At 48.7% G+C, this 60948-nt stretch overlaps 1 protein-coding gene across 5 annotated transcripts; it reads right to left on the reverse strand.

Annotated features, from left to right (window-relative positions):
• Positions 1-27154: 27154 nt before the first annotated feature.
• TENT5C (terminal nucleotidyltransferase 5C) lies at positions 27155-49086 on the reverse strand. Of its 5 annotated transcripts, none has more exons than XM_033436566.2 (2): positions 49066-49086; positions 27155-32661 (listed from the first exon to the last, which is right to left on the reverse strand). In XM_033436566.2, the coding sequence occupies exon 2, from the start codon at positions 32633-32635 to the stop codon at positions 31460-31462; it is 1176 nt and encodes a 391-aa protein (XP_033292457.1). In that variant the 5' UTR covers positions 32636-32661; positions 49066-49086; the 3' UTR covers positions 27155-31459. The 5 variants fall into 5 exon arrangements, with proteins under 5 accessions (XP_033292457.1, XP_004263297.1, XP_033292467.1 ...); XM_004263249.4 differs by lacking the exon at positions 49066-49086 and adding an exon at positions 48434-48580; XM_033436576.2 differs by lacking the exon at positions 49066-49086 and adding an exon at positions 48407-48545.
• Positions 49087-60948: the final 11862 nt, after the last annotated feature.

Raw genomic sequence — 60948 nt, forward strand, 5'->3', positions numbered from 1 at the left:
ACACACGTGGGGAAGCTTTTGGGTCCCTGTGAATTTGTAACTGAGAGTACTCATGACATATACTTGATGTAATGGGAGGAGGTCTGGAAAAACAAAAATATGTTAATGAGAAGTAGCCGCTAATCCCTGTGTATTTCTGACCCACATGTTGTGGGATATTCAAATCTTTACAAACTAATCATGGCAGAAGATCAGAAACCGGAAGAGAAGCTGAGGGGGTGTGTGTGTGGTTGTACGTGTGTATGTGAGCGTGTGTGTCTGCTCAGGCATGGACGTGAGCGTCAGCACATGTATGAACAGACCAGGAAGCATGTATCCACGGGTAAACAATTCGTTTATTTCATTTTTCAAAGCACAGAAAACAAAACCAAACCAAAAAAAGCCCCTGCTTTTGTTTACAAGATGGCCTTCAAAGATGGGTGTGACTTGTAATTTTAACTTTTTCTGGGGTTTCGTACTATGTATTTAATCGTTAAAAGTGTACAAAGTGGCAAATTCTGAGTTCCTAGGAACCAATTGCAAGGAAACATACATCATAACTTACTCAAGGGAGCAGTAATTAAACTCTTGCTGGTCAGGTTCTCTGGAAATTCTTATCTAGGGGTTGCATGCATGTGTTGAGGCCAGGAAAAACAGACCTTCCCAGCATGCTTAGGGAGGGCCTGGCTGGCTGAAGGGAGAGGAGACAGGCTGGTATATTTCAAGCCAGAAGACCCGCATTCTTTATCTGCTTCTTCTGGAACTGCAAGAACCAAGTGGGACCCAGGGGCAAGCAGTTTATTTTTAGGAAGAGCTTCAAGTCCTCTGCCAGTGTATGCAGGCGTGAAGAGAAGAGCTTACCGTCCCAAGCTGATGCTGCCAGCGTCCCCAGAGGGAATCAAGAGTGGGAAGAATGGCCACGTGTCAGGACCGGCAGACTGGGGTAAAGATTTCTGCGAAGGGCTGAGCCAGAGGGCCTCTGGCCGAGGACGTTCTCACGCAACCCCTCAGCCACAAGGAAGTAGGCTTCTGACCTGTAGCAGAAGTTCTCCGACTCTCCTGAGCGGGAAGGCGTCTTGGCAGAGAGGCGGCCTCAATGCTGCCCCCAGCTCCAGTGCAAGCGGAGCATCCTCAGCCCGCGGCACATTGCTCAGCCCACGGTGGAAACTCAACCGTCGGCTGCTGAATCTATGAAGACCTTTACCCCCTCCTTCCTGCTTTGCCCGAACAACAAGGTTTCCTGGGATAACTAATGGGCAATTGTCCCTTTTAAGCTGCAGAGCCATCAAAGGAAGTGTGGATGTACTAGCCGCTCAAGAGGAGAGAAGTTCTAGGTGGATTCAACTTAATTCAACATGAATGAAACCCCCCAGCACTGCACGTGTGAGTCTAGGGAGCAAACACAACTGAGTTGTAGAGGCGGTGAGGCTACGGCACACCCGCGGCAGTCATCAACCACCCACCACAGCCTCAGGACTGTCTCAGCAAAGCCGTCCAGACAGCCCCTACCTGGGACCAGAACTGGCACTCGGGATGGAACCCGTCTGCCGTCCTGATCGTGGGTGGGTGCTCTGGCCAGGCTTAGGTACTAAGTTTGGTAAAGAAGGCATGAACTGGGCTTCCCTGGTGGCGCAGTGGTTGAGAATCTGCCTGCCAATGCAGGGGACATGGGTTCGAGCCCTGGTCCAGGAAGATCCCACATGCCGCGGAGCAACTAGGCCCGTGAGCCACAGCTACTGAGCCTGCGCGTCTGGAGCCTGTGCTCCGCGACAAGAGAGGCCGCGACAGTGAGAGGCCCGCGCACCGCGATGAAGAGTGGCCCCCGCTCGCCGCAACTAGAGAAAGCCCTCGCACAGAAACGAAGACCCAACAAAGCCATAAATAAATTAATTAATTAAAAAAAAAAAAAAAAAAGAAGAAGGCATGAACAAAAGCTCCTGAATGCTAGAAACCTGTAACTGGGAGAAAAACAAACACCTGGGGCTGAGGGGCCCCTTCCTGCCCGCCTCACTGACTCGGGCCCCCTGTTGCCCAGTGTTGAGAATGAGATGCTTTTCAGCTCAGGAAACCAATCATGCCCACAGTAGCACAGGAGACACTGAGGTTCCAATCCAGGCCCCCCCGCCCCCCGCCCATTCCCCACACTGGGGTTCAGCTCCTTCTCACATCAGGACCCTGAGTCCCTCCTCTAGTGGTCCCTGTCATTCTAGGCTGCAGGCTGTGACCCTCCCCGTCCCCATACCAGCAGCCCCCGCCCCCCTTGCCTCGGTGCCCACCCTCTCCCCCCCTCACGCTAGAAAGGGCCAGGTTTCAATGACATTCCTGAAAGCTGCTGGATGTGAGATTGCTTGGAAACTCCACACCAAGCTGCTCCAGGGACTGACTTTCAGCCACTCTTCTCACTGGTAAAGCTCAGCTTCCCGGGACACTGTTGTGTGCTCGGAACACCGTGCCCTCAGCAGTCTCTTCGGTTCCTGGGGTGTGCGTTTCAGGGCTGAGGGGCGATATCAACAGCCAGCAGCCCGGGGGGACACTTGCCAAGAGCATCCTTCCAGGGGATCTTTCATGACCAGCGGGGAGCCTGGAGCACGGGTACAAGGAGGAGGCCAGGTGCTACATTATCTTCACTTGTGCTGTGCTGTCAGCACTGCCCCAAACACTTTTTATTATCTTTGTCATCATCCCCAAACCTGCGGTAAGCCCCTGCCTGGGGCACACAGCTTCTATTTTTCAGCAGTGACAGTCCTGCTTTGGGAAAGAGGCTATCCACATAAAGTGACATATACCATCCAACAGCTCCTGTGCTCAGAGCCGAGTCAGCAGCACAGACACAAACAAGACTACACAGGTTCTGAAACGCATATTAAAAAATAAAAATAAGATCAGTGTCTGAATCAAATATCAGTTTAACTTACTTATATAGTTGGCATTCCTTTCAGATTCCTTAAAAAAACTAAGTTGAATCTTTTGGACCCAGGGAACAAGGAATTACTAGGCAAGGTTTTTCAACGTTTCTGTAAAAAGGCAGTAAATCATTTTCTATTTTAAATAATGATGACTTTACAAATGTCAAGTTTTTAAGCATTTGCCTTAGAAATAACATTCTACCTAACCGAGTCTGTGATCTGGAATTTTTTGGAATGGTGGGAGAGATTCAGGTCAGGGGTTAAACTGAAGAAACAAATGGAAATTTTGCATGGTTGTGTCCACATCTGTGTCAACTCACCGACTCACACAACACATCAGCTACACCCCGTCTTTCTCCCAGTATGGAGACTGCACCATTTTGAACAGGATCAAAAAACAGTCAGGTCCATCTGCCTGTGGGAAACTCAGATGCTCCCGCTGTCTGAAAGAATCCCATCCCCCAAAGGGTCAACTGAGCAGTGCACACACTCTCCACAAATGGCCTTAGAAGCCTGTCACTTGAGCTGTCTTTCCCTGTGTCGATTTCACCCTGATTAGACCCTGCCCTCCGTTGGGTAATTCCCAGCCATACTTCAGGTCTCAGCTTAAATGGTGTTCCTTCCGGGAAGTCTTCCCTGGCCATCGTGTCCCTGCTTTACCCTCCTGGCCATCATTCCTCACATGAGGGGAGCCCCGGGTTCCACTAGCTCTATGTCCTGGGAGGGCAGGGACTTATCTGCCTGTCTTGCCAAGACTCAGCACAATGTCTACACCACATGGCAGGTGTTAGAAAAACCTTCTATGAGTGAATGAATGAATGAATGAGTGAGCAAGGGACAGACCTTGAGGCCCCCACACTCTCCTCACTTTTCAGGCATGAGGCTCTCGATGGCCAGACACATGGGGGCTCTTCTCACGCAGACACATTTTCTCTCCATACCAAGCAGAAAGAAATGTGAATCTGCCCCAACATGTAGCCCCAGCACTCTTCCAGAGCAGGGGTGGGCAAACTCCAGCCCACAGGATCGAATTATACGGAGCCTCGCTCATCCATTCACGCACCGTCTGCGGCTCCTTCTACACCGCACCTGCGGAATTGCGCTGTTGCAGCAGTGCCGGCGACACCTTAACGGTTCACTATCCAGCCCTCTGTAGGAAGTGTGCCGAGCATTGCTCTAGGACCTCAGAGCAGATGGGGATCAGAAGAGGATTCACGGACAAGCAGAAGTGGAGGAACAGGCAGCACAGGGGTGAGAGAGGGGGTGGTGACATAGAGGCACCCCCCCCCCCAGGAGAGGGTGAAGGTGCAGTGGAGGCAGAGGTGGTCAGAGCCCCAGGAGGAGCTTCTGCAACCCCGGTGGGCTGAGAATTGTGTGGGCTTTGGTGTAAGACAGAGCTGGGCTGGATCCTGCCGTCGTGGTTTACTGCCGCTTGAACCTTAAGCAGCTTGCCTCACTGTCCTGACCTTCAACTTCTTCACGTTTCAAAGAGAAACTGCTTACCTCACAAGGTTTTGGTGAGAAGCAGATGAAATAAGACGGATAAAGTGACTCTGAGAGCCAATATGGTGCTGAGTTCTCCCAGCCCCGGGCCGGAATCGTGACTCTGCCTCTTATAACTCTGGGTTCCTGGGAAACACTTGGCCCTTGTGTGCCTGCTACCTCATCCCTTACACGAGGAGGCCACGGGTCGAGCAGGGCACTGCCGTAGGACCGAACAACGGCACACGCAGGCAAGCACCCAGCAGAGACCCTGGCACCAGGAGGTCTTTGCTTTTACTGCGGAATTGTCCAGCCCAGACCTCAATCTGTGGCGGGTGCTCGAGAACTGTGATTCCTTTCCAGCCTACCTCCTGCACGTGGCAGGACCCAGCGCTGGGGGTTCACGGCTCACCCTGCTAAACAGTTGCTCGTGACTTTGGGCAGCCACAGGGCCTCTCTAGATGGCTAGAACCTGGCTTGTAAAACGAAGGGGTTTGTCCAGATGGTTTCCAAACTCTCCTGGTGATAAAAATCTCTTGGAAACCTTGTAAAACGTCCAGCTTCCCTGGCTCCTCCCTTAAGGGTTCTGGCTCTGGAGGCCTGGCGTGGGATCCAGGTTGGAATTAGTCATTGAAACAAATACCCCAGATGATTCTTGACAACCAGGTGCTTTGGGAAACACGGGGCTCGAAGAGGCCTACCTTCTGCGCTCCAATCCCACAGCCCAGGCAAGTGTGTGTGGGGAGGGGAGGTGTGTCTTCGGGCTCATGAAACTGTCAACTGGGCATTATTCGAAAAGATTTTAGGTTGTCAGCTTTCGAGAATCAGTCACCACACGATCACTGTGCTGCCCAGGCAGCCGATATGCAGATGGGACCTGTTTGTCTCTGTCCTCTGACTCCCGTTTTGCTTTCCCCCAGAGAGCTGCCCCGTCCGAAAAGAGTGCTAGGCCGGGACCTGCAGCTGGAGCATCCCATCAGCCGTCGCAGGCTGTGCTTCCTCTAGTTTCTAGAAAACTCACCATCTTCCCAGCCTCTCTCAGCACGGGCCAGGGGTGCTGAAGGCCGTGTTTGAGGGAGGTGAGCACCTGTAGCCTGGAAGTGGAGCCCCCAGCAGCAGGGGGCCCGGAGCCAAAGGCAGGAGGCAGACTGGTACGGGTGGCAGAGGATGTGGCTTTGGAATCAGGGCCTTCCGGGGCCCAGTCGGAGCCCACACCTGCCCATCACAGCTGCAAGCCCGGGGACAAGTCCCTTTGCATGTCTACAGTTTAGTCATCTGTAAACGCTCCCATACAGAATTGCCTTAGGGGTTAAATGAGCTCCCGGGTGAGCCCATTTAGGCATCGTGTGCCTGCAGCACCTACACACGTCACCACTCCCCAGTTCTCTTGAAAGCTGCACCTGCACGCCACCAAGTTTCTAGTGACGAGACCTAGTTTTTCTTAGCCCCTTAGACTGTGAAGATGCAAATAGCTGGACACCTGGAGAGTCATTTAGGTCATTTTCCCTTCCTAGCCCTGTTTCTGACCTCAGAGCAAAGGCATGAAGGTACAGCTCTGTCTTTTGAGACAGGACCGCCCCAGAGGGTGAGAGTAAAGAAGCGATCACTTACCTGAAGGGTGGTTGGAGAGGAGACAGCCAGGTGATGGTGGGTGGGAGGTGTGTCCCAGGCAGCAGAGACCCCACATGGACGGGCCCTGAGGTTTGAAGGAGCTTCGCATGTTCGAGGGTGTGAGAGGCACTCAGTGGGGACGGAGAGATAAAAAGGAGCCAACCCACACGGGGGTTTTGAATGTTATCCTACATCCAGGGAGAACATTTGGGCTGGGGAGCAAGATACTTTTAAAAGGAGATTTTCGGAGAATAGGCTGACGGGAGCAGGGGCAGAAACTGAAAGTTAGGCTCTGAGCTGCTTCTCGATGTGCTGTTATTGCAACAGTTCACTTAAATCTCACGACACCCTTATGAGGTGGCTGCTATTACCCTTGTTCTTCTGGGCCTGGGTAGCCTCGAAGAAACAAGACTCAGAGAGGTTGCAGTTTGCCTGGAGGCCACCCAGCTGGTGAGCTGTGGAGCCAGCATTCCAAGCCCATGCTCTTGCCTACTAAGCCTTACTGCCTTTTCTTTAAAGACAGCATCTGCACTTGGTGGTCCTTACCTCCCATTTGCCGTTCAGCCCTGTACAATAGGGCTTTGTCCCCCTCTGGTCCCTGCACCTCCCGCTGCAGTCACAGTGATGTGCTATGTCCATTATCTAATCCATGCCAACCTCTGACGCTGCCAACTGCCCCCTCTCCCCCGCCTTGGCTCCTGGGACATCACACTCTCTGGTTCTCCTAATTCTATACCTGCCTCTCGACTGCCCTCAGTCCAATACCCTGCAAGAAACTGAATTCTACCAGGAGTGTGAGCTTGGAAGTGGCTTCCTCCCCAGTCCAGCCCCAGATGAGACACCGGCCCTGGCCACCCTGACTGGACTGCCACCTTGTCAGATGCCCTGAGGCAGAGCACCCAAGTGAGCTGTGCTCTGATTGCCTACCCTCAGAAACTGTGAGATAATAATGTGTGTTGTCTTAAGGTGTTAAGTTGGCGGCAGTTTAGCACATGGCAGTAGGAAATGAATACATTTACAGACTCTTCGCCTGTTTGAACAAATGGAGGTGAGCTTCCTCTGCTGTAAGCAGGGTGTACACCCAACAGAGGTGCCCCAAGCCCACGGGACCAGCCCATCTCACTGGCCTCTCCCGCACATCGTCCCCCGTACCTACTTTTCTATCATTTCCTGCATCCATGCTTTCTCTGCCTAGGATATCTGCCCCTTTTCTTGGCTTGTGATCTCCCACTTATCCCTGGACTAACTGAAATGACACCTCCTCCATGAAACCCTCTGAGATTGACCCCTGCTGTGGGATTTCACGGCTTGCTATCTATCCCTCCACCCATGTCCTGTGGCTGCCTGTGCTGAGGTCTCACCCACCACATAGCGCCCCCCATCTCATTTATCATTGTACACCCAGGGCCTATGATGTCATAGGGATGCAATAAACGCGTGCCGAATGCGTGCATAGCTCAGTGCAGCTCACCTCCTCCCCCACGAACACCACAGCCAGCGAGGGAGTCTGTAGCCACCTTGAGTAGAAGACAAGGCCTTGCTGTCACCATAGTGGCCCACTTTAAGAGTGCTATCGTATGATATTTATGTAAGTGGGGAGAACTACCTTCACAGGAGAGCAGATCTGGGCGAATGAAGGGCCTTTTTGTTGCGCTCAGAGCCAGAATGGTTTGGGATATGTAATCTGACCTGCAGTAGAGCAAAGGGTGGAGGTAGGGAACAGTGGAGAGCACAGGAGCCCATGGGACGTGGCAGCTGGGGACCACAGAGGTGACACAGGCCACCAGAAACCCCCAATTGGGGAAAGGCCAAGGATAGAACTTCTGATGTTCAATTTGAAGTTGTCAGCATTGCTGTTAGGGTTGAAAGGTTTAGAAAAAAATATTTGGGGCATGTTTATCTGAAATTCAGATTTAACTGGGTGTCCTGGATATTATTTGGATAGATATTTGCTGTGATGTAACTACCTCCTCCTGTAAATTTTCAGTCAAGTCTACAATTAGTACTGCTCCTTGTATGATTATATGCTGTTGGTGCATGTTATTTAGGTAAAAATCTTTCCCTGAAACTTTTGTTATGAATATATCTACATACTTATATGTGTACTAGGTTGCAAGGTAAAACATATTTCTGAGTTGTGGTCCAATTAGTTTCAATGTCACCAATTTATAAAATGAGCACCACAGACCATAACATGGCACATGGGAACTGGGACCGTGTCCTTTTTCTTATCATCACCCAAAATGTCAGCACATAGGCACTCAGTAAAAGCATACTGAATGAAGGAATGAAGGTAGCAGGTAAGAGAGAAGAGAATCACCGTGTCAGATCACTGATTTGGCAGTACTGAGAGCATGTATGGCCTTATCTCTGAGATTTCTGTGCACTGGCGGAGCAGAAGCCAGGCTGCAGAAGTAAATGGAGATGAGACAAATGCCAGTGGAGACTGAGAGGTATTTGTTTTGTTTGCACTGAAAACATGGAAGTTCAATAAGTGCCCAGAAGAGATGATACAGGAGAGGCATGCTCTATTACCGCACTGTCCAATAAGAGAACCACTAGCCACATGTGGCTATTTAAATGGAAATTAATTTAAAATGCAGCTCCTTAATCACAGCTGCTAAGTGGCTACTGCGCTAAGTGACTAATCAAGTGTTAAACGGCTACCATATTGCCCAGAGCAGATAGAGAACATATCCATCATTGCAAAACAGTCTATTGGACAGAGCTGCTCTAGAAAAAAAGTTGTAATTTGTCATGTCTATGCTGGCTTCAATAAAACGAGTCTAAGTGAGACCAGTGCACGCAGCCCCCAACCTCCTCCTACCCAAAACGTTCTCCAAACACAGCAGAAAACCTGTTGGGATTCTATCACAATCTATACACGATAAAATCACATTGGGTTCCAGTGATTGCGAGTTAACCCTGGGAGAGTTCAGTGGGGACATCAGGGAGCTGCTGGACCGCAGGATGTGGTCTGGGGGCAGTCTGGGCGTTCTGTGTATTCATGATGGTTTCCCACCAAATCCAACAAAGGTCTGTGACAACTAGAAGCAGCTTACGATCGCCCAGACTGAATGCACGGGGAAAAGGAGGTATGGGCGGGGGGGTACTGATGGGAGGTATTGGGGTCATGCTCAACAGAAAAGGTTGGAGCATTCAGGCTGGGGTAGACAGAATATGGTGGGTAAAAGGTGGTCATTACAGCCAAATTCCCGTTCTACAAAATTCAAGTGACTGTAGAGAACCAACAAATTGTGTTTGTGATTTCTATATGTAATTTTCACAGTTTTTATATGACAACTTAATAAAAAAAAAAAAGGAATGTGGTAGAAGATGTGGTGTTATTATCCATCAGGGCTGTCCACTTAGGGTCTGTTATTAGGTGTCCTCCTGACTTGCTGAAGTGAGAAAGTCACTTCTGGAATTTTAAAAATAAAATTTCCAATTATATGGGAAAATCTCTCTCTCCTTTTGAAATCACCTTGCTCCCAAAGATATGTTCACTTCCCTGTGCAATGAAGAGGTGGTTTTTCCTCACAGAAACTTGTTTACTTCTCTTTTCTCTCATCCCATTAGTGATTTATGACCGCTGTGTTATATTTATCTTATCTCTTCTCCAATAAGACAGGAATTTGGACGAAGTTCTTGAACCATTTCTGAACCCTAGTGTGTGATGAGGCAGCTGAGGCTCAAAAAAGGTAAATGACTTGTCCAAGGACATGAAAATGACATGTTCAAAATCCCCTGCAAAGAAAATATTCTATTCACTAACATAGTTGAATCGTACAAACATCCTGTTGAATGAACGAAACATATTCTCAAAGAACGAAATTAGAAATTCACTTCTATCAAGTTCAAAAGCAGGCGAACCTAAATGATAGCACCTAGAGGTACATACACACGTGATAAAACTATAAGGAAAAGGAAAAAACAGTGTCACAAAGGTCAGTAGAGCAGCACCCTTGGGGAGCAGGGAGAGTGAGGTAATGCAGGGCTCTGGTGGGACTTCTGAGGGACCAGCAAGGTTTTGTTGGTTAAACTGGGTGGTAGTTATACACATAAGGACAAGCGAGGTATACATCTTCTCATCTCATTGATTCAAACATTACTTTTTTCAAAAGCTCAGTTATTAGGATGCACCAGTCCAGAATCAGTGGGTGTTCCTAGGTGGAGCAGGTCATTTTTCTGAGAGTTGCAACTTCGAGCTGTGGCGTTGGAGGTACAGTGGGACATGGGCTATTATGGGGCTCTGCTTCTTCTGGCGGTGCTTTAGTTCATCTTCCTCTTATTTTATTGGGGTTTCAAAGTGTTGTCCTTGCGGGGCTCTGTGGAGGTGAGTCAGGGCTCCTGAGGGAGTGGTCAGCACCCGAGCAGGACTCTAGGCCCCAGATGAGCTGCAGCACAGCTGCCCTCCTTCCAGCTGCTTTACCTATTGGGCATCCACAAGGGATTTCATTTTAAAAATGGGTTTTGATGTCAAAAGAAAAATGTAGAAAATCCCTGGGGTATCAGTTCTCCCTTCAGTAATAGACATACTATTTAGAAATCCTAAAATTACTTTTCTTTTTTTTAAAAAAAAACTCCCTTCCAGATTATTCACTAAGAAAATATCCTCGGGCTTCGCCCCTGGCCCCTGGGCCCTGAGGTCCCGGCTTCTGCTCCCTAGCTCCCCACCTCACTCTTTCCAGCCACACTCTCTCCAACTTCTGTGCTGAGGAAAATGCTGATTCCTTGGGGTCGGTGGGCCAATTTCAGCAATGCTGCCTCACCCAGTGGTCTTCTTCAGGGAAGGCGGGGTTTCTAGGAGGTGGAGTCCCCCAGTCCACACTGGGCAGGGTGCACAGCTGGGCCACAGGAGAAGGGAGTTGCAGACCAGTTCCAGCCACTACAGTCTGGATTCCATGGGGCAAAGCCAGGTGCTGCCAGGTCTAATGTCTCTGTCTAGACTTGTCCGCTGCTGGGCCTCCAGGAGCCTCCAGCATAAGACCTCTGGCCTCCCCTCTGACCTGCCGGCTTCTAGAGCTGCTGACATAGGAGTCCTTAACCTTGCAGGCTGCCTGATCCCTGCTAGAGCGAGCTGAGCACAGTGAGAACCAGTCATATGACTACCCAGAGCCGAGGCCCAGGGAACCAGAACGGAAGGGGCTGTGCTCAGAAAGCCTGCCCAGGAGGGTAGTGACATGGGCTGGAAGGTTGCCAGACAGAGCACCAGCCCAGCCACTTGCCATTCAGAGAACAAGCTTCCTCCAGAGGAACTTGCCCATTGTGGCTCCAAGGCTACATTCAAAGTCATGGACAGGATGTATTATGTAACCAAAGGCAACTGTTCATCTCGGACTCACTCCAGAACTTCATTATTAAAAAGAGCTAAGACCATTTACTGAGTTATTACTACATTCCAGGCATTCTGTTAAGTGCTTTAGGTACCTATCTGGGTCAATCCGAGTCAATCCTCCCTACGTGTTAAGTATTTTTTCTCATTTTATTGATGCAGGAACTAGTCCATGGAGAGGTTTGGTAGCTGTCAGGATTACTGAGTCAATACAGGTGAACCCAGGTCTGATGACCCCCATCCAATCCACTGAAGTGTCAACAGCCATCACGCTGCTGCACGCACGGGGCAAGCCCACCGTGGCCGCCATCTGCGGGCCTCACTATCTCCCAACGCCTCTCCACTCTTCCCTCACAATGTTGTTCCCAGTTCCCCCCTCCACCCATCCCCATTAGGGTCCCCTGACCTTCATTTCCTAGGGACGTCCCCATGGCTTGTTTCTCTGCAGGGCCCCAGGTAGAGGAAATGCTGCCAATGCCTAGGGTCCTCACTGAGCCCCCTAGGAACCTCATTTGGGGGACCCCAGGTCAGTTCTCAAACTTCTAGACCTTCTATATATGTGTCTACATTCATGGCTACAGTCCAATATGAGATGATCCTGGCAATATTGCTGAGTTGCCAAGAACAGATACAACTGTGTTTGGTGATCTGTGTGCCTCAGACAAATACTGAATCTCCTGTGTATGTTTCCTCAACTACAAAATGGTGATAACACTTGTACATACCTCACAGGGTTGTTGTGAGGATTATGTTAATTAATATACATAAAGCACTTAAAACTCTGCCAAGGGCTTCCCTGGTGGCGCAGCGGTTGAGAGTCCACCTGCCGATGCAGGGGACACGGGTTCGTGCCCCGGTCCGGGAAGATCCCACATGCCGCGGAACGCCTGGGCCCGTGAGCCATGGCTGCTGGGCCTGAGCGTCCGGAGCCTGTGCTCCGCAACGGGAGAGGCCACAACAGTGAGAGGCCCGTGTACCGCAAAAAAAAAAAAAAAAAAAAAAACTCTGCCAAACTCATTGTGCTATTATTATTATTGGTGTTGTCATTTTATTACTCTTACTAAGGCAGAAAAGTATGCAGTGAGTTTTAGAAATAGTTCAGTCAAGGAGGTAAATTTTTTGAAATGCTGGCACTCAAGGGCTAATCTCTGGGTATGTGAGAAACCGGCTGGCCCAGCACTCCCATCGCCTGGGGGACAGGATAACCCAGAGGTGTGGCACCGTAAGGCCACTTGAGGTGAGAGATAAAGGACCAGGGAGTCACTGGGTTTGTTTGATCTTTCTCAAATTGCCAAAATAGATTCCTTAATAAGCAATACACCTCCCTCCAGTGTCTTAAAGAGACTGAACGACAACCAGTTAGAGGAAGCTTTTTAATCAGCAAAACAGCATTGCTGTTATGATCTCTTTCTCTGATAGTTTCATTGCTCCCCACCCCCATCTCTTTGCTATACTTTGCAAAGACAGAGACTGGCCTTCTGGCCTTTGGGTGAAATCAGGCACAGCCTCCACTGCTGATTCACTGGCTCCCATCGCTGCAGGTCCAATTCTTGAGGAAGAGGTGGGTGGATGACATGGGCCTCCCGGGTGGTTCCAACAAAGCTGAACCCGACCACAAGCTAAAGAGCTGTACTTGGTGGATTTTATTTCTCTCCTGACCACTGCTGTGGATTCTACCTATGCTGAACATGGCAGGAATTAAGATTTTTTTTTAATTAATAATTGGTTCAATTCAAAAGAAATCTTTAGGCTTTCACTTCTAGCCATTCTTACCATTTTGCCTGAAAAAACTTGAAACCAAACAAAATGAAGGAAAGACATTGGGTGTCAGGCAGTGAAAGGTAGTGATTCCTGAGAGATGGGAAACCAAGGAATTGAGCCCTCTGATTGGCTCAGTTCACTGGCTAGAGAGAGTTTGCAGGTTTCTGAGGTAGGGAGGAGGAAGCCAAGGGGAGCTGAGTTTTGGAAATGGAACTGGGAATCTGGGAGAGTGCAGAGCAGAGGACCAGAGAGGAGGGAACTGCGTAAGGAGGGAACTCCAGAGATCTGCAGAGGGTCTCCTGCAGACCTTCAGCTGAGCCCTGACCAGCACATACAAGTAGAGAAAACTACTCGGGGTTGGAGAAAGAACCACCCTAAAGGACTAGAGGGAACAATCCCCGGTGTTCCACAGATCCAGGAACTGTTCCTTCTCTCACCAGCCTTGGGACATTGTGGGGCATTAGGTGGAGAACTGACATAGATGATAGGATTAGTAGACAAGAACATTAAAAAAGTTATCATACTATTAGAATGGCTAAAATATGAAAGACTGACAAAGCCAAAATCTAATGAGGATGTGAAGCAACAGGAGCTCTCATTCATTGCTGGTAACAATGCAAAATGGTCCAGCCAGTCTAGAAGACAGTTTGTCAGCTTATGACAAAGCTGAACATACTCTTACCATATGATCCTGCAACTCATTTGTCAAAACCCATAGCATGTATAACAGAGAGTGAACCCTCATGTAAACTATGAACTTTAGTTAATAATAATAATTAATAATCTATCAATATTGACTCATCAATTGTAACAAATGTGCCACACTAAGGCAAGATGTTAATAATAGGGAAACTATGAGTGGGGGACGGCAGGGGAGAGAGAGAGAGAGGGGATATATGGAAACTCTTCAGACCTTCTGCTTGATTTTTTCTATAAATCTAAAACTGCTGTTAAAAAGTCTTCTTTTTAAATTTATTTATTTATTTTTGGCTGCATTGGGTCTTCATTGCTGTGAGCAGGCTTTCTCTAGTTGTGGTGAGCTGGGGCTACTCTTCGTTGTGGTGCGTGGGCTTCTCATTACGGTGGCTTCTCTTGCTGCGGAGCATGGTCTCTAGGCGCGTGGGCTTCAGTAGTTGTAGCATGTGGGCTCAGTAGTTGTGGCTTGTGGGCTCTAGAGTGCAGGCTCAGTAGTTGTGGTGCACGGACTTAGTTGCTCCACAGCATGTGGGATCTTACCAAACCAGGGCTCGAACCCGTGTCCCCTGCATTGGCAGGCGGAATCTTAACAATTGTGCCACCAGGGAAGTCCTAAAAAGTCTTTTAATTAGAAAAAAACTACATAAAGTACAAAAATGTTACTATAACTCTATTCCATATTTTCAAAAAGACGAAAGATTGAATATGTAAGTAAAGAAGTGGAAGACATAAAAAGACCCAAATTGAACTTCCAGAGATGACAACTATAATATATGAAATGAAAAACACCCTGGATGGAAACAAGAGCAGATTAGACATTGGTAGAAGATGGGAGGTTTACTCTGCAGAGCTGAATTGAAAAGGCTCTGGATTGGGGGATATCAACACTAGCTAAGGGATGGTTGAGACACTATTCTGAAAGTGAAGATTAAGTGAAAGTCCACACACTTGACTGTAAGTCAGGCTTGTGCCTTCAGATATATGTATGGCTAAAAGATTCCTCTTGGGAAAAACTGACCAGCTCAAGAGAAAATACCTACAAGCATCCACATTGGGGGTCTCCCAACAAAACATGGCTGAGTACCTGCCCATCCCGCTACAGAGAAGGCTGGAAACTATAAGTATGCCTCGTGCACTGACTAGAGCTTCTAATTAATATTAAAGTGACTCATTCCCCCCAAAAAAAGAACAGCCAAGGGTTTTCTACCTTCTGAAGAAAGTCTCTAAATGAAAGATGGGGTAAAATATGTAAACAGAGAAAAGGAACTTGGAGAAAAGAGAGTAAAGAAGCATGAGAAAATATCAGCAAAATGTATAAATACTATTCTTGGGGTGATAAGAGAAGCTATTGCGTCCGTGAAATAGAGTAGAAAGCTAAAAAAAAAAAAAAAGAGTATTAGAAAAGAACCTTTGAGGTCTTCCCTGGTGGCGCAGTGGTTGAGAGTCCGCCTGCCGATGCAGGGGACATGGTTTGTGCCCCGGTCCGGGAAGATCCCACATGCCGCGGAGCGGCTGGGCCCGTGAGCCATGGCCACTGAGCCTGCGGATCCGGAGCCTGTGCTCCGCAACGGGAGAGACCACAACAGTGAGAGGCCCGCGTACAGCAAAAAAATAAAAATTAAAAAAATAAAAATATAAAAAAGAAACTTTGAAAGTTAAAAACTTGATAGCAAAAATTTTTAATTCAACAGAAAATTTAGAAAGTATGCTCAGGATATTCAGGATACCACTCGGAAAGTTAAGGAAAATATATAGATATAGATATATATTGAGACAGAGACAGAGAGACAGAGAATTTGATTGAAAACCAGAGGGAAACAGTAACATTAGAGAATTAGACCAGAAGGTCCAACATCTGAATAATCAAAATCCAGGAGGAGAAAATGAGGAAATTTTTTTAAAAGAAATAATAAAGTAAAAATTTCCCATAACTGAAGGACGTGACTTTCAAATTAAAATGACCCATGGAGTACCCTGCATAGTGAATGTAAATTCACACACACACACACACACACACACGGCACTTTATCACTGAATTTCAGAACCTCTGAAGAGAAGACCCTAAGAGGGCAGGTAATGGGAACAGGTCACATACAAAGGATAAGGGGCTAGTGTGGCATCAGACTTCTCAACAGCAATACTAGAAGGCAAAAAGCAATGAAAAAATGTCTCAACATTCTAAAGGAATATGACTTGCAGCCTAGAAGTTTATGTCCAGCTAAATTCAACCAAATATGAGGGTAGAATAAAGATATCTCAGGCATGCAAGCAGGTTGGGTGGGAACTCTGTCCTCTTAGCTAACCTGACTGGAGGGGCTGGGATGATTAATGATGTCTCCGGAAGCCAATCTTTCCGGGGATGGCAGACAAGGGACACACTTGTATACAGCAGCTGTCTGGGAGACAGGACCTGTGTGGCAGCATGAACAGTCATCAGTCAAGTACTGTCCCCCTAAGGGGAGATTGGAAGTATAGGGGGACATTGGCTGTCATAATTACTAGGGGCTGCTACAGCCATCTAGTTCCCCAAAGGCCAGGACATTAAGTGTCCTCCAGTGCATGGCTTAGTCCCTCAACAAAGAACTGCCCTCCCCATAATCCAGAAAGCACATCCCTCAGAAATAGTGACTTAGACACTTTCTTTGGCTTTTGCTAGGAGACTGATTATGCTTGAAGTGGGACTCAGAGGGAGTCATGAGCTTTCAGAGGCGGGGGTGTTGGGTGAGGGAGAGAAGACAGCTGATTTGGGGAGAATGGAGACAAGTGAGAACATTCCAGGGGATAAAAGACAATGACTGATTAACATAAACAAGTATGCCACATGCCCGTGGGTCCACAGAACAAATTCTATAAAGCTATTTTTGGGGATGCTTACATTAGTAATGGTCTCTGTAATTGTTCTGCACCCAAGTTCCCATCAACACCCCCTCATCCTGTGTCACCTGGACCGCTGCTGAGCTCGCCGTGGCTCTCCTCATTTCCAGTCTCACCTCGGCCCCTCCATCTGCTGCACAGTGACCACAGTGATCTTTCTCAAACGCAAATCTGATGGTGTCATTCACCGGCTCAAAAACTTTCAGTGGTTTCCCAATGCCTCCCCGGTCCCCAGAGCACGTGTAGACACACTGACTCATCCTGTAAGACCCAGCTCCAAGGTTGGAGGGCTTTCCCCATCCTTCCTTCTAATGAGACCCTAACACTGTACCCCTCCATTTTAGTATGAGCCACAGTGTGACTCTTGGGTGCTTTTATACAGTGTTTCCCAGGAGTCCACAAGCTCCTCAAGGGCAGGGACTGCTTCTCATCTGTCCTTGGATCTCCAGCGCCCAGCACCAAGTCTGGCATGGGGCAAGCACTCCTCACGCATCTACTAAGTAGCGTTGGCCCATTCCTTCCTCATGGGAAGGCTGAGCTCAAAGAAGGGTCCCAAGGGCACTTCTGTGACCGACATGAGCAAGGGCCCTACATCATGTCAGGCCTCCTCTGAGCACCCGAGTCCTTCACAGCTTTTCTGAGTCACAAGGTCACTGTGGCATCAGGCTCAGCTTAGACCCGTGGGCTAAGGCCTCTACGGATGGGCTAGTCCAACATCTGCATTTTGCAGATGAAGAAACTGCGGCCTAGCAAGGCCCAGTGCCTGACCTGAAGAAACATGGTCTCACAAGCCAGATTAGGACATGGTCTCCTGGCCTCCGGGCCAGTGTCCTGCCAGCTCTCACACCAGGTTCGATGGGACCAGTGGGGAACTGGTGAGTATTGTATAGATAAAGTGAAGGCTTCACCAGCCTGTCTTCCCTTCTCACCAGTGGGGAAGATTGAGTGGAGGGCGTGGGGATGGGGGGGGATGGGAGAGGGACCGGAAGGTGACTCGAGACCAACGGTGGAGGATCTAGAGGCTTTCTACAGGCAATGAGAAACAAGTGAAGGCTTTTGAGAACAGACGGACTTGATTGGAACAGGGCTTCCCACTGAAAAGAGGTGGGAAATGCAGTCTACCAGGGACCAGTGAGGTTACCAGAAGTGATCGGTCCTGATTTATGGATGCCACGGCTAGAGGTGCACAGGAAAGAGGCAGGCTGTGTCTCACCTGCACAGTGAGGTCTTCGCTGGAAACTCTCTCAGCTCGGAAGATGTCATAATCAGAAGAGAAGATCCTCGGTAAAGTGCAGCAGGGAATCTGTCCCTGGATTCTGTAGTCTGGACCCAGGAAGTGTCAAGAGGTCAAGGATGTGGCCTTGGAGTAGCAGTGACAGTAACTGTGGGTCCCACCAGTGAAGGCTGAGACTGGGAGCCAGCCCCTAGGCGCTGGAGCACAGGACTGGCCAGCCAGGGATGGTGTGGGCTGGAGCCCCGAGGACCAGCTGACCTCGGGGAGCACCAGAAGCGATGCTCTTCTCCTTGTCCTATGGTTATACTCCTTGCTCTTTCTGTATTTATTTTCTTTTTGGTCTCTTTTAAAATGTAGTAACATGTTGTTTTAAAACATCCAGACTGTCTCAGCTGGCTCCAGGGAACCAAGGGTGTTGGTGGTGCCCATGCAGGGGCGGGGGTGGGGGCAGCTCCCCAGGCCACTAGAGTGAAGGCTCCAGAGGGGTAGGAAGAGCTGCTGGTCACTTGCTCTGCCCACGGGAACATTCTCCTTGCAGAGTTAAATCTTCAAGACCAGGGATTTGGGGACTTCCCTGGCAGCGCAATGGTTAAGAATCTGCCTGCCAATGCAGGGGACACGGGTTCGATCCCTGGTCCTGGAAGATCCCACATGCCGCAGAGCAACGAAGCCCATGCGCCACAACTACTGAGCCTGCGAGCCATGACTACTGAGCCCTCGTGCCACAACTACTGAAGCCCACGCGCCTAGAGCCCGTGGTCTGCAGCAAGAGAAGCCACTGCAATGAGAAGCCCACGCACCACACAAAGAGTAGCCCCCACTCTCTACAACTAGAGAAAGCCCACGCACAGCAACAAAGAACCAACGCAGCCAAAACAATAAATAAATTTATTTAAAACAAAAAAAAAGACCGGGGATTTTATCATGGGAAGCGAAAACCTCTTACCATCACCCTCTGAGTGGATTTCAATTCTTGGACTCAGTTTTGTTCTGCAAATCATAAATCCCCTTGATTTTATTACCTCACCAGGAACACAGTACACAGTTCCTCACCAGGAACAATGATTTTTTTTTTCCAGAAGCTGAAGTTAAAATGCAATGTATTAACAATAGTCAACTAAAACCACAAAAACAAAACAGTCTTTTTGCATCTGATCTGGAAGCCTAAGAAAAAGACAGGCAGATTGGTCTCTCTTATTGAATCTGTGTGGGCAACCGTTTAAAAATTCAAGCTAATTCTGAGGGTGTGGACATCTAGTTTATTGGTTTGATGTTTCTGGTTGCCTTTTTTTCTTGTTGAGAACTGTGACATGGGATTCCATTTTCAAGTGTTTTCTGCGCCCTGGGATGTCATCTTCGGGGACTGGGCTCCCGTTTTTCCAGCTCCTAAGGACCCTCTGGCCATCCCAGCTCCTGTGGTACATCTCCTCCTCAAGGCTGTGCTGTCCAAACTCCAAGCACGTGAGAATTATCTGGGGATGATTCCCTGCCCCTAAGCCAGACCTACTGAATCAGAATCTTGGGATGGGATCTGGGGAAACTGAATTTTTAACTAGCACTCCAGGTGATTTTTATCAGATAATCTGAGGACCAAAATGAAAGCCACAACTTTACTGAAGAATTGCCCAGTTTAAACACAAAATAGACATGTCTACGCACACAGGCTATCATTTATTAACTATCTATTTACTGCTAGGGTCTTTACTAACTTTAGCTCCTTTAATCTTTATACTAAGCATAGCAGGTAAGCATCCCCATTTTTATAGCCAAGGAAACAAAGAGGTTAAAAAACTGACCAAAGGACACAGAGTTGGGAAACGGCAGTGCAAAGTCCATCCATCTCCTCAGCCCCCACCCACTTCTCACTCTCACTGCCTGTTCCCTCTTGAATGGGAAAAGACAGACGCCCAGAAGGAACAGAGCGTGTGGGCTGGCTGCATAGCGTCACCCGCTCCATTCTCTCCTTCCCCAGGTGTGTGTCCTCCACGTTCTTCTTAGCGAAGCCCAGTGTCTCTCAGATACTCTCTTCACGTCTTTGAGCCCTCTTATCTTGGCAGGGTTGAGCCCCGGTCTCTCATCATGACCCCTCCATCACTCTGTCCCTTGAACACCTCAACGGCCCGTAGAGTCGCTGATGGCATTAGCGCCTTCCCCATGCCCCTCTGGACTCATCAGGGAGAAGGTCAATAGTTTTCCCGTTTGGAACCTCCATCTTTCTTGAGCATTTTGTATGTCAGGCCATTGTTTCTCCAAATCTCTGACAACCCATATGCCTGTTGCAAAAGTGCAGGCTGAGCTCCTGGGGCGGGGAGGTCTGAGCCAGGTGGGACAGACCCTGCTGTATGCCCAGCCTGGGGGGTACAGTCAGCTACTACACTTTCAAGCAGCCCCAGAGACCCCCGAGAGAAGTGGTAAAGGTCTCTGGAGTCTGGGAGTTACCCCCCAGGATGCCAGAACAAAGGGCTCACTTTAGCTTTAAGCGAGTGTCTCAGGATTCTGGGGGATGTGGGCAGGAAGGATTCATTTGACTCAACGCTGAGGGGTACAACTTGAAAGTCTCAAGTAAAGCGTCCCAAGGTCTCTGAGAGGAATTGTAAGGAGTAGAACCAGCCTGCCTAATAGGAGTTGTAATATTTGAGGGCTCTATCAAGAACCGAGGGAGAGAGTCCAGCCTTTCTGGGAACATGGAAGAAATTGTGACCCGCGTGGGGATAGGAGCTTCCCCCGCTGAGCGAGAGGTATTGTGGAAGGTGGGCCAAGAGGCCCATCTGGGGCCAGAGGGCAGTGATGCCCACGTAGCTAGAATCTCTGGGCTCAAGTTCAGAGTCGTGGTGACAGAAACTCACACTGGCAGGTACAGCGCGCCACCACAACGAGACCCTGAGCAGGGAGCTCATGAGGAGAATGTGACACGTGGGTGACAGGACTGGCAGTCTGCAGTTCCACCCGGTTGAGGGACATGGTTGGAGGGGGGACAAAAACGAGAAGTGCTTTTCTGTGAAGCAGCCCCTCGTCTAGAATAAGAGCCGGCAAACTAGTCAGTGGCCGCATCTGTCCTGCTGCCTGTTTGCTTACAGCTGGCAAGTAAGAACACATTTTACATTTTAAATGGTTGGGGAAAATAAAAATAATGGTATTTCACGATACATGAAAATTATATGAAGTTCAAATTCCAGTGTCCGGAAATAAAGTTTTATTGGAACACGGTTAATTTACATATTATCTCTGGCTGTTTTCGTGATAAAAACAGCAGAGTAGAATAATTGTGACAGAAACCGTATGGTCCACAAAACCTAAATTATTGCTAAATGCTTCTTTACAGTAAAAGACTGCTGACCCCTGAGCTAGAAAAATCCTTGTACTGTCCCCAATAAGGTATTTATCCAATTGGCTTCCACAATGGCCGGATCAGAAACTCACCCCAGCTGAACCCACGTGGCTGTGCAGTGTCCCCCTCCACCTGCCCTTTTCCACAGGCCCTGACTGCTGACCCTGCTGGAAGCCACTGACGGCTCCCTGGCGGGGAGGCCCTTGTCTGGCAGAGAAAACACAATCGAGCAGGGTGGGTTAAAGCGTTCGTGTGAAATCTCAGGCAGGGAAAGCCCCAGCTTCCTCCGGTCCCGTTTTTTTTTTTGCCATTTTTCTGAGCTGCTGGGTCCCCGGTCAGGGGGGAGCAGGCCCTGGTGGGGGACGAGGGGGCTGGCTCTGGGGCTCGGGCAGTGGAGGAACATCTGAGACAGCAGCTTTGGAGAGAGGAAACGCCCCTGCCACGCAAAGTCCTCTTTGTTTATCATCACCATTATTAGAAATGTGCACATCCCAGCAAAACCAGTGGGTCACACAGTTACAAAAGAGCCTGCCACACTGGAGCAGGAGGTTTCTGGGCTTTTTCAGCGTGTAGTTTCTAATTCCTGGTACAGGGAAGTGGTTCAGTGAAAGAACAAAATGACTTCATTGTACAGCGAGTTCACTGTGGTCGTCCAGAACAGTATCTTTCATTCTCTGCTGACCGCCCAGCACAGGGGTGGGGGGGAGTAGGTCTGAAGTTCCGGGGAACTGTGTGAGTTGGCAACAGGTCAGAAGTGAGGCTCATTGATTATCTAGTAGGAATTATGATGAATTGCCACCCATGAGTCAATGGGCAATGAGGTGGTCTGCCAGGACAGAGCACTGGCTGGCGCCCCAGGCCTCAGCCCAACAGCTGGGCATGGTCCACACCACCTTGGCTCCAGGTATGAAACTGTTCAGCCCAGGCTGATCAACCCCTCTGCGGCTGTGTGGGCTGTGACATGTTGCTTAACCTCTCTGAGCTTTGGTTCCTCATCAGCTAAGCGGGAGGTGGGATGAGGGGAAAGACTATCCTCACTTACCTGGCAGAGCTGTCCCAAGCATTATCGATAGTATAGGTGACACCCTTAATTGGTCTTGTAGGTTTCAATAAATTGTAGCTAGTGTTACTATTTACTTCCTGATGTCCAACAGAGCTGAAGAATCTGTGGCACACGTGTTAGTGCTTTCACGCAGTCTGTCTCCACTCCCCAAACAGATTATAAGCCCCTGGAAGGCAGAGGATATCAAGGAATACATACCATCTCTGAGCATCTGGTATTGGGCTTGGGGCTTTGTATCAAATACTTGCTTTTCTAATTCTCAGCAACCCCAAAGTGTGTACCATCTTCATTGACATCATCTCGAGGAAAGCTGGGCTGCGAGCAGTTGATGAGAGCATGCAGGGAGGAGGGGAGGTGTGCTGGGTTTGGAGCTCTGGCCCTTCTGCCTTTCTGGGTTGTCCCTCACCTCGGGTCCCTTGTACCCTGCTGGGTACGGGCCTGGCGGCGCTCGGGCAAGAGGCTGGAAGCGCAACGCACACAGCAAGCTTCTGGTTTGACGTTTCCTGACATAGGGGCTGCGCCCAATTCAACAGCAGTCAAACTTCAAACGGCAAAAGCAAGGGAAGAACCATGTTCCTTTCAGTAGTATCTGAAGTGGGATGGAAAATAAGCCTCTGCTGGAGAGCTGCCCGTGGGCCTGTGCTGGAGAGACGGGGGGTTTCTCCCACCCCGTGCTGATCATGGGAAGGCCAAGGAAACCGATCCCTCACCTTGGGGGAAGGGACAAAAGACACAAGGAGAATCAGGTACGGGCAGCCAACCTAAGAGAAGGGCAGAAGCACAGAGGGAATCTGAAGTAGCGGGGGCAGCAGAGGAGTAACAGGCTGCCAGGAGGTCGCTTCTCCCAGCCTCCAGCTCGCCTGAGCCAACAGCAAGATTCTTTTCTAAAAAGTCTTTGTCTAGCTAGTGTTTATTTAGGGATAAGGTGACCCAACTACCACTATATTTAGCACATGAAAATTGACAGGTGTTTGCCTCCCGGAACTGCTTCGGGTTTTGCTATTAGTTTTCTGAGTCCCCTCCCTTGTGGGTTTCGTTACACCATGGCTGTGGGCAAGCTGGTTTCCTGACTTCTGCACGGTTTTCCCGCACTCCCGTGCCCTCTGCTCCATCTCGCAGGTAGTTTACATACTCCTGTATCATGTAACTTTTTTCTTGTGTAAGGGAAAAAAAAGATGCTGTTTCCATTTGAATTCTGATGTTAAATTATATGCCAACCCCCATGCAATAGAGGCACCTTATTTCAGCTTAGTCAGTTGGTTTAATTTTTGTTTGGAGCTGATCAGTTTAGTCGGTCTCTTTGGCCTCCATTTAATACCACTTACTAACCACAGACTTGGGACGTGCGCCCTTCGCTCTCCAAATGCTCTTGTTGGAGGGCGGGATACCTGTTCTCCTGTACCTCCTCCACGTGATACCCTGTAAAAGACAGGTTGAAGGCAAAACAGCGTATCGTAGAAGGGCTGAAAGCTTGAGCCCCAAAGTTAGACGCCCCATAGCCTAGTCCTGGCTCTGCCGGCTGTACGACATTCTGGTTTCCTCTGTAAACGGAATCGTCCTATCTCCGAGCTGTCAGGAGAGTCAATGCTAACACAGCACAGGACATGGCGTTTGGTGATGTTCCCGGAACATGTCAGTGAGCCTGCAGGAGGTACCCCTCACCGTTCCCCACCTGATTCACAAAGGGAGGGTTGTCTGAGAAAAGCTGCTGGCCTGCCCGAGGAATTCCTTTCCTGCACAAGTGGAAGCAGATCTATTACCAAGCAACTCAACACCTCTTCGGCCCTTGGGCCCCGAGAGGCTGGCATAACGGCCTCTCGGCTGTTATGGTTTACTGAGTGCCTTTGGGGGCATAAGACTGGGAAGACTGGGGCCTTGGAGTTGGCCGTTGTGCACAGGCTCTGCCTTTCCTAAGATATGAAACCTTGGGGTGCTGGGAGCTTCCGGTCCCTTGTCTGTAACATGGGAACTGTGCTCCCCATCTCCCAGGTCTCTGAGATCCACAAGCTGACACGCATGTAACGTGGACACGGTAAACTCTAAAGCCTTAGTCAAATGTGAGCAACTGTCATTCCATTTTCTCACGGCTTTAGCTTCCAACAGACCCCTTGGGCAAAGGCTCAGACGCCATCCGTATTGAACAGATGCGAAATGTTTAGGAGAGTCACTGTTAGGCTGCCGGTCTCCATTGCTTTCTCTCTCTCTCTGTCTCACATGCACACACACAGTACAGCTTCAGACCCCTCCTTCCCAGGTAAGCATCTAAAAGAAGGCAGGTGACACTCGCTTCTCATGCCTTCCCCTAGGACCACTTGTAAGAAACTTCCTACAGTAAAGGGCAGCGTGAGTGGTGACTCTGATGAAACAGATCTGTGCTGCAGCTTTGGCCGGAACAGGTCGGCGGGCTTGCTCTGAGCTGGGTGAGGAATCACCTTCCCAGGCGTGAAGCCGCGCCTCCCGCCGTGGCCCAGCTCCCCTGGCTTTTTGGCGGCACTCACAGAAACCTGCTCAAGAGAGGGGTGCCGCTCAAGCAGCCGAGAGACCTGTGGTTCATCTGCCAGCCCAGCACACTCTACTAGAGAGCATTCACCCTCGGGAGAGGGACACAGCCCCGTGTACAGGAGAAAGCATGGGGCCGGGAGGCAAGAAGCCAGCACTGTGGGCCCAGCTCTGGGGCTGTCACTCGGGGCAGGAAAGTCACTTGACCTCATCAATTCCCCCTCAGCTTTTGGGAGGTGTGGGGTACCAGACACCCACCATAGTGTCTTCCAGCTCCTTTTCCCACCTTGACCTGCCTCTCAACTCTACCTGCCGTAAGGTGCACAAGGAGCTGAAGGTCTCTGGAGAGGATACGGCTCCACGCCAGGTAAGGCAGTAGAGGGTGTGTCACGCTGAAGCTCTGGCCTGTGTTCCTCCCAGAGGTTGTTTAATACACCCTCGCAAGTCCTGTTCATGTTCTCAGCATCTTCCAGCAGATGTTAATCCCAAATTACATGTATGTGACTCTCCCACCCAAGTCACTACTTAGACAGTGAAGGAGAAAAAAATGCCCCACTAACTGAAAGTGTGCTCCTGGAAATCCTGGGTGGCGCTGGGAGCAGTATTCCAATGCCAAGGAATTAACCCTCGGAGGCTGATTCAGGAGTTCTACTAAAACACCGGAAGGGAAAGTCTGGGGGAGGGGGGTGGTAATAGGTGGGTGGGGAGTTAGGGAGGATACAACAGAGTGTGAAGTTTGCAGCCGTTAAGTACTGACCTTGTTCAGGAGGTCAAGAGCTTGCGGTCAACAGTGCTCCAGCGTCCGGGAGGTAACTACTCATTCTGGGGAACTGAGCACCACCGCTGCCCACATCAGTTGCTCTGTAAATATTGGTCTGGACGATGCCTGGACTAAGATGTTTCCCAGCACGAGAATGAGGCATGATAACACATCCATGTTAGTATCCAGGATTCAGCCTCCTGGTTGCTAGTGGCCCCAGTCCAAGTTCTCTACGGGCAAAAACACCAAGTTCAACATTTGCACAAGTTCAATCTCTGACAGTTGTGTGGGAGGCAGGCTGGGGAAAACGAAACAAGCAGGTGTTCATGATCTAGGTGAAGCGCTGATGCAACACAGTAAGTACAGGAGTCGAAACAGAAGCGGGGAAGGTGGCCTGGGAAGCAGGGTAGATGCGAGAGCCCGGCTGACTTTAGGGGCTCGCTGCACAGAAGGACCTGTGCGCCCTGGGACTGGAAGGAGGGCTGCTTAGCAGGGGAGGTATAAGGCTGGAGCTGCCTGCAAAGGACTCCTCATGGGTTTAAGTCTGACATCTGCCCTTGCACAGCAGAGCCTTAAGCAGTTTTTAATGTCTGGAAGGAGCACAGGCAAGTCTGTTTTAGAAAGAGCCCTCGGATGAGTCGAGAAAAACGGAGGGGAGACACATGATCTGACTCATGAAATAACCCAGGCAAGAGGTGAAGGCCACACCAAAACAGGCAGAATCAAACATTTCAGAAGGAACATGCAGTACAAACGAGGAGGAAAAGGATCCTGGCATCGGCTCGTAGGGAAACATAAAAGATTGTACAATTGCTCTCTGGTGGATCCTAATTCTTGTGGCCATGGAGGGAGCTGCTCCAAACTTCAGGAGCAGCTCTAGGTCCACACAAAGTATAGCCGGTGTTGAGTAGGTGGCCAGAACGGGGGTAGTCAACGTAAGGCTGATAGAGGCCACTGATTCGGATGTTGACGGCGCCAGGATAAAGGGCGGGGTGAGGAAGCAACAGAGGTGGTGCAGGCTGGGACTCAGGGCTTCAGAGAAAGTGTCATCAGATAAACACGCCATAGTGACCTGGAAGGACTCCGCATACTGGACTGCAGGTCATTCTCATCCTCAGACCAGAAGGTCTAAGAAGGAGGAGCAACAGGCAGGTTGAAGACAAGGGGATGAAGGATTTTACACATTTAAAGACAAGACAACCACTCAGGCATCACTTGGTCACTTCTATACTTCTTTTCCAATGTGGAGACACCATGATAGCAGTTGCATACAGTATAGTTGAGGTTATTTTGGTTCTCTTATTGAAATAGGTCTGGGGCCAAGGTCAAGCTCAAGAGAATCTAGCCTTTAGCACTGAATCGAACAAGGTGCCAGAGAAGGTGGATTATCAAGACCACACCACCTAATGCAAACGTTAGCCAAGATGCTGTGGTCGATAACAAAGCTCAGTTTAAATCCAAATATCAAGGGAATTGCAGCCCCCGAGGTAACCACACAGAGAAAAGCACCACCTTTCAGACAAGTATCCAAGGCTGATAACCGCTGACCGCTGTGCAACGTGTTTCCTGAAACCTAAAACAAGTTCGCCGTTGAAGAGACATAAAGAAATGCGCAGAACTGACATGGTCTTTTTAAATATAGCTTTATTTCTCAAACTCAAAGCTTTATTTCATCAAGTTCTAACACATTTTGCATTGACAAGTGATTTCACCTGCATCCCATAAGAAGGTCAGTGGCCATTACACCAAAGAGGAAACCTCACATATCCTAGGAAATTAGTATTTGAAAGGCTACGCAAGTATACAATAACAAAAAAGCTTCCAATTTAGTCTAATTTGTATCTTTTCATCTATAGTAAGTTGGAAATTAATGGATGAAAACCTAATTTTCCTAAAGCAGTGAGTTTATTTTAAATTCATGAAAAAAAAAAAAAAAGACCAGATTGCTTGAGTTTTAAAACACCCACAGATCCATATTATTTAACGACTTCCTCTTTAGCGGATGGTCTTCTCACCTTCCTATGCAAACACACATGACAATTTGCACCACCCCTCACTAGCCCAGGCAAAACTCCAAGCATTTTCTTTTGCTTCCACTTAAACTATTCTTTAAGGGATAGGTAAACAAGATTTAGAACTTGAACTCAGAAGAAAAGCATTTTCTTTCCTGATCCTCACTTTGGAAGTCTCCACAAATAATCCTGAAAACTTGCCAGGTCTCTTTAAACACATCCCCTGCTACACACCCCTCCCTTGGTCCTCTGAATGGAACTGGCCGAACTGGAGTATGTTCCAAAGTCAGCTGTGACATTCTGGTCTCTGCCAGGTTAAAAATCGAGTCTAACCTTGGCACCTGGATGTTCTTCCACCTCACAGAATCTACCCCAAGGGTTCTTCCCTAGTGTGGAGCCCATCAGATACCCGGGAAGCAATGGCCCCAAGGAGCATTAGGGTCTCTGCTCACGACTAGATCACTATCATTTATTCTCTGGAAGAGGACATTTGAGCTCAGAGTCCAGCTGCATCCTAAAACAAGGCACTGGTACCAGAAAGTGAACTAGAAAGGAGGTATTCCTAAAGTTAGGAAGTTGCTTTTGAGTGGTACCATTTCCCAAAGTTAACAAAGCAGGACTAGGTTAAAATCCTAATCTACCATGAAGGTAAGGGGCTAGCGCTAGCAGACAGGCTGAAGGACAAGCACATTCAGGGCTTTAGCAATTTCATTATTATTGCATCACCACAAAACACACGTTCACACACAGTTCTCTGTGACTCAAATCCCCGGGGCGGGGGCAGGGGGGGAAATATCAAACTGGGGGAAAAAAAAAAACAAACTCTTGAATGCCAAACCACATCTGTTGCCACACACCAGGAACCCAGCATCTTTCCTACCCGCCTCTCCCCACCTGCGAGGCCCTCCAGCTGTGAGCCATGCCACCTCCCACGTGCAGTCAGCAGGAACCCTGATTTGAAAGTGTCGGTGATGTAGTTTAGTTTCAGAGTTGAAGTTATTGAGTGAGGAATAGTGTCTCACTGCCAAGGTAAGATTTAAAGGTGAGATGAAGCTCGAGGCCAGGAATTTAGCGTGTCCTCTTCTGCCAACGCATGGGGGAAAAGGTACAGCTTTAATCTCACAGCTGCTCAGCCTGATTCCAAGAAGCAGGCTGGGGTAACATGCCCGCAGGAAGCATCCGAAAACTGCTAAGAGTCCCGAAGCAAATGAGGCTGCTTCCATTTATATTAGAACTTGCACTTAAACTTTAGTGCCCTTTGCCACTGCCAAGTTTCATATTACTCAACACACAAAGAAGAGGAACCACTGGACTCAGTACAAGTTCAGAGTACCTGGTGCTTGTGTGAGCAGCACAAAAGGCAGGTTCCAGCTAGAATTTCCAGACACCTGAAATTCAAGGTTACCTGTTCTGCGGCAGGCAAGAGGCTCACAGAGCAGATGGAGACAACACTAGACCAGGGTGGGATTTAAAAGTGCAGCTTTGGGCGAGGGTAGCTTTTTACCCTGATGGTGCTGGAACACAGGTCTACCCTCAAACTTCAAAACAGCTGGGCTGACTAAGAACTTCAGGTGAAGGGAGTCTATCGAGATGGCCATCGTGCAATGGTGGTAAATAACTGGGGGGGCTGGGGATTTCTAGCAACTTCTGTGCCTCCCTTCATCCTTAAAGGAGGACTAGTACCAGATAGCAGACAGAACGCCAAGGACAAACCGGAAATTTAATGACTTGATGCAGTTCTGATCCCATCTTCATCCGGACCCTCGTTACCCTGATCCACAAGCCTTCTAGTAGAAGCAATACTGACTTCTGAGAGCAAGTGCTTATGCTGGCGGCTTTGTCACATTTCAGAGCTTTGGTTAAACAGATCTGTCATCTTTGTGCAAACATGTTGCCATCTGACAACAATGGCAGCCTTTTAAGGTCATGGATGACCACAGAGTTTTTAAAGTTGGGGCTCACTCTTCACTGCCCTTTTTAACACTGAAGCACCCCAGGACCTGCCTCAAGGTAGAACCAGCCTTGACTCAAAGCCAGTGAATTCAAATCTAACTACTGGTTCACAGGGAAACAGAAGCTGGTTACGCTAAGAAGTGGCTTCTACTCAACTAGTCCACAACATGGATACCAACTAAGCCTCGGGTTTCAGTCATGCCCGATCTGCTTTCAAGAGGACAACATATTCCAGAGAAAAACCTGAAAATATAATCTTCAGAAAAAGGTACACCACTCCTTTCCCACTAAGCATTAAGGTAACTTCATTGCTTCAAGCAAGGAGAAAGCAATCACTCAGGGCTTGGGATCTTTATGGCCACAAGAGAAAGTAAAACCCAGGAGCATGGATTTAATTAAATCACTCAAGAAACGAAGCTGGCTGGCAACATGGAGTTTCTTTGCCCTTGACACCCTAACGTGACGCTTTCTAAGAGATCCCACGAAAAGCTTCGAAACACAAAGTCCCTTCCTCTACTGGGAACGCGACAGTAGCCTAGAATTCTCCCATTTGCTAAGCTTGCTTCAGACTAGAGATTAACACTGTTTGCCTTCTAAAGTGCAGAGTATAAACAAGTCTGGTCAATCTACCAGCGTAAGGAAGATTCTTCTTCTTCATCCTCTCAATTCTTCCCAAATACACCAGCAGGAACCCTCTTGAGGATGCCTCGGGGGCTCGGACACACACGAGGCCCCGCTGATGGAAGGAGCGCCCGCCTCACACGCAGCACGGGGACAGCAGGTGCGAATCTAAAGCAATTCTAAACCAGAGAACTCTGCCCGCAGGCGCGGACCATTCCACAGGTCACTCGGATCTACTGAAATCCCTGGATTGGTTCGCGGTCCAAAAAGCCTGGAGAAGGAAACCACTATTTTTGAAAAAACAAAAACAGAAATCGGCCAAAGTACTCCAGAAAAAAACAGCCGGTCATACTTGGAATGTGACCAAAATGGGTTTCCGATTAAAACATGGGAAGACCCTCACATCAGTTACGGCAATGACCCTAGACTCGGCACAATCCTTAGTCTTGGGAAGAGCAAAACAAAAGTGATGAGCTGATGAGGGAAACAAAAAAGTGTCGTTCAATAAGAATTCCTCACTTTTAAGAAAAGAAAAATTGAACATTCACGTTTCCTATTTACAATCCCCCACCACAATTCTACCGAACGTTATGTTGCACAGTTTATTTTGTTTTCAAGTTACATTTCAAGAAAAGGTCTTTTTTTTTTAATTTTTTTTTTTTTCTCAGCAATTATCTCACAACTCCTCGTGATAGCACGGCATCTAAACCATAAACCACTTCCAACCAGATAGTAATTCTCCAGCTATCGGCTTTGGTTTATTGAGGAGAGAAATCCTCAGCTCTGCTGACCGAGAATAAACATAAGCAATTTAGTCCCTTGAACAAAAATTAAGCCACAAGAGCACCCTCATGTTTACCATTTTCTGCGGGACTAAAATTGACACAAGAAAATAGACCATCCGCACAACTTTCACGTAAGTGCTGAGGATTCCAAGTGAGGGCCGACATCCCCTACCCTAGGCTCCAGTGAGAAGCCCAGCAGCTGGAGACTTCTACACTGCCCACGTGTTTCCCAAGCTCAACGACCGCACGGAGCTCAGACGGCCCCGTGCCGACGTCTGGAACACGGCATGTTAGTGTCTGTCTTGGAAAGATGTGGATGGGTCATAGTTCCTATAGCATTTTCCAAAGTGGCCCTGGAATAACAGGTCCCTTTAGGGTTGGCTCATGATATACTGGAGACCCATTCCAATGGGCACACAAAGAAAAAAAAAAAAAAAAAAGCATAATCAGAGCTGAGTTCCCCTTTAAAAGCCAAACATCTACATCTAGAAGGAGTCTCCCCTACCTGAGAGCCCTCGCCCTACGGGGGCTCCCCCTGCGGAAACCCTCAGGTCTCAAGGTTAGTTACAGGGCAGCCAGGTGGGGTAGGGCTGGCTGTAGGTGACCGGAGGGTGGGCCACGTAGTAATTGTTGAAGTTGCCGTCGCTGACGTACGGCGCGGGCTGGTAGTAACAGGTGACGGTGGTGGCATTGGGGATGATGTTCTGCTCGGCCAGCACGCGCAGGGCCAGCAGGGAGATGAGGTTCAGGGTCTGCCTGCGCTCGTGGCCCATGAGGCACACGGTGCTCTCGTTCACTACCCTGCGCAGGGTCATGAGGTAGTCGTACTTGCTCCTCTCCTCCTCAGCGAAGTGGTTCTGCAGGTAGGTCTCCAGCTTCCTCTGCTGCTCAAGGATGTCGGGGAAGTCGATGAAGAAGCGGGAACACATGTAGCGCTCCAGGGTCTTGATCTCGTCCTGGTCGGTGGGCCTGAAGTCCCGCACCAGGAGGTTGCTGTACTTGAGCAGCCCCCCGCCCCGGATCTCCTCGGGGTTCTTGGTGGCGATGAGTCTGTTCTGCAGGTGGTCCAGGGCTTCCTCGAAGTCCCCGTACACGCTCTCCCCGATGACAGTGGGGTGCAGGTGCTCGGAGACGGGGTGGCTGGAGCAGTCGTAGAAGAAGAGCAGGGAGTCCAGGATGATCTGGAAAGAGTCCACACTGAACTCGAACTGACGCCGGATGGAGTCCACGAACTTCAGCTCCACGTTCCGCCCGTTCTTGTTGGAGAGGGAGATCAGACTCCAGCGGTCGGTGTCCGTGCGCACCTTCACCAGCTTCTGGACGTACGCCTCCTTCAGGGTGACTGGGCTGATCCGCAGCTTGTTCACGCCCTCCGGCAGGAAGTTCAGGAGGGAGCACAGAACCACATCCCTGACCAGCTGAAACTCGGCCTCCGTGGGCAGAGCCACGTGAAAGATGAGGTCCAGGTCTTTGCAACCCAACCCGTTGTCTTTGACCAAGACGTGGCCGGCCGCGGAGCCGTTCAGCCGGACGTCCTGCACTTTGATGCCCGCCTCCTCCAGCCGGCCGCGGACTGTCTGCACGATGTCCTTCAGCGTGATCTCCAAGGTGGGGAAGTTGCCTCGTCCGTGGATGGGTACGACCTCGGTCAGGACCTCATGCAGCCGGCTCACCTGGTCCCAGGTGAGCACGCTGAAGGACACGCAGTCGCTGGTACTGGGGCTCTCCTCTGCCATCTTGGGGGATGTTCTTGCCGGGGAAACTGAAAGAGAGGGAAGAGAAACAGAGTGAGGATTCACTTCTATGTGGCAAAGCAGCTCCAGGGACTCAGAGACGATGCCGGTTTCTCTCTGAACATCTTCCTTACTGCAAAGTGGCCAAGAGCACCTGCTGCCCGGTGCTGCTGCTGAGGATTAAGTGAGTTTAAGCACGTTAAGAACAGTGCCTGCATGGAGTAAGGACGATATACACATAAACTTACTCTACACCAAATCTGACAACTTCGGACTTTTGTTTTCTGTGGGGTTTGTTTGTTTTGCCCGTTTTGTCTGCATGAGGGTAGGGTCGGGGGTGGAGTCTGTGTGTGAAGGGAAGCAGACAAACTTACTAAACCGAGTAACCTAAACACAACATTATTCAGTAGAGGGTCTATAGGTTTTGCTGATTTTCCTTGTTTTCCATGGAAATCACCTCTCCTGCTTTGGGCTCCCTAACTACATCCTGAGCTGGTTGATACCTCGGGACAATGCCCACACAGAACACAGGATCCACAAGAGAAGCTTCCTTCTCTTCTCAACCCTGGGCTTAGTCCTGCTAGAATCAAATACGCCGATATCCTCTTCACTTACGGGAGCTGTCTGCCCCGTAACAAACAATCCTGGTACCCAGGGGAGGACCAAGGAGGTGTCTGAATGACAAAATTCCTGAGTAACAAAGGGTTAGGTCAGCCAAGCAGTGGAACCGCTCTGCCCAGCAAGGAGGCCCCACACAGGATATGGAAAACCTCCTCAGGGCAGTGTGATTTTTCAACTGTGTTTTGAAAAAGAATCCCTGCAGTCTACCCAAGGAGAACAAAGTTAGCACTCAGTACTAGGAGCAAAACATGTTTCTCGCACATCACCGGCTAGAACCACAAGGTTACCAAAGTAATTTTCAACTAAGTTATATTGTTCAGAAAATGAAACGACAGATCCCCTGGAAATGCTAATATGTAATAACAAAAACGGATACATTAGAAAGCCCAGGTGCTTTGGATCCACATGGGTCACATATTAGCTAGATGGATGTAAAAGGCTGAGGCGCTGCCCTCAGACTTCACTGCAAACAGAAAGTTTGGCCCCCCCTTCACTTTTCTGACTCGCTAGACACACAGAATCCATCCCAATGACCTGCAGCTTCATTGTTTGGAAGCAGCTGCCTTTGAAAGCACGTCCAGCGTGCGTGGTCCTGGGGTTCCAGCTTGGGTTTTTAGTCCTGCACTGGCGCCAGGGACCTCGCCTTATCTATAGAGCTCAGATCAATGGGATGGTTGTCGATCCATGTTGGGGGCACCATTGGACACACCAAGACGAGCTTTCTGGGAGCTGGCCGTCAAGGAGGAGGGTGAGAACACAATGTCTCAATATGAGGCAGTGTGTCGGCGAAAGAAAACGTAATATGAAGGTAGAAGAAGTGTCAGTTGATTGGGGCGAACGGGAAGGCCACAGAGGAGCTCATTTATGGGGCGGGGACACAGCTGACAGAAAGGCAACAAGAGCTCTCAGCTGGGGATTGAGGGGCAGAAGACAGCCGAGACTTGACAAGTTGTCCAGTCCGGCCATCATGCGCCTCTTCTCAGGCCAGATCACAGGCTCCCTTTAGTATGTAGGTTAAGGGACTGAATTCGCTTAGTCGGCCATGGGAAAGTAGATCACGTGATTAAAGCAGGCTCCAGGAAGGCCAATGGGGGATGGGCACTCTTCTGCTTGCTACTGAAGAATACTTGCCAAAGGGAAGGTAAACGTTTTCCTTCAAACCTGTTTGGACAGCATTAGAAAGCCCTAGGCTATCTAGATTATCCTACCAAAGCACTTCTAAGTTACGGATACCATGCAAAATTTGTGATGAAATACCTGATGTTTACTGAGGCCGTCCTTTGGTTTCAAGTCAGATTTGGGACAGTAGAGATCTCTTTTTAACGTGCTCTATATGCGCTTGGTTCTTTGTGGCCCCTTTAATGACGAGCGTAGCACACGTTCCACTTGTGCCAAGTGTGTAGGGCACTACACGATTAGTTCAAATGGTTACAGAAAGGTATGGGTCCAGCTTTGTTTTGAAACACTGTTAAACTATGATTTAGTGACATAGATTTCTGCCAGGTGTGTTGATTTACCTATAAAAATACAACTTGCTTTACCCTGTGTATCAGCTGTTAGTGTGCTTCCAAGGCTCGGGTTTCTGATGTGGGCATCAGAAGTCACAGCCACAGAGGAGCTGCAATTCGATCAGTACTTGGAAAAGAAGGAACAATTAGTTTTAAGAAAATCTCTAGGAAGAAACTCGATAATGTTGTAGAGGAGAATAGTTGTAGGAATCACTTTTGACTCGTGCCTTTTTTTAAGGACTTGTTAAAAAAAAGGAGTCATCTAGAGGCAGGACTACTCCCACCTCTAGAACAGTAGCTCTTAACATTAGAAGCGGAACATCTAAGACCAGAGAGAATCTGAGGAAAGCTACCACTCATTCTTGGGGCGGGGGTGGAGGGTGGGAGGTGTAGTACCTATGCATGAAAATGTTCACATATTTTAAAATCTCTGACATTGTAGTAGATTCAAAGTTAGAATCTATTTTAGACTGAAAATTCGTAAGGTTCTAATGGGAAGAGGGGCAGGAATAGCCAGAGAAGTTATTAAACATTGGAATGATGTCTACTAGCCTCTGGTAAGAGATATTATGAAGCTACAATAACCGATAACAGCAATGATATGGGCAGGCAAAGGCAGACAAAGAGATGAAACCGAATTTTTTAAATCTAGAATGAAAATCTAGTACATAAGGGGATTTAGTGTATAAAAAGGAGGCATTCGAAATAGTAAAGGGAAATTTTTGAGCCATCTGGATAGTTTTCTAGATTTTAAAAATAAGCAAGGATGGCTCCTTAGTGTGTGCCAATCTAAGATCTAGATGGATGAATCAAAGACTTAAGTGTAAAAGGATGAAACCCTAACAATACCAGAAAAACATGAAATTTATGTAAATTTACATAGAATGGGTATTCCTTTCTAAATCACACAGAAGTCGCAAAAAATTGATACATTTGCCTATATAAAAATTAAAACATCTACATGGTGAAAACACCATAAAGACGTGAGAAGACAAAACCAGGAAAATACTTGTAACATTAGACAAAGCAGTCATTTCCTTAATGAATAAGGAGCTCCTACACATCAGGAATACTAGAACCCCAACATAAAAGAAGGGGCAAAGGACATTAACAGTGGCTCAGACACTTAACATATTCAAACTTACCTTAAGGGGTGGGCAGATTTAGACTCCAGTGTATCATCTTTCCCTATCAGATTGGCAAAGACCGAGAAGCAGACACTTCTGGTACACTGCCCGTGGGCTCTCTCTGAAGAACAGCATGGGACCCTCAGTTTAAGTGGACACACTCTCTGGCACAGCAATTCTACTTCTAGGAAGTCCACTTTGGATTTTATCCTATGAGTGTACACGCAAGTATGCGCAAGGATATTCGCTGAGGAATTATTTATAAAGCTACAAAGAGTCATCGGTAAAGGAAGTTAAATGACTCGATGCATGTATGCAACAGGACACAAATGCCTGCAGTTGTCCAAAAGAATGGTGGCTGCTCTATCTGTATGAATATGAAATGCTTATCAAGACTGATTAAGAAAAAGCAAGTGTGAAACTGCGTGTGTAAAAGCACAAGTCTATGCTTACACAATCAAAAATCTCCGGAAGGATATCCAAGTAGTTCAGCTTACACCAAATACCACTTCTAGGCTGGGGCACAGGGTACAAAGAAGACTTATTTTATCTCTTTTGAATTTGGAACCTACATATGTATTAGTTGAAAAAAGTTAAAATCTTATGAGCCATATTCCAAAATCTCTCCCCTTTGAGCCGTCTAATCTGCTACCTTGTTTAATTCCTTCAATTCCTTTCCTCCTAGCCCTCCCCACCATCCCTGTATCCACGTGCCAAAACCGAATACACTTAGAAGCTTCCCCTCCAAGCCTAAAAACCGATCTCTAGAGGGGCAGGCAGAGGAGGAGGGACAGTGTTTATCTGGAATGGCTTTTAGTCAATTTTCTACTTCTGCGGTGTTTAAAAGATGATGTCTGTTGTTTATCCAAAAAAAAAAAACCCCAAAACTTTCAAAACGATGGATAAGTCATCTCATCTAGTGTCATTCTATGTTTAGTATCCAAAAATGTTTTCTGTAGTTTTACAAGAATTACTATGTCTCATTTCAGACGTATTACAGCTACCCTCATGGTGCTGTTGGTTACTGGCTACAGTTGCAAGAACCTTAATAAATGCAGTAAACACTTTTTCAGAAACCTAAGATGCCTATAGTTGGCATCTTCCATGTCAACGACTTCTGACACATATATCAATAATGGAGTTAACTCTTAGAAAAAAGTAGTCTATATAAAAGCACAGTGCAGAACATGTGCCCAGTCCATGGTATAGTTTTTAATTCTCCCAATTTACTGTGCCATAGATCTGGAGCAGCTCTCGAAGCTGTTGAAGGCTCAAATTTAGGCTGAGTTATATTTGTTGTTTAGCTTATTAGAAGAGCCCAACGTAAGTTATCGGTGCCTATTAGAAATGAATCCTTTGTTTTCCCTCACCCATCCAAACAATTTCAAATATCAAAAGTACATTTACAGGTTACTTAGACAAACGTATTACCAGAATGAATCCAAGTCATAGGCCCTTAGTGCTTAGATAACACACCAGAGCGTCGTGTAACGGTTTTAGTTTTAATTAACCACTTGAGATCAACATTGATATAATCCCCGTATAAAAGAATCACTTGAAACACACAGTCTCAATTCATGAAAGGCTCTGGTTAAAGGCAAATTCTAATTAGCAGAATTAACGAAATAGTAACTAGAAAAAAAATTAACTTGCAGCCTGGTAAATTCAGACTAAAGTGTTTGATTTCCCTTTACTTGTCTGAGAAGCAGATGCCTTGTATTTTGCACTAGAAACTGGGAAAGCTGGGAACCGTGATTTCTCACTGATTTGAAAATTCAGGCACCTTTTTACAAGTGAGGACGACCAGCTGCCTGCTCCGTTTAAGCTACTTAATCTTCTAAAAAGTTTGACTTGTGATGAATGACTATCTCAGGTTCCCCTGAATTCCCTTTTCTTTTAGCATCTGGCTGCAGCAGAAGGATAAAATACACACATGAGTGGAAAACGAGTTTGTAGAGATGGCAGCAGAAGGTGAGAGGAAAAGACGAACTAAGCCCAAAGAGTAAACCAAGCTCCCTGAGCACACTAACTTTCCTTTGTTTCCCACTGCCTGGCACACTCGGGGCAGGCTGATCTGAAAACCAGTTTGAGCCCTCATTGAAAAGAGAAAAAAAAAAAAAGTTATTTCTACTGCTGCTCCCTGCCTTATCTAGATCCCAGAAACAAGAGTGACAGAGGCTACGAGAGCACGAGGGGACTCCGGGTAGGCAAGAGGACAGGCAGATGGACAGGTTGGAGATGAACGCTAAGAGCACTTGTAATACGTCTAGGCCTTATGGACGAGGGCTTGGGTCAAATCAACACTGATTTGTTTGTGCCTGGCCTTAGCTGTAGAAATGCCCAGAGTCTCCTTGGCATGTGTGGAGATGTATATCCGTGAAGTTAAAGACGGTATATATTTAAGCCTAGGCCTGTGACATCTGACATGGAAGCTCCAGAAGGTTTCATGGAAGTGCCGCAGCATGAAAGAGGCGCTCTCAGCTATGGCAGCCCACCTAGCCCACAGACAACTGAACGGCACCCACTTCCCCTGACCCTGCCGTGGGCTTAAGAACACAAAAGAAACTCAAACACGTTACAGCATTCCTTTGATGACAATGTGCTGTTAACCGGATGTTACCCCAATGGCCTGGATCTTCCTAGAGACCCTTTCCAGCTCAGGGTCAGAGATCCAGCCATGCGCGGTGGACTGACTGGTGACAGACTCCAAGGGAGGTGTGTGTGGGGCACAAAGACCCCTGCCGTCCCCGGCTCCTGGCCCAGGGGGGGACCCATGTGCCCGTGGCTGCGATCTCCCACACATCATCTTCTCCTCCGTGTACAACTGAGGGCACTTTAAGCAAAAAGAAACTACTTCCTTGCCTATAGAAGCTTAGAGAATTTAAGCAGAAGTGAAAGTAGATGGCAACACTCGTCATAACATCCCATCCCACCTCTTCCTTCATCTAGCTGACAGAATGGAAACCACAGCTCTGGGCCTATTTCTTTTTCTCCTCTAAAATGAAGGCGTAGAGGTGTGTGGGCAAGCAGGCAGAAGAGTACTCAGTACAAGCCACTTCACGTCCACTCCCATTCATCCCCACAAGCACTCTGAGGAAGCGACAACTGTCCCTTTTACACAAAGAATAAGGATCAGGAAAGATTCAGCAAATTGACCCCAGATCCTCAGCTCTGGACCTAATGTTCTGACTCTTGGAACTGGAAACAACTTCCACCAAGGTCAAGTTCTGCCACTGGTGGGCGGTGGGGGCGAGAAGGCAATAAGCTCTTAAGCTACAAACCCACACGTGCACTGGGATGACCAGAGCTCACTGCTACCAAAGCGATCTTTTCTAAAACGGAAATTGTACTGGTCTTATCCCAAAAAAAGGAGCTACCTTCTGCCAACTCTACGACTGCGACGCCTTACCTTCCCATCGGCCCTTATCCCCACTGTACACGCTGAAGACAGCAAAGCTTCAGTCAACCAGCCTTCACTGCCTGCTTGAGTGCAGGCTCTTCCTGTAGAGACGGCCACAGCCAGGGGACGCCAAGTGTGACCAGATGTTTGGCCAGGTGCCCTATGAGCCACCAAACTATTTGACAGTGTCCCAAACAGGCGGCGAAACAGTGCTGTAAGTTCACCTGGATCAACCCATCCGGTTCCTACAACAAGCCTGTACGGGAGATACTATTTCACTACTTTCACAGGTGGGGAAACTGGAGAACAAAGAGGATACACACGTTGTTAACTGTCCAAGGACGCACTGCTGGGAAGTGGCAGAAATGGGACTTAGGAGGCGTCCTAGTTGGCAGGCAGCTTTGGTATCCGTGTTGGGGTGAGGGCAGGGCTTTGAAGGTAAGCTGGTTGTTCAGGTAGTTGTAGGAAGGAGATAGAGAAGAAAGGTATGAAGCTTTGTTATCAGAGGGTGGGAAAGAAGTTGGCTACAAGTGTTAAGGCCCCCTGCGTGGAGTAAGGCCAGACGGCAAGTGCTGCAAGCAGGCAGAAGCATTTAGAATGAAAGTAACTAACAACTGTCAGTACAGAAACTCCCTCCCTCAAAACCGTCACGGATTTGGGCGTGTGTCCAGCCTGATGGGAGCCACCAGAATGAACATAATTAAGTGTAGTCATGCGAATGTTTGTTGTAAAGGAACAATGGCTGAAAGATGAAGGCCTAGGATCCTCATTTCTGAGGAAGCTCCAGGATACCAGCCAGGTTGGGAGGCAGTGGTGATTTCAGAGAAAGCAAGTCCTGAAGGGAGAGAGGAGCCAGGAGTGGAAGGAGCTGGGATAGTCAGCTTACTGGGCAAGTATTAAGAGGAAAAAATAATAGCACAGGAGAGAGCTTTTAGGAATGGGCTGATCCTGGTCTGGACCTGCAACGAAGGCACATGCCCTGCTCACAGAATAAAGGAACAGCTGCTGGGAGTCACTCTGGTGGCTGGAAGATCAGGATTGTGAATCTGCGGATGAAGCAACAGAACAAGACACTCCCTGCCGACAAGACGGTAACTTTATCAGATCCAAGAACAAATAACCCAACGGGAGCTGCAGAGAGAAGGTAGGTAGATTGGCAAGAAGTGATCAGGACCCCAAGGGCTGGCACAGGAAGGAGAGCTGGAACAGACTTGAAACAGAAACAGCCTGGAACAGACTGACGAAGGCCTGCACGTTGAACCTAAGACTGGACACCTGCCCCTTTTCCCACCTGTGTGCAGTCTGACCCCTGAGATCCTTTCACCCTCGAGAGAGAGCCAGGGACTTGGAATGACCACGGACTTGATATATGCTGCAGCAGATAAGGGGGCAAAAAGGAGAAAAACCAGGGTCAACAGGGATTCAGCCTTCTGCAGAGAAATCCTCCCTTACTCCTTGAATTCCTAGGGAGGTGAAGGTCAAAGTCATCTAGGACCAGAGGGAAGCCTGAGGAAGCCTTTTGTCTGCCAGCTGCCAGCCCCTCGGCAGGGCCCCCAGCCCACCACCTGGGAGGAGGCCACATTCTGGAGACGCTCCCCGCTGCCCCCAAACACACTTCGAAGTCACAGATCACTGAGACCACACCTGTGGTTCAGGTACCTGAATAAGAATTTCCATTAGTAGACAGCCCAAAGCAACAGAACCAGATAAAATAATGCCTCGCTTATTAAAAGGACAAGAAAATTTATCCTTTGTTAACTTTTTACAAGAAGTTATGCTTACAGCTGCTCACTCAAACACCCACAAACACACTCTACCTCAGTCCAAAGATATAAGTGCCCCATGCCACAAAGCTGCGCCCGGGGAAAACTGCTCTCGGTCAGGGACACAACAAACCCCGCAGGTGGTCTTTTCTCACTCAGCTCCAGCACGTTCAGCCAGAGGCCTCAACCTATTTTCTCAGGGTTAGCAGCATCCTCCTAGCCATTCAGCGCTCATGTGTACTAGAGTCTAAAAATTTGGTTCAATTCCCACGGCAACAGGGATGCTGCCTGAGCCAAAGGCAAAGAGTGTCCCAGATGGAAGCAGAAGCGGGAAGAAAGGCCAGTGCCCCGTCGCTCTGCCCAGGCTTTCCCAGCGGGAGGGCCCTCACAAGCGCTCCCTCCCCACTGATGCCAACATACAGTCTTCACGGTTATCAGTGCCTGGGCCCCGTCCACAGACACCCGCCCTGAGACGACTCCAAACAGAAAGCTCTTTCCTGTCTTTCAAAATAGGACGCTTAAGTAAGTGTGGTTGGAGAGATAACGCTGGAAGAACTCACGCTGTGGCAGCAAAACAACGTGAGACAGAATAAAAACACTGTCCCGGATGTTGTAACAGGGACACCACAGAAGTTCAAGCGCTTAAAGGAACACCCTGAATCGTTGCAAATGTAAGTATTAACAAGGTCAGAACACAGATATCTCTGGATGGGAGAGAGGCATAGAAGCCTTGATTTTTTCCAAGGTGTCAGCATGATTAAGTGCTGCATACTCAACTTGGACTGGAAATAATCCTTGCTGCTCCTGGGTACCTCCCTCCCTCCTACCAAATGCCTGTTTCTAAGGCAGAGATGTTACTAGTCTGAACTCATTTAAAGAGATCCCCAGAGCTGGCCCTACAGTTTTAGAGACTGACTAGGCTGAGGAAAATAGGACAATTCCTAGGAGACTTTACTGTAAAGATGAACAAGTTTACACACAACCCGTAGGGTTTAAGGGCTGACAGCCCCCAGGTTTTTATCAAGGGCTGTGTCCACAAACGAATTTACCATCTAACTTTCTAGTTCAGAGCTTTGAACTGTTGTTAGTTGTCCAAAATGAGGGCCTCAGTCAGCTAAAAGCCCCACCTCATCACCAGCAGCAACCCGTGGGCCTTATCAGGAAAGAGACAAGCACTCTCAGTTGCTCAAATGTAGCATTTCTCCTGCTTTGGACATATACCCCCCTTTACGGATACCTGAGCATGAGCCGCCCCCATTTCAGGGAGGATGCTAATTACACATCCAGTTCCACCCCAGTCGTAGTTTTGCATAGATCCTTCCCTGCAGAGTTAACTTTCGCACAGCAGGTACCTGACCTCCAGGTACTAAGCATGGTGGCAGCCCAAGCGAACACCACCAGGCTCAGGGATCCTTCTGACATCATCAAAAGTACTGCTGAGAACAGAAATCGGGGTAGGAGGGCGGGGGGGGGCGGGGAAGGAGTGGAGGGGTAGGATTAAAGTGAAGGAGCAAGGCCATGGAGTGGTAGCTATTTCCGCAGCAACTGCACGTGAGGAGGCCAGACCACCTTGTCTTTGGTGTCTTCACCTGTGTGAGCTGTACAAGCCCTGCATGTGGCCCACTGGGATGCCTGTCGTCAAATTAGCATCTACCAAGTCACGTGCTGCTGTTATCAGGCATCTTGTGGACACCTTTTACATGAAAGTTATTTTCTCTACCATTTTCAAATTTTAATTGTCGATAAATTGTTAGAGTCCTGGTCCCCTGCCAATCTCAGAAGATTTTATCTTCAGTTCTTCGAAATTCTATTACTACCTTATGATTATTCTCTAAGAAACTATAGACAAACAAGAGAACAAGCACTGGACTAGGACTCAAACATCCTGTGTTTCAGTGTCAGGTCTGACTCACACAGTGAACGATTATCAGCAAGGGGGCCACAACGACTGAGCTTCCTTTCGTTCCTTCAGATATCTGAGTACCTACAACATTCCAAGCACTGTTCTAGGAGCTTACGGTCTATCGGGAAGCAAGAGACCAAGATCTCTGCCCCTGCAGAGCTTAGAGCCTATAGGTCCTAGCTCACACAGTTCCTCCAAAACCTCTTGCCTCCCACACGAGGAGAATCAGGATTTAACAGTGAAACATTTTTGCAGATGGTCTAGATCTGTGCCACCCAATAATGTATCCACAAGCTGTTGGGCGCCTGAAATGGGACAAGTCCAAATTGAGATGTGCTGTGAACGTAAAATACACACTGGATTTTGAGGATTCCGTACGAGGGGGAAAAAAGTAAAATAACTCATTAATATTTTTATATTGATTACAAATTGAAAAGATAGTATTTGACATGACGGGTTAAACAGAATTATGTTCACCTGCTTATTTTTACTTTTTAATGTGACTACTAGAAACTTAATTGTGACTCATATTTCTACTGTCCTTCTTACAGTGAAGAAACTGAAGAGGTAGAACCTAAAGAAAGAGGCAGTGGCGCTTCTAGGACCAGAACCCAGGTGTCCTCACAACTAAAGCAGCCTCAGAAGCAGGGAGGGGGTAAGGATGAGGACAACAAAGGGTCTGGGCAAGGGAGATAGCAGCAGCGCCAGTGCCCCACCCAACACCCCCAGGGCCGGCACCTGGACACACGGCAGGTGCCCAGTTCGCACCCAGTTCATCTCTGCATGTGGGTCAGCAACCTTCCCAGGACTGGCCAAGCCCACACAGAGTCAGCCGGCTGCGGTGGTCCTGATGCCCACCTCCTCAGCCGTCGCAGGTCAGGGATAAACAGGGTGTGTCTGGAGGATAAGGGGTAGCCAGCCAGGCGAGGTAGAGGATTACCCCTTCTCCCATCCTAGTAAGGGCTATGCAAGGTGAGAGGAGCTTATGACAACACGACAGGGTGGGAGCAGTTCAAGATTCATGGATAATTTTCTTCTCAAAATGTGTTTACGGGGAGCAAATCGAGAGACAGATATGGAACTTTTTGCGCTCATCCAATTTAAGATAAGGTTTGAAAAAAAACTAGAAAATAAGGCACAAGGTAGAACTGCAAAGAAGTACTGATGAGAAGAGGTGTGGGATAAGGGGATCCCCAGATGGGGTAAGATCAGACGCCTCTGAGAGGGTCCAAAGCTGGATTAAAATAAAGTTTGGTGAGGAAGAAGGAGCACTAACTTGCTCAAATATTTGAGTGTGTATTCCATGAGGCAAGGTAGGTCAATTAGGAAGGGAGGTCAGGAAAGAATAGAAGGTCAGAAAGGTACAGGTCCTCAAAGGAGCGCATCTTCTAGAGGGAGGGGCAGTTCCCGCGAGTTCTTAAGGTGTTTGTCGGAGGTGCCGGGACGGAGAGCTGGCCAGAGACAGGGAGAGGCGCTGGGCCAGAGCTCTCATGGAGCTGCTGTCTGCAGCCCTAAACCAGGTCAGCGATGGCAGCGGGAAACAAAAAGTTAAAAAGAGAAAGACTCAGCAGAACGAGCACCCAAGTGAATGTGGAGAGAGAGAGGCTGAGTGCGCGTTGGGAGGCTCTGCTGGGGTGGATGGGCAGGGGGAAGGGCTCGAAGGGGGCGGGTCTGGAGCTCAGCCTGAGGGGTTTCAGCTGTCGGCCAATTAGTCCTCACTGCTCCTCGCTCCAAACCTACACCAGAGGCCTCCGTTTTTAAAAAGGCCCCGAAGCCACTCAGCATTCTGGGCCCGGAGCTTGCGATCCAAAAACGTGTGCCAGCACCTTGGCCCATCAGGACGCCATCTCCTGAAGTGTGCTTCCCTCTCTGAGAGGAATGGCAGTCGGATGCCAGCAGAGCACTGGATCCAGTTAACAGGCACACCTTCTGAGTGCCAGGTCCTGCACTGGGCATTCAGCAATGAGCACAGACCCCTGCCTTCCTGGGGCTCACAGGCCAGCGGCTGCGACAAACCGGCAAAACCCAAGTGCCTCAAGGACATTCTGAGGTGGACCCAGCTCCTCTTGCATCCAGAGCATTTCCACAGGCCTTTTCACATACCATCCCCTTGGCCTGCTTGGCACCTGGCACAAACTACTACCTAGGAAGCACTTAACCACTTACGGACTCAGTCACTGTTATCCAAGAAATAAACACTTTACACAGTTGGGTGACCAAGACTCCCAAAGGCTCTGAGACTAAAAAACATCCTACACAGAGAGTTGCTTAACATCAGCAATTATTTCTTCACATTAGTCTTTCCCTATTGTTCCAAGAGTTTCTGCAAACAGTTCTAGAACAGGCTACAGGGCCCAGCTGTACAAAATCTATTAATTCTAAACAATTCATAAGGCTTCCTTACACAGTTGGGCTACACAAAGATGCTTCCTCTAAACCATTTAAATTCCAAATATAAGCTTCCTTATTAATGCATGTAGTGAAAGGATAAAAACGTTTGAAACCAGAAGTTCCAGAAGCATCACAAGAGATCAGCACGACTGCTGTACCCGAGTGGCTTTAAACACATGAACACTTCTTTAAACACAGAGGTGTCTGCTTCATCATAATACTGCTTATGCCCATTTATTTAACATGTTACAGTCAAAACACCAAGATGGCAGAAAGCATTTTTCTATATCGCCTTGTTTACCTCAGTGACAACACATAAAAGCAATGGACCTTATCTAACCAGAGTAATATTTTATCCCAAGTAACACCTCAGACTCTGCACTGCTTCCCCTTAAACCCCGCCCCACCCCCACCCCCCAATAACAACAACAACAGATACACCCCAGAGCCCCGTGTGAGACCGAGAAACCCAAACACAACATCACAAGTTTAACTTAACTCATGAAACTAGTCCCGGGCATCCATAAGATGTTTTCTCGGCAACACAACAAGGGTTTACCACGTCCGTTCGCTGCTCTTGGCTTGTCATTCTTTAGTGACTGACACCATGCACACAACATATCAAAGGTGAAAATGAAGACACGGTACTACTTAGTTGAGCAGTTGAAAAAATAATGGCATTTTCTAATTTTGTATCGAATGTGCCCAGTTTCTGGCACTGGGAGAACAAGGACGCTACAGTCCACTCTAAGTTATCTTTACTGCTGGGCAGTTCCTTGGACTCTCAGAAGTGTGAGGACTTGATGGGCAGTGCAAGACGTGCACAATCTGGCCTGGCCTTGAACACTGCGGGACGCAGGCTCAGTGCGGCACTGAGAGGTGGCGCAGGGGAGCTTCTGCAACTCAGGATGTGATTTCGGTGGCTACTTGTACGCACAGGAGAGCTGAGCACATTAGTAGGCAGAGCCATAGGTGCTCAACCAAATCACGGTCATTCTGACAAACAGGCCAAACGCCAGTCCTTTCCTTCAGTTACCCCAACTTAATCTCTGGATACAAGGCAGGTATTGTGGAAGAAATTCAACATAAAAAGTGCTGCTGTTCGCTCTGTGGACACACACTAACTTATGAAATTAGGGACCTTTGTTTGGGGTAACAATTTAGAGGCCTTCTGGCAGAGAAATAAGTTTTTTTTCACTTTGAGGTTAAATTTACCCACAGCTACCTGAAAAATTATATATAATATACCAAAATCTGCTTTCTAAAAACTCTTTATTGAGAATAAATGGACGCTAAAGATGTGGGTATACCTTAAGACACAAGGTTTCAGTTATCTCAAGTAAAAGCTTGACTCCAGAGATACTAAGCTCTCCATCTTCCCAAACAAGAATGTCAAAGGGCAGAACCCCTGCTGGTCCAGCTCAGAGCTTCCCTGAAAGGGAAGAGAAAAGTCAGCGTTCTCTAGTCCCCACCCCAACCCCTTGGATGGCAGGGTCTCACTCCCCCAGTAACACCTCTGGGGGTTTAAGAAGGCACAGTTCCTGGTAAGCGCTCCTACCACCCTGACGGCTGCCTGGCTTGCTTCCCTGCCAAGTTACTCACGTTGAAAGGTTAGTGTAGCCAACAACGGCCACTCACATCCCCCCTGCAGGGCAGCTGGGCCAAGCCAGAAGTCTACTTCAGGAGGATTTAATAATCTTCACTTTATTTCCTGGGGAGGTTCAGGCTCCCAACCCACCTACCAAATATCCTGAATACCAACTGTCACAATACAAATGATTACAAAGTCTTTATAAACGCTTACTGTAATAAGTGCACTTGAAGAGTCCACGGTTTGCATGTTATAACTCCATAACAGATAAACAAACGTTAAAAGGCAGCAGGTCCCTACTTAAGACAAAGATTTAGTCAGCCCTGCAGAAGTCTTCCTCCGGACAAAAAAAAAAGGGGGGGAGCGGAAGGGGACCGCGGGATCCTTCCCGCGGGGTCCAGCTCTAATATTCGGTTCTAGTGAGCCCTGCTCAAGTCGCGTTCTCCAGAGAAACTCGCCAGGCATTTCCCCGGAAGTCCTCCCTTCCTTCGAGGTAGCGTCGTTTTGTTTTCTCCGGGCGTTCTGCGTTTAGGTGTACAGGCTACCAACCTGTACTCGTCAGGTTCGTCCCCCTCCTCCGACTCCCTCCCACCGCCGCGATCTGGACTGCGACACCTCCCGGGCACCATGCCTCTAAGCCGCCCGCGGCCCCGCTAGCCGACTCCACTTAACGGCCGTGGCTTTCAGACTACAGGTTAAGCAAGTTTCACTCCTCAAAGGGGAGGAACCAGGTCACCGACGCAGTATTCCTGAGAAGTTTCCGAGAGGAGCGCAGCGCACGAGTCACTCGCTTGGATCACTTTGCGGCTCTCGGTGTCCCCAGTCTAGTGCGAGTGCAGGAAAAGTTAGGGATCTCCGCCCTCTCCTCAAAACCCCGGCCCAGGTTCCGAGCCTGGGGACCACCCCTCCCCTCCCCGGCCAGATGCAGCCCCTGACCGCCGCGTCTCCAACTGCGCCTTCCGAAACCGCCGCCGTCGAATTTGCGCCCGGCCGACCGGCCGAGGTGTGCGCGCCCGCGGGAGCGCCGGGGCGAGCCCGAGAGACCGCACGCAAGGCAGGGGTGGGGCGGGCGCCGTCGGACCCGGGGAAGGTGCTGAAGGGCCCCATCACACACTCTTTGGCCGCCCGGCCCGCGCCCGGCCAAAGCGCAGCCTGCGCGATGCGCGGAGCAGGAACTCGCTGAAGTTTGCCAGCCCCGGCCGAAGTCTCTGGAAAGTTGTAGCTCCCTCTCGGAGCGTCTCGCCTGGCCCTCGGGGGCGGGCTGTTTAGGGGGCGGGGGTGACGTCGCGGGGGCTGGAGGGGAAGGGAGCACAGAGGCCCGACACCTGTCCGCACCTCGCCTCTGGCCGCCGTGCCCCCACCAGGCTTGGAGAAGACTGGAGCTCCGCTCGGCCGGGGCAGATTTCCCAACCCCCCCACCCCACCCCGAGGGCAGAACTCGCGGCTCTCCGGAACTGCGCATCCTCGCACCTTTAGAGGAGGGGGCCGTGGACTCACCCGGGCGGCAGCGGAGGAGACCACAGATGCAGGTCCTTGGCGTGGGCAGCCCCCAGCAGGAGCGGCGCGGTCACTACAGCCCCCAGGCAGCGGCACAGAGTGAACCGTCCTGCCGCCGCCCCCTCCGTTCTTAAACGACCTGACCACGCCCCCGCCCGCCACGACCGCCCCAACCCCCGCCCCTTAGCCTGCCCTCCCGGGGGAGCGAGGGGCGGGGCGGGGCGGAGCCGTCGCCCAAGGGATCCTTCCGCCTGGGCGCTGACGGCGAGGGCAGGGCGAAAGGTGCCCTCTGATTGGCTCCTCGGGTGAATGGTTGCCGAGAGACGAGTAAATCTTCGGCGGCTAGAAGGGGCCGGGGTGCCAAAGGGAGTAGCACTACGCAGGCGCAATAGAGAGGGGCTGCGTCGACACCCCCTTAACTTTGGAGCTGCTGGGACTCCCTTCCTTTCTGCTTTTCACTACGCTCTTTTCTGCCATTCCTATCACATAACTTCTCCACCACCCTCCACATCCCGCCCAAGTTTTTCCCGTCTCTATTCCGCTCCCGCGCAGGCCTGTTTTTCTTTTGCTCCTCTGGGGATTTTCGCTTTAGTTCTCTCTCCAGGAGTGGGGAGTGAAATCTCCAAGCCTACCTCCGACGTGTGTTTTGAAGTCGGAAAAAACTTTTGGTTTCTGAGCGGGTCGAGCCTTCCTGATTCCCCAAACAAATTGGCTGGAGGTCATTGGGGAAAGGGCAGGCACCGTTGGTTCTCCGGCGTAGTTACCACCTGTGTGCAGTTAGTGGGACTAAGAGCCGTGAGGAATCCATCGCCAAGTCTGGCAACCGTGACAGCTTCAGCCCGACTCAGAATGTCACAGAGCTCAGTTGTGTATGTTATACAACATGCAGGCGGGGCTTGGACACCGTCCAATCACTCCGTAGCAAATGGTTTCGAGTCCTGGTTCTAAATTCAGATTAACCTGGGTTGGAATCTACATTCACCACCTAACTATCTGTAAGGCCTTGGGCAAGTAACTTAACCAACCCTCCATAAGTCTCTGTTTCCTCACTTGTACGGTGGGACTAAAAATGGACAGCTTTTTAGGGTTATATAAGTAATAAGAAAATGGAAAGCTATTAGTGCAGTGCCTGATATAAAGTGTGTGGTGACTGTTATCTATATCAAGTTGTAGTTGCTATTATTTATCAATAAACGTTTATTGAGCTTGTAGTGATCTTCTATTAGGTTGTGGGAGGAAAGATTACTTCCTAGATGAAGTATTTCTCTACCCAGCCCTTTCCATCCCTGCCTGAAATAAATGTTCTCAACGTCTGCCAGGATAGAGTTCTCAAGTATATGCCTTCCCTGGGGAGAGGGAGGTCCCCTGGAATATTAATGAGATAGGATATCGGTGTGAACGCTTGTAGGGATCAGGATAGGTGGTCTAATTTTTTTTTAACTTTTTGTTTTTGAGGTACAAATTCGGTAAAGTGCTTTGTGTACAGAACAATGAATTCCTACGTATGTGTATCCCCATGTAGCTGCCACCCAGATCAGGACATAGAACATCTCCAGCTTCCTCATGCCCCTTCTCATCCAGAGTCCCCCAAAGGTAACCGCTCTTCTCACCTCTATCACCAATGTTTGAACTCCCTGTGGATGAATCACACAGTATGTGCATTTCTGTGTCCAGCTTCTTTCACTCAGCAATGTGTCTATGAAGTTCATCCATGCTGTTGCATATAACATGGTTCATTCTTTTCCATTGCTGCGTATTATTTCATTACGTAAATATTCAACAGTTTATGTACTCATTCCACGGGTGGATGTTTGAGTTGCATCAGGTTTTTGCCTATCATGAATGAAGCTGCTACAAACAATACTTTTTACCAGCTTTATTGAGGTATACTTAACAAAAATTGTATATATTTAAAGTGTACTACATGTTGTTTTGATATACATGTTCCTTGAAGCTAATTAACAGCCAAGCTAATTAACATATCCATCACCTTACATAATTACCTTTTGTATGTATGTGTGTGTGTTTGGGGACGGGGGTGGGGTACGGTGAGAATGACTAAGATCAAATCTCAAGTATATAATACAGTATTATTAACTACAGTCACCATGCTGTACATTAGATCCCCAGAACTTATTCTGAACCTTTTTACCCCCTGACCTACAAACATTCTTATATATGTCTTTTGGTGGAAATACATCCATTTATGTTGGGTTTATACCCAAGGATTGGAATCGCTGGCTCATAGAATACACACATATTAAGCTTTAAGTATACTGCGAAACATTTTTCCAAAGTGGCATAACAATTTATATTCCAGTGACATGAGATTTCTGGTTGCTTCACATGTTTGCCAGGGTTGATACTGTCAGTCTTTTCAATTTAAAAATGGGGTTGTATATTTCACTGTGATTTATATTTACATTTCTCTGATAATGATGTTGAGCAGCTTTTCATATGCTTTTTGGCCATTTTGATACCCTTTTAGTGAAATACCTGTTCAAGTCTTTTGCCTATTTCTCGGGGGTTTTCTGTCTTAATGATCTGTGAGAATTCTTTACACATCATGGATGAGTCCTTTGTCCAATACACGTATTACAAATACCTTCTCCCAGTCTGTGGCTTTCTTTTCATTCTCTTGATGTTATCTTTTGATAAACAGAAATTCTTAATTTTAATGACATCTGATTTATTAATCTTATCTTTTATGACTAGTGCTTTTAATGTCCTGTTTAAGAAATCTTTGCCCAGCCTAAGGCCATAGAGGTCCTCTCCTTCATTTCCTTCTAGGAACTTGGTTGCCTTAACTTTCACATTTAGGTCTATGATTCATCTCAAATTAATTTTTTGTGCAGTCTGGGGTCAAGAGTTATTTTTTCCCATACAGATATCCAATTAGCTCAGCACCATTGGCAAGTAGTTTTGTTGAATGAATGAATGGATATTTATTAAATGAAAAATTCGATTAAGAAAACAAAGTGACCAGTTACTTAAAATCCAGATTGTCCAGAAAAATCCAAGGTACATGATCACAATAAGACAAATACAAATTATCACATTACATTGGTCCTAGGACCATTTCTACTTTTTCAGTGTGTCATGGATACCATTAGCGCAAGCAGCCTCAGGGTAGAACACGGGTCAGAAATTCTTACCTAGAATTTGATCTAGCCTGATTTAGTCCCATCTTTGCTTAGGTCACATTTTGTTCAGCGTCCTGACCCTTAGGCAATTTTGTGGTAGGGGGGAGGGGAGAGCCAAGAGCCAGAAGAGAAATTCCTTATTCGTATGTGTGTATATATTTTTCTTTGAGCCTCTTTTTATTCCTGGGGCATTACTTGACTTTTATAGAATTTTATCCCCATTTTTTTGTTTGTTTGTTTTGTTTTTTAAAGTACACAGTTCTTTCTACCCCATGTGGCCTCCTGGAACTGGAAGGAGCCTCGAGAAGTCAGCAGGTACTGCCCATGGGACATGGACCAGATATTGAAACCGTCTTCCGAGATTACTGGAGCCTCCTTGCCCATTCAAAATGATTTAAAGACCTTTGCTTTAATTCACTGATCTGTACCTAGGAAAGCTGAGAAAAGGAATGAAGAGGGAGTAAATAGTCTTTAAAATGCAGGCATGACTCAACTGTCACCATGACACTGAAGAAGTTTTATGTCTCAATAGGATTTAATTTAAATACTTAGGAAATTCTATCGTTAATCCTCATTTTTAAGGCTAGAAATACCTTTTGTATAGTGCCCAGTTATCCTCATTTATCAGTTTTCTTAAGTCTTAAGTATTTGTATTACTTTATCCCAAGGTGGATCACCTTGGTAAGCATTTATTAAAATGCCCTTATCTAAATATCTTGTCTTAAAATGATTTTTAAGTTTTTATTGATGTTTATTGACATATAGAGAAGTACACAGATCATCAGAGCACAGCTCAATAAATTTTCACAAACTGAACAAACTTGTCACTAGCACACAGATCGAGAAACTAAGGAGCACCACAGCACTGGCAGACCTGTTTTAGAACAGTGGCATTTTCTACATCCTCACAGGTCTCGGTGGGGGGGCCAAGGCATGACTCAGCTTTCCACTTCCCACCTAGAACTCTCGCCAGTAAATCCCTGTCTCTTTTCAGCTTCTTTAGACCAATATTTTTCTTGGGTGTTGCAGAATGAGAGCTAGGTTTGGAGTAAGAAGGTGTGAGTTTTATGGGAGGAGGTAGAGGGCTGCATCTTTGGGCACAGCTATGACAGCAGGCTCAAGCACGACATGGCAGTGGAAGCACTGGGGCACGGAGGCAGCATGAAGCAAGATGGGGGACCAGAAAGGGGAAGGGGGTGATGGTGGCACTGCCAGAGAAATGAGGATGCCAAAGATGAGCAGGGCTGACCTCACCCCTCTGAGGTAGTATCTCTAGACACCCTTCCTGCCCACCACCCTAACAGTGTCACTTGAGAAAGGATGTAGGGTTTAGTCAGATGGCTGGTATCCCTGTCAAATGGCTTAGCCCCTCTGAGTCTCAGCTCCCTAATCGACGATAACTGGCCTCCCTGCTTCGTGGAGGTGTGTGCTGATCAAATGAGGTAGTGAATGCATGTGAGAACAGTTGCCCTGTTCACAGGATTTATCTCTGCCAAGCTTGGGCCCTTTTCTCTCTTTCTGTTTGAAGAGCTTGGCAAGCAAGTCGGATGAGAGCAGAGGAGGGTAAATTCTCAACACCTTGCTATGGCTGCCTTCACTTCTGGGGCTCTGGATCTCTTATCTGAGGATTAAAGTTTTCAAATCTCCCTTCAGGGAAAAGGAATTCCATGAAAGTGTAAATTGTCAACTGATCGTTTCATATCTCGTGACCAATCACTGGGTCCATTCTGAACCTACCTTACATTTAGGTCCCAGATGTCTGTCTCGCCAGCCACCATAACGCCTGAAACTCGCAGCACAGGAGTCTGTGCCTGTTGGCGAAGAGACTCCCGCCATTTCCACACAGATTACCAGAGGAAGAGGATGCCTCCCTGCTAGGAATGTCTGCCTCACCTCCCAGGGGACCTCAAACATTGTCTTCCAGGCCACATATTAGCCTAGATTTTCAGGTGCAAGCAATCAAAAATGACTCTGGGGCTTCCCTGGTGGCGCAGTGGTTGAGAGTCCGCCTGCCGATGCAGGGGACACGGGTTCGTGCCCCGGTCTGGGAAGATCCCACATGCCGCGGAGCGGCTGGGCCCGTGAGCCATGGCCGCTGAGCCTGCGCATCCGGATCCTGTGCTCCGCAACGGGAGAGGCCACAACAGTGAGAGGCCCGTGTACGGGGAGCCCACGGAATCAGCAGGATGACTAGAGAACTTGACCAGTTGGATGTGCTACCAGGAACAAGGCTTAAAAATCGTACTGTAGAACTGGTCCAGGGAAGATGCCATCACCACAGATATAGGCAATGCACGTTGCTGCTGCCGCCTCTGGAAACGATGTAATTGCCACTCCCACCACTGCCGCCACCCATTGGTAGGTAGAATTTTTGTGTCCCATCACTAGCTTCCGATCCAAAATCTGGGTTGGAACATCTGATCAGCAGAGCCCAGATCATGTGCCCAAGCCCTGGTTGCAAAGAAGGCTCAAAAATCAGGTTATGTGATTTAACTCAGAGTTTTAACTCTGCAAAGTGGGCTCTGCCTCTTAAGGAAGGGAATTCTCCAAATTCAGATGCTGGATGGCCAGAACATGTGCCTCTTCCTTCCAGTCTTTACATCCATCTCTTGTGAGCATTGATTGAATGAATAAGCATTCTTTGATCCATCTAGCCCTGGGACACAGATCCAGACAAATTTCTGAAGCTTACAAGTTGGAGAACCAGGAAATGGATTCTTGAGAAGCTTTGAGGATGGAGGCCAGCCAGCTAGCCTCACCTTGCCTGTACACTCTGCTGTTTGGCCAGGTGATACTTTTCCTCTTCAAAATTCTTCAAATAGACACTGAGTGAATGATGTTTGGTAAAAGGAAGGAAGGAAGGAAGGGGACTTCCCTGGTGGCGCAGTGGTTAAGAATCCACCTGCCAATGCAGGGGACACGGGTTTAATCCCTGGTCCCGGAAGATCTCACATGCCTGCGGAGCAACTAAGCCCGTGTGCCACAACTACTGAGCCTGTGCTTTAGAGCCCGTGAGCCGCAACTACTGAAGCCCACGTGCTCTATGGCCCGTGCTCCACCACAAGAGAAGCCACCGCAATGAGAAGCCCGCACACTGCAATGAAGAGTAGCCCCCGCTCGCCACAACTAGAGAAAGCCCGCACACAGCAACAAAGACCCAATGCAACCAAAAAAATTTTTAAAAAAGAAAAAAAAAGGAAGTAAAGTGGGAGGGAGGGAGGGAGGAAGGAAGGAAAGCGCCTTGAACACATCACCCACCCTTCCCCAAGTCTCAGGTTTCATTCCTAGCTCTGCGTTACTTTAACCACTGCTCTGGGCCTCAGTTTCCCCATCTGTTAACAAAGGAAAAAAAAGGACCCAGCCTGGCTTACCTCCAGCACCTCCAGCTCCAATAGTGTCATGAAGGAGCTAAAGGGTATGTGGCGCGGCTGCCCAGCACATCAGGGGGTTGGCCGCGTATACTGACAGTGTCCCAGAGCTGGCGCTTGTGTAACAGGCGGATTTACCGAGAGGGGACGACTGTTTGCTCAGCAGCCGAGAAGTCTATAATTAGACTGTCACAACATCAGCAAAAGTACAGGATCAATGTAATCAGAGAAGAAATGGAAAAGAACACGGCGTCAGTCAAAGTCTCCAGTGGGTCCCCGTGGTTTCCGGACCACTAATCGCCCAGGCGATTCAACCTCCCGCTTGTGGGTTTCCTCCTGGTGATGACCAGGTTGGTTTGGGCCTGACTGCCCTTTACCACTACCCAGCTCTCCTCCTTCTCTTCCCCTTCTCCCTTCCTCTGCTCACTGAGTCTTAGGAATGAGAGACCAGAGGAGGCAGGACCTGTGCCACAAACTCATGGGCCGAGGCACCTCTTTTCCTCATAATGTGTATGTGTGTGGAGTGGAGGAGAGCCAACTATAAAATCCAGATCCCTGGGCCCCATCTTGGCCCTACTGGGTAGGTGCCTTAGAATCTGCATTTAGCACATCCTCAGGGGGTTCTAGGTATGCTGAAGCTTGAAGACCACCGGGCTGAGCCATCCTCCTGCCTCATGGCAGCCCTGCCCTTTTGCTTCTACTCTTCATCTGGCCCGGTCATAACCCCGTCAGGATGGCAGCAAGATTTGAGGCAGCCCAGGTTAAAGGGCCCTTCCAAAGCCAAGAAATGATAATGGGCCTCTTATTTTCTTTTTAATCACCTTAAGAATTCCAGGGCTTCCCTGGTGGCGCAGTGGTTGAGAGTCCGCCTGCCGATGCAGGGGACACGGGTTTGTGCCCTGGTCCGGGAAGATCCCACATGCCGCGGAGCGGCTGGGCCTGTGAGCCATGGCCGCTGAGCCTGCGTGTCCGGAGCCTGTGCTCCGCAACGGGAGAGGCCACAGCAATGAGAGGCCCGCGTACTGCAAAAAAAAAAAAAAAAAGAATTCCAAGCTGCAGATGGGTTTACCTCATTAATTCTCACAACATCTGATCTAGGGGGTAATGGCCAGTGTCTTTAGTTTCTTTCCATCAAAGTGGATCAGGGCCCAGGTCTGCCCCTGAAGGATCTGGATCCGAGGGCTTCTAGGCTCCCCCAAGCCCCATCCTCCTACATAGAAACAACTGGATTTCATAAACCTGTGAATCTTCATTTCAGACACAATTTTTAACATAAATAACACAAGTTGCATTGTATAAAAATCAGAAAGTGCAGGGAAGCAAAAGGAAGAAGGAAGTCATTACTCATCCCTGATCCCACAGCAACAATTTTGTAAATACTTTGGTGCTTATCCTTCCACACTAGTGTGTGTATGAATACACACACACACACACACACACACACACACACATGTATTCTGTCCCTGCTTCAGTCTGGGTCCCAGAGGAAAGAGATGGCACACTCAGTCATGGCTACTCAGAAGAGCTTGATGAAGGGACCATTTATCTAGTCATGGGCAAGGTCCAGGGAAATCTTAACAAGGGATGGGCACTAGCAGCGAGCCATTTCCACGCTACGCCTGAAGAGATGAGAAGAGGGAGGTTCCCAGAACCTGGGGCGCCTCACTGCAGCTCGGAGAGGGCCACCTGACAGGAGCTGTAGCCTCTGGCCGAACAACAGTCTGCTCCCAGCACCGAAAGAGCCAGGGGAAAGCCGCCTGACTGCTGGTTCCTCCTGCCCTCTGCCCTCCTGCCTGGGCGTCCCTGTGTCCCGACTCAACCAGAAGGCAGGTGGGTGCAGTCACCGGAAGGCATCCTCCCCGAGACGCAGAGCCGGGAGTTAGAAGGGTGGCGGGAGGGTCTGGATGGGCAGATGGAGACTGTCCCACACACTTTCCTAAGTGCCTTTATGCACGCGATGATTGGTTTTGAACTTCTAGAATTGCAGATCTAGGACGTGCAGTGTTCTGAGTTCATTCTCTCCTGGACCACAGCGAAAGAGTGAGTTGTGGCTTTGTGGTGTCGCCTTCAACACGGTGAGCTAGGAGCCCTGTCTGCTAGCTCTGACCCCTCTATGCGGTCCTTTGAGGCAGAAACAGCTGTTGAGTTCTTCGGCCCGTGTGGCCTCCTCCACGTCGTAAGACCCAGTGCCGGGGATCAAAGGCAGAATCCGAGCAGACTGGCCCCCAGGAGGCTATAGCCGCACGGGGTGCTTAGAGACCCGACACCAGTATCTTAAACCAGGCAGAGGGGCAAAGCCCCACGGGGAAGGCACAGCGGTCTACACCAACAATAGTGAGTGAGTAATAAAAGCTAATATTTTCGGCCAGTGGTAGCTAATATTTATTAATAACGTTTACTATCCTGGCCTGTTCTAAGTGCTTTATAGGTATTTATATCATTGAATCTCCCAGCAGCCCCGTGAGGCAGGTCATATTATCAGCCCCATTTTCGAGCCGAAGAAACAGGCATGGAAAAATTAACTCACACAGAAATTGAGGTATAGAAAGGTTAAATGGTGAAGCCAGAGTTTGAACCCAGGCAGGCTGATTCAAAAACCCACTTTCTCAAAATCTATGTTCTATTCCAATGAGTCTGCCATCAAAACTATGTGGAAGATGATACTAAGTCATCATTTGCCGTTTGAATTCTCATCCCCTCACGAGTACCCTGCGAAGCTTCCAGAGGCTGCATGACATGGGATGACATCATTCAGGCTACTGGAATGTTCTGTGTTTTAAAACTTTCTCAGTTTGAGTTTCTAATACAGTCAATCCCGATAGACTTAACTCACATAGACAAAAGTTCCTCTGTGTCTTCAGGTGGGTCCTGCAGGGTCCTGTGAAGGACTCTTGAGACCAAAAAGTATGAGAACCACTGTACTACTCTTTTCCTGTGGGGTTCAGAGGAGGGGGTCCCACTGGATTATGAGATCAAATTTATTATCACTAGTTTCCTTGCCTAAATCATACGATGTGTAAGGCAGATTCTACACTAGAAAATTATAGAACCTGAAGGAACCCAGAGGGGTCAAAGGGCCATTTTCTTGGTTTGGGGAGGATGGCTGCAGCTGGGCTGTGGGCTTCCCTGCCCCTGGCTGCCTCATGGGCCTGCTGATGGCCAGGGGGGCCCTGCTGGTATTGTCCAGGACCCCTGGGCCAAGCCCAGGTCATGTCAGGGGAATGGAGAGTATCTGGTTGAAAGACCACACCAGTAATATTTGTCATCTCATTTGCAAGGAAGAGTGGAAGTTTAAAGCTTTGTGATTTTCAGTAGAAGAGTATAATTTTACTTATCTGTCAAGATTTATAAAACATGATTGCCAGGTGCCCTTGTTTTTTTAGTCTATGAAATGGGGAATAAGTAATAATAATTGCTTTTTAGTTGGTAGATATTGGGAATTATAGCAAATGAAGTTAGCCAATCATGGGGAAAGGCTAGAATCTAACACTGGGGATGGCATAAAGTCATTGATGTTCCTTGCTTCAAAGTGAAGAGATAATGGGAAAATGTATGGAGTGGACATTCTAGGCTGGTACCCAGCATCCATTTCTCCTTCCGCAATTGGGGAGCTGCCATGTTGCTTGGGTAGAACTGATGTGGACACCCCAGTGTCCTCATGATGGGCCTAAGCCCATCAGTGTAATTCCACCCCTTGCCCTTGACCATGACCAGTCAGGGATGAGAAGTTATCTCAAGCTCACGTTCAGTGGCTGGAGGAAGGGAAGCCACAGATGTGCGTCTCTTTCTGGACAGGATGATGTGTAGATGTGAGTCCTGGGATGATTGACGTTACTTTGCTGCCATGAGAGAAGCTGATGTGTGCTGAATGAAGTCTACACTCCAGCAAGAGCAGAGCCAAAGACTCAAGGACAGACAAGCCAGAAGACCACACTGCCACCGAGCTCTTCTCTTCCAGAAGCCCAGGACTCCCTGTGTTTTAGCCAATTTAACTATTTTTCTGATACTTAGCAACCAGAGCATCTGATATAATTAAATAACTTTTTTCCAACTCAAATACTGTCAGAGACAAAAAGTAGGACTGTCATGTTGACCAAAGAGTGTCAAATCTGACAATTTAAGGATAATCAATCCTGATTTTCTGTCACCTTCACTTCCAAACCTTCCACATAGGCATTTCCTATGTTAGTCTTTCTTTCCAAATAAAACGCTCCTTCCCTCTTTGACTGCATAGTGACCAAGCATCAGATACTTGAGTCTCAACAACTGAAGCTTCTCAAGTGTAAAGGAACGTGCGGGGCTCAAAGGACAGCACCACATGTCTCACGAGGGTCACTTGAGCCGACTTCTCTGCATCAGGACAGATGTGGCAGGCCGAGGGGCAGGACTCATCTGATGGTTGGAAGGATGGGCTCCCGGATCAGACTTGCTGGGTTCAAGCTCTGCCTGTCTCTCTGGGAGAGCTATTTGACCTTGCTAAGCCTCAGCTTCCTTATCTCAAGATAACAAGACGGTGATAATAAGAGGACCTCTAGCCTCTGGATGTTGCAAGGATTCAACGAGCTAATGGAGGTACCATGCGTTTGTGTGGCAAACGGGAATTTTTCCAAAAATGTCAGAGACAGTCCAAGAGACTTCCCCTCCCTGGGACTCAGGTTCCTCTCCTGACAAAGGAGGAGGGATGTCCAGGGTCCCCTCCAGCCAGACGTGCTGCCCTTGGCAGAGACAGGAGCCGGGTTCTCTGCTTGAGCAGCAAGGGGCCTGGGGCAGAGCGCTCTCCTGCAGGGAAGCCCGCCTGCCCTCAGAAATGACGCAGGGGCCATCTGTCAGGTGGCCTCAAGGGCCTTCAGGAAAGATACCTATGTTTGTTTGGTTTGGGCTTTGGTGTTAAGTGTAGAGACTGCAGCAGAGAAACAGGGCCACGCGTGCTGGTCGGCATGTCATGAGCGGGGCTGAGTGTGCAGACAGCATGGGTCCAAGGGTCTAAGAGACTGTGTTGTTCACTCTGCTGGGCCTCACGTTGTTCATCCGTAAATAGGGACACCCTCCCTGTCTCTCAGAGAGACTGTGAGGGTTACAGAAAACAACCCACGCGATGTGGGAAAGTGCCTGTCGCACCTCAGTGCCTTGGTGTCAATACTGTTCCTTTCCTCTTTCTGGAGCCCAAGTCCACCAGCCGCCACTGCAACAGGAAATGGAGCTGGAAAGTGCACCCCCTGAGGGTGCAACCCAATAAGCTCTCTAAGCTTCAGATGGAGAGTTGCTGGGGTCCTGAGGAGACAGGCATCATGCAGAGACCCCCGACGGGGGAGAGCTGACCTCACGGCACCCGAGACCCACACCTGGATGTGCTAGTGTGGGAACTAACACATCAGGGTGGCTCTAGCGACCCATGTTCCTCATTGCCCTTCAGAAGTCTATTCATGATTTCTGTTAACTCATGAGACTTGGCTACTCTCTTTTCTAGAGTCTTCTCCCCCCACAAATTCCCAACTCCTCTGTTATTTAAAATTCAAACTCCCAGAGGGAGAATCTGAGGGGCAGGTTGGCATCAGCAGTCACCATGTGGGCACCTTCCCTCTGGTGGCCTCCCTGGCCCAGGTGCTCTCAGCTGAGGTCACAGGGATGGGATCACAGGCACAGGTGCTCAAGGGACAGCAGAGGGGGGCCAAGAGCCTGAGGTCGTGCAGCTGGATGGGGTCACCAGCTTCAGGGACAGCAGTGTGACACAGCTGTCACCAGTGTGGGCTCCTTGCCCAGGGCTTCCTCCCCCTCTTTCTCATTGTCTTGTTTTGGGGCAGCTCCACCCCAGGCCAAATATCGTTTCCCGTCAAGATGGTACCACCCCCAGAGCTAGAGGGATCATGCTATGAGGGCCTGGCAGCTGTCTTAACCTATCTCCCAAAGGGCTTGTTTCTTGTTGGAAGAGCCTGAAATAATCACAGGCCTGGGGCTTGCAGACAGTACCGGGGTTTTGTAACCACGTTGGCCCTGATCTGTACAC

This window comes from Orcinus orca, chromosome 1 (assembly GCF_937001465.1).
Source record: "Orcinus orca chromosome 1, mOrcOrc1.1, whole genome shotgun sequence".
NCBI lineage: Eukaryota > Metazoa > Chordata > Mammalia > Artiodactyla > Delphinidae > Orcinus > Orcinus orca.

Excerpts from the sequence above, each read along its gene's own strand:
- TENT5C (XM_033436566.2), bottom strand. The coding sequence starts at position 32,635 with ATGGCAGAGGAGAGCCCCAGTACCAGCGACTGCGTGTCCTTCAGCGTG.